Raw genomic sequence first — 71,766 nt, forward strand, 5'->3', positions numbered from 1 at the left:
AGTATGAAAATATCTCCATGTGTGAACTCAGCAAGAAACAAATATTAACTTCTGCTTAAAAAGAAAAAAATAAACCAAACCCACCAAAAACAAAAACCAACAAAAAACCAAGAGAACTCAACACCCTTACTGAGGAAATCTTTGATCTTCTAAAATGAATGTAAGGGAAAAAATCATCATGAGCAAATTTTACCCTGAGTCTGAGAACTCTTGCCTAGTCTATTTTCTTAGCAGATTTGGTCTAATAATGGTTATTCTTCACACCTCTTTGTAAAATATTATGAGATCTAATGCTAATAAAAATGCTAATAAATAAAATGCTAATAAATAAAAAATATTTATCTATTCTACAATTATACATCATAATTTATACATTTTATATACTTTCCTATGATAATAATTTGCTCATATCTTACTTATGATTACAACTAAGAAAACTCATGCTTTTGAACTTATGAATAAAATGCATCACTTGTCTAACTACTTGCTCTGATCCCCCCATATCCAGGTAATTTACCACCACCCTGTCATGGCTGCCAGAGAGCATGTACAACTGTTATGAAAATAGTTGTATTTTCTGAAAACATACCTTCAATGTAATTTACAAAAACAATTTACCAATACAGACATTTCACCGTCAGTCAGTACAAGATGGTTTGATAACATTATTTGAAAATATATTTCCTGTTGTCTCTTCAGTTCCCCAGAGGGATCCAATTTCAATTTTTATAATGTGTTAAGATTCCAGTGCTGTATAATTTATGCAGCACCAGGTTTTCTTGGAATTATGAGATATGAGTTGGGGAAAATTTCCTTTGTGTCTTACTCTCTTCTGCCTCATAGCACAAATCCTGGAACACCCATTGTCTACAAAGCAAGATGCATTTCTGTAGCAAGGCTGGTTAATCTATCATGAGAATGGTGGATGACCTTCGCTGGGATATGTGTCAATAAAAATACAGATGGTGAATTCAGATGGCTTTTTTGCAAGGACAAAACCACCTCCCCTCCACCCCCACTATTACGTCTGGATCCAAAGTTAAGAGTTTCCAGAACAAGTGGAGGTATACAAAATCATAGAGCCATTTAGGTTGGAAAAAGACCCTTAAAATCAAACCCAACATTGCCAAGTCCACACTAGCCCATGTCCCTAACTGCCATATAGACAAAGCAACAGTTCTGGCCTCAGATCTGACTGTGCTAGAGCAGAAGGTTGGACTGAAGACGTCCGGAGGCCCTGTCCAAGCTGAAATACCCTATGGCAGTATGCTCTTGCAGAGAGCACTCTGCACACTAGTCCAACAACAGGTGTGGTACGTCTGCATGCAGGTAGTGCATCAATAGTCGGGCCAGCTGGTGGTTTGACTGGCTAGCAGAGGGGTAAATAGACTTGTGGGAGCAATTCTGTTGTCAGGCAACACTAACGAAAGCCTGACAGGCCCCAGATTCAGCAGAACCATCTACAGTCACAGACGGATGACACAGGCACAAACACACCTGTACCATGCCTGCTCTTCAGTTTCTGAAGCCAAGCTTCCCACACACCCTAGAGTAAGCTGGGTGCTTGCCAAACCACAAGATTATGAAACAAGGAGAGGCACAGGTTAAGCAGCAGCAGTTTACCCTTGTTACACTTTTTCTTTGCTCCTCTATGTCTCTGTGCACTCACAGTGCAAGCTCTTCAGAAGATAGAATGGGTTTTTCTCTTAGTGTCTCACATATTGACTGAGAAGGCAAAGTGCTGTGGCCTGACTTTTATTCTTAGATGTTGTGGTAGTACAAATACTATGCAATAACCACAACTTCATGCTCTGGGAGATTTTCAGGGCAGGGAAATAATTCTATCTGTTCAACTGATGTACCTCTGTAAGCAAAGAATCCATTCTTTAGTGAAGCCCTTAGGAGATAGTGTAGGTGCCATTTCTCTTGGCAGCATATTCCAGCTATTAATGTCTCCCACTGTTAAAAAATGTGTGCCATTTATAATTAAAACTTGCTTCATTTCAGCTTATAGGTATTTTTCATGTTATGCCTCTCACTGTGCAAGATTAAAGATCACTGTAGACACCTTCCAGTCTTTTTGAGAAGTCAAGCAGATTGTGCTCTTTAAGTCTCTCCATACAAAGAATTTTCTCCTGCCTCAAATAATTTCTCAGCACTCTTTTGACAACAAGGACACCAGAGGCTAGTGCAGTATTACCACAAAAGTCTGTTCAATGCCATATCTGAAGGGAAAATAATGTCTGTTCCTGATTGCCACATCCCTGGTTCCCTTGTTATATAGGCAAGGATTCCCTTATCTGCTTATACCATAGCATTAGACTGGCCCACGGCCACTCTAAATTTCTTTTCAGTCACTGCTCTGCACAACAATGCCCCTCATCTCTGCAGATGTGACCTGCTCACTGTATTTTTAAGTGACTCTACTTGAGTATATATTGAAATATAATGTATCTGAATGGGATGAATTTACCAAACAATGCAGATCTTATGATAATCCCAGAAAAAAATTAATTTCTCATTTCTCTACTCCTCCTATCTTGACAGCATATCAATTTTGCTTTCTCAGTGCTGAAAATACGAATACCTCTATTTGTTTTTCCCGCTGTTAGGATCCCACCACTCTCCTGCCAGCTTTTCTGAGTAACTACCCTTCAGTGCTATGGTTCATGGCATCCCATCTACCAGTTTCCTGAATAAACTTGTCTGATCCTATAAATCCAGGGTCAAAAATCTCCTCCTCTCCTTCCTTGGCCTGCACTGGATCATGTACTCCACTCCTCAGTCACTACAGCCCAGGCTTTGATAACCAAGGGATTGATTACTACATCCCCAGTTCCTCCTTGGCAGTGAAGAGCAAATCCAGCTGCAAAACACTCCTGGGTGGCTCAGCCACAATTAAGAAGTTATCTTTGATGCTTTCCAGAAATCTCCTTGATTGCTTGCATCCTAATGTGTTATACTTGCAGCAGATATCAGACAGGCTGAAATTATCCCCAAACCCATGGTTTGTGATCAAGAAACTTCCTTCTTTCTTATTGCAGTTCCCCTCAGCAGATTGGCTGGCCAGTTGGCAAAGATGCTCTGGTTGCCTTTTGTCAGGCAGCGATACAAGATGCCTGATATCTTTTCTCAGACCAGGTCGGTTACCATGCTGATCTGTATGAATTACAGTAATTCTGTTTTCAAAACTCTGTAGCCTCAAGTATACACAAACACGTCCACAGTCCTGGTCTACCCGCCCTATTTTTCCTTAGTTCACCAAATGTACTTAATTTTTGAATCATTCCAGTTGCCCCAAAGGGTTTGATGATGACAATTACAGGATGATTTTCAATTCTATTCCTCATTTTCCTCATATTTTACTCTAGTTTAATGGTTGATTGTGCAGAAAGTGTTTCGTATTTCCCCTCATTCTTTGTGGTGTGAGTTCAGTTTGCTTATAAGACAGCAACTCAGTTTGCACAGAACAAAATTAGTCTCTCTGTATGTTACTAATTTAGCATCTTCCCAGCTGCTCTTAGTCTCCAACCACGATTATCCATACCTGCCAGATACAGGCCAGCACAGCCATACATTCTTTACACTTTTTGAAATGTAAGCCAATAATAACTGAAATAACTCCAGAATAACTGAATTTTTGCCTTGGAACTAGAGACAGAAAGAGCACTTCACAACAAGTATACTTTACCTTCTTTCTCTAATGTATGGGCAGGAAGAAACTTCTAGGCAATCTCTGATTTTTCCAGTTGAGTGCCTTTCAAAATTTCCTGCAGTATTCTCTGGCCTCAACGGTTCCACTTGATGCCACATAATTGGTTCCAAACTGAATTATCTCCCAGATAAGGGTATCAGCTTCTGCAACAGTGCAATTGCTTTTTGTGCTTTTCTGCTTCGGAGAGACAACACACTGCCTAATTTTTTTCATGTCATGTTTCGAAATTTGGTCTGTTCTGGATGATAGAGGAATATCTGTTGTGGTAGGTCTGACTAATACTGTAAGGAATTGTTTTGGAGATGTTTTTGGCAGGAAATGTATTTCAGTAGATGAACTGCTGGATATCTGAAGGTTTGACATGTCTATCCTGCTAAATACCCATTCTTGCTTTTTTGCTCAAAAATGGCCAATCCACTACTTTTCTTTCTATTCTTTCTCATTCCCCTGATGCTGTCCTCCCCCATGGTTTCTGTGGCAACAGTTTCAGAATGTATTCATCCAAGAGGTGTTCATTTTCTCAGCTACCATACTTTTGAAATATACAATTTGAGATGACAGGTATCTTATAAAATGGTTTTATGTGATATAAAACCATTTTCAGGATATTTCAGGTTGCAGTGGAGTTCATTTATAACACTTTCTGAAGTCATATCCTTTATGTTTCAGCTGAAGGAAAATTTACTATTCCATTAACTTAGTTGTTAAAGAACATTTACTTCTGAAGATCGTAGAAATTGCAGTGATTTAATGTTATAGATATTAAAACACTTGAGAGTGAATAGATGTATTTATGATCAAGACCTTGTGTGCATTGACATTGTTCTTAATAATAACGCATCTTGATCTACAAGATTTTTCCTATGTATGAAAAAAGACAGGGTGGCAGATATCTTAGCTAGCTTTTTGCTTCTTCAGTGCAGGTATCACCATCTTGAACAAGTCATCCAGATTTCTTCTTACAATCTGCAGACAAACAATATGGTTAAGCCCTTTCTCAAGTAGGTCCATCAATTACCGGGTATGACTACTCTGCACATCAGCTTTATTTTCCCACATGTCTGAGGCTGGCGCACTGTGGTCCCTTCCAGCCAGACCCATCCTGTGATTCTGTGGTCAGATATTGGAATAGGCTGCCCAGGGAGGTGGTGGAGTCGCTATCCCTGGACGTGTTTTAAGAGGCGTCTCGATCGGGCGTTGGGTGATGTGTTTTAGGGGTCACAGCGCTGGGTGGACGTTTGCACCGAAGATCTTAGGGATCTCTTCCAACCCTGACGATTCGATGGCTCTCTACAAACTCTGGTGCCGCGGACGAACCCGTCGGTTCGCTCCGTGCCTCTCGCGGCGCCGGGCGCGCCCGGCCGAGCCGGGCCGGCCCTGGCGGGGCGGGGCGGAGGGCGCGCCCGGCCCGGCTCCGCTCGGCTCGGCGCTGTGATTGGGCGGAAGATGGCGCTGGGCGGATGGAAATCCTAATGACAGTCTCCAAAATCGCCTCCATCTGTACCATGGTGAGCGAGGGCCGGGGCTGTGCCCGCTGCCCGGGCGGGGGGCGGGCTGCGCGGGAGGCCGGGCGGGGGCGCGGGGCGGCAGCGGAGCGGGGATAATCGGCTTTGGGAGACTCAGCCTGGATGCGGGCGCCGAGCGGGCTGAGCCGGGTCCCGGCTGCGGACGGGGCTGGAGCGCGGGGGCACCGAGCGCAGCCTTCCCCAGAGTGTGCCGAGGGCGTGGGCAGCGCTCCGGGGCATCGCCTCGGCCCGGGGTGCCCATTGCAGCGTGTGGTTTCTGGAAGCGCCCTCCTTCTCCCGGCACACTCCGTAGCGTCCCTGCTCTCCCTCGGAGCGCTGCGCTCCCGAGCTGGGGCTGGAATGGCCCATCCACGGGCGGTGCTCCCCGGGTTCCCCGGACACGTGCGGGCATCCCATGCTCCCCGTGTGGTCCCACTGGTCTGCATCCATCCAGGTCTCGACACGAGGCTTCTCCCTGTGATTGCTTTCTCATTGCTCGCTCTCGTGGTGAATTAGAGCCATAAGCAGAAGCACAGATGTGATAAAGCTCTCTCGGGTTGTTTGAAAGAAGGGTGGGGAATTCAGTAGATGTGCTGATGGAGGCGTGATGAATTTAAGAAAGGAGATATCCCTTAGTCAGTAGAAGTTACTGCTTGTTATGGAAGAGATGTGCTGATCGTACAGTTCTTATATTTGTGCTTTCTTCTATCTATTCCATTGCCATGTGAAAGTTCTTGTTACCAAATGTGTTTCCATGGGAGAAGGGAAGAGATGAAAAAGGGGAAAAACACGCTCTGTCATCTACTCTGTTAATTTGCTGAACTGCCAGTATTATGTCTCATCAGTGGGAAATGCTTACGTTTCATATTATTGGAAACTGATTTATGGTTTTCATAAATCATGCTGCAAAGAGGCTTGAATGTCTCAAACAGATATTTTAGAGGTGGCCTGTGAGAATTTTGAGTGAATATCTGTAAGCTGTAAGCTCATAGGATGGGATTGCTCAGGTGATGTTTAGTCACTGGAATAATGTTTTTTTTTTTTTTACATGTGAGATGACATATTTTAGTTTGGAATTGGAAGAGTCTAACTTCTTGAATTTATCAGGCGTCATACTGACATCTTGATGTGGCCAGATTGGTAGGACATGTACCATGTGCTTCAGGAGTTTCCATTCTCTCAAGGCAGGTTTTAGGTTGCTGAGGAATCAGTGTGATTGCTCCCTGAGCTGGGGCGATCCTTTATTGCAATTCTAGCTGACATCTTTTCACCCACAGCTGGCCGCTGGCCTTTGTGTCAGCATAAATTCAGTGCTGGCCTCTTCATTTGGGTCAAGTGTGAGACCTCACTGCTCTGCTTCTGGACTGCGTACGCAGCATAGGTCTGGACTGGACAAGCAGATAGTTTAAGATTATTCTGTGTGTGTATGTTTATTAGAAATGATGTTGTGTCACTGAGATTTAGGTCAATCCTGAAATAAAATTTTCAACTAAAAATCTTATTACTGACTAAAGTGTCTGTATCCATAAAGCTGAAATTCTGATGGCAATTAACTACCATTTGTCCAATCACTGTCATGTGCATTGAGGTGGATGAACTCCAGGCCTAAGATTTTTGCTGGGCCTTTGTAATCCATAAGTTTTAATAGTACTGTGATATGGGACACCTAGTATAGGATACCAGCTGTAAAAGCTTTTCAGCAGTTAATATAAGACTGTGCTTAAAAATACATCTGTAAAGATGGTGTGAAGGAGTACATGGTATTTACTGTGGTGTTGTTCAGAACTGTGTGGTTGAGGCGTGCCAAATCTTTTTAATTCTAACAAGAGTCAAATACTTATGTTTAAGCATATGTTTTACAAAATTGAAGAGGATTATAATTGCTGAGTAATACTGTTTTTTTTTTTTCTGGCAATGCTTCTTTGTGTCAACACACTTTGATAAAGTGCCAGACAACTACCTAAGAATTCTTACAAGTTTTTCTTGCCTTTTCCCATGCCTCTTATAAAAACTCTCAGACTGTTCTATGTCTTCTTGTGAAGAAAAAAGTTCTTGTTAGTACAAAACCAGTAACAAGCAATTTTTGTCAAGAGACAGTTTGTGCCTACACAAACCTAGCATGTGTGTACACTTACAATCTGTAATAGAGCAGTCTAGAACTATATTGAAGAAACTCTTCCATCTGCATTTTATGACTTCTTTTTTTTTTTTTTTCAAGTTTTGGTTCTGCTGATTTGTATTTTATGTGTCTTACCCCTGCTGTTCAAGCCCTGAATATTACAAAGCAGTATTTTATGTTTTATAACGTAATATACTGCTTTGGGCAGGTTGTGTGGGAACAGTGAAGAGTGATAACCAGAATGTTTCGTTTATCTGTGGTACCTTTTGGGGATGAGCATCCTGTCTGTGTTGGTTGGTACCTTTGTATATGCTGCATTAGTTCATTGGTCAAACACCTCAGTGTTCATGCCAATGTTAACAGGGCTCTTTCTGCAGTAATTGTCCTAGTGTTGTATCGCCTTTCAGCTTCCTTGAATTCTTTGCTATATATCACCATTCACATGCTTCCTTGTGCTGTAGTAAGTCTTAATTGCAAGGCTGGAGATTGTGGAAAAGCGCTGAAAATACCTTTACCCTTGAGTGCTTTAGCCACTGTTCTTGTTGCAAAATGGATGAGGTTAAAATTGTGTGGTCTACTTTTTAATATTATTTTTAAAGTCTTTGCAGTAAAAGTAGAACTTGGTCTTTACCCTCATTCATGACTAAAACTGCGGTCAAAGCCTTACTTGAGTGAACTGTATGGGATTTTTATGCATGGCTGAGGAGGGATAAAGTAACCTAGGCTAACTGCAATGAAGATGTGCCCCATGTTATACTCACAGATTGCATCTAGGACTTCTGCTTCTGGTGTCTAGAATCCAGGAAACACTTGCTAGCGGTTAAAAGGCATCAAGTCTTTGAGTAGCTGAAGCAAAGAGAAGATAGAAATTAGATTTTTAGCTTAAAAGCTCTGAAAAGCCTCCAAGATGTCAGTCTCAGACATACCCAAGGAAGTTGTAATGGCAGTAGTACTTGTTTTCAGTGTTTCTTCTAGAAAGTGGCTGATGATGTTGGCACAACCTGAAAAAGTGTGATAATATTGTAAAACTATGCTAGTCAAGAAGCTGTAGCATTAGATATCAAAATCTTCATGTTTTGGGTGTTTGTATTGCCTTCTCTGTCTGCCATCTCAGCATCTTGCATACATGGTCTGTCACTGAAGGTCTTCAGTGATTGTTTCAGCCCCCCAGCACTGACATCAAATACACAGCTGGTGGTTAGATGTTGATTGTGTGATGTAAAGTGTGTTCTGCGTGAGAACCTCTGCTTATCTTACAATCCAAATTTTTGTTCTGTTTTTGAGAGGATTGAGATGTGTGGAGTCACTCTGAATGGCTGGCTATTGTCCTTTTCCTGCCTGCCTCCTCTCGAGGGGCACTGTCAGGAGCACCCTTTTGTCCCTTTCAGTCACCTTTCACAAGGGTGAAGATGTTTCACAGGTGCTAGAGTTGAAACGAGCATGTGTGGGAAAAGACATCTTAGAGGAAACAGGCCCTGGAAGTGCCCAGCTGAGGGAAGGTTGAAGTGCACTTACCTTGAGTGTCCTAGCAGAGAGGCTTTTTAAACACTCCCAGCTGCAGGAAGATTTTCTAGCTAACTGTGAGAGAGGTGTGCATTTATGGGCTTTCTTACTGCTTCAGGAATTGTTTGTTTACAGTAGGGTTTCAAACCTGATTGTGAAATCTGCACTTAATGTAAATTGATGTTTGCCAGAGTCTGCAGCCAGCCAGCAGTGGCTATGATGTACTCAGTCGTGTTCCTTCTAATTGCACTGTCTCCTCTGAAGCACGGATTATAAGACTTAAACATTAATTGATGATCAGGTTAACAGATTCCACAGGAAAGTATACAGAGGACCCATGCTGGGAGAAATGAGAATTGAATTACAGCAAGGAGAGAAAAGTTACGGGAAAACAGCTTCAAAATGAGGAGTTGACAGAAAAAAACCGGCGGAGAAGGAGAGGGCTGAAGCAGCACAGAGGAAACCAGAGTATGGCGGGGCTCCTTTATCCAGCTGGCTGGCTGGCTCGTGTGGCACGGCTGGCAAGAAGGAACATGTGCTGTGTCTGGGGCACTGCCTTTCACTCCGGCACGGTGACCTGGATGTGCCGTGCTCCGGGCACCGCGCTGCTGCCGCGGCTCTGCTGCCAGCCCAGGAGTTTTTGGAGAAGGATTTGCTAGTATTTGTGGGGTGGGAGCCTGCACCACAGTGGGGAAGTCCGCTCGTCTGTTGGAGCTCTTATCAGCAGACGCCTCGATGATAAACATGACATTAAGATTGAAGCATAATTTTTCTAGCTGTAACATGCTACAATAAAAGATGAGTATTTATATTTGGTCTTTAGAATGCTGGGTTTGTGGCACTGTGTAGTATACTAATTAATTTAGACAAATTTGCTTTCAATTTTCATCAAAATAGCAATTTGACTCTTAACATAAAACAATTCTCAAATATGAAACACAAAGAAGAAAATTCTCCCAAGTTACCTAGCTGTAAAGCAGTATCTATACCAGCACAGGGAATTATTTAGTTGACATGTTACTTATTTGGATGATTTGATTTATGTAAGTGTTCCATTTTCTTTTTACCTGCACATGTGTGTATATTCATATTGCATGTTCTAAGCCAAGGAAAAATGAAATGCCAATTTGGACTCCAGTCTGGGCAGCAGAATTTTTAGCTGTGTCAGTGGGAGCAACTGATTCCGGTACTAGACAATGCTTGAGTATTTAGATCGGTCGGTTTTGTGGTCTTTGTATTCACTTTTTACATTCCTGAAGCAACTAATTTGCATTGAAACTTCTAGGAACGATTCTGTAAAAATGTGGCAAAAGGGGCTTTTCTATTCAAATTTCTTGAGGAGAAGAAGTGTATAAAAGCCCTGTGTAAGGACTAACTTTTGTTTTCGTGGCTTAGGAGGATTGCTGAAGTAAAATGCTTTTAACAAATGGTTCATTTCAGTAAGTTCTATCTGATCTTTCAGTTGAGGAAAAAAAGAATCTAGGTATTTTCTGCAGTAAAACCAGAAGGTTGTATTAATGTAAGTTGACCAAAATAGGAAAACATTTTTACCATCTTTTATAAACTGAAATTCTTTGTATGATTCCATGAAAATGGGAAGTTATAAAAGCAATATCTTTGTTTTTTGAAACTGGAATTATGTAAGTAATAAAAGCATGTAAAACACACCACGGGGTGCAGCTTATAAAAAACAGCTATTGAGCAAATGTGTTTTCCCCACTTGCCCTGCATTTTGGGTAGTTAGGTGAGTCTAATTTTTCTGAAATATTAACTTGTCTTCGACTTCAGTACTCAAAAGGATGCGCCATCATACACTTCTCACGTACAAGGAAGTGCTGCTGCATGTAGTTGCTGTGAAGGAAATGACATTGTGAATGTTCGGTGGGGCTTGAAAAGATGGGTTTGGTAGACATACCGAATGTGAAGAGAAATTAATTTTGTGCTTTGGTATAATTTTCCTTACTCAGACAGAGGTGTTTTTGCTTCATACTCAGAAATTCTTCTGTCTTAGCTGCACATGATAACAGTATATAGGACTATGTCTTAGACTGATTAATAAAATAACACTATTTGGAAGTATTTAAAAAGCATTAACTGAAACTATCCAAATATTTAGTGTATTAATAATGCATGTTCTTTTGCAAAGAAATGAACAACAGGGATTATTGAATCCCACTCATATTTCACTGCTACTTCCTGGCTAGAAACAGTATCAAAAGAATTGTGTTTCAGTTTTGGTTGCAATTGAAGCAACAAATATAAGCTGATAGATAGCTGTTCTCTTTGCTCTTAGTCCTGATTCATGTGAGTACACAGAAATGTAGGCATTCACATACTCTAACAAAATGCAGCTGCAAGAGTAGAATTCTGCATCTCTTCTTTAGCAGAGAATTCCTGTCACAGTGCATTAATTAGTGCATTGGGCTGTGAAATTCTGTATATCTTCTCTAGTTGCATAGACAAGGAAGAATCTTTCTAATCAGAAAAAAAAAAATGGAAAGCACTAGTGAGTGTTTCTGTACTGAGATTTATTTTTGCAAATTATAAGTAATTCCATTAATTTTACTTTTGTTCAGGAACATTGTTATTCCTGAGTTTCCCTTTTACTTGTAATGCCTTTCTGTCACTAGAAAGAGTAATAGTTCTGTGTTGTGTGGTGGTATGGTTCATTTACCTGTAGCTAAGGTCATGTTTAAAAAATTTGGCTTACATATGCCTGTGCAACATGGTTTAGTTATTTGAGTCGCCTTTAATCAGTGTTCTACCTGGCTTCTTGAGTGAGGTGGAGAGCATTGTAGGGGAGGATCTAGCATAGTGCACGTGTGAAGGGAGAAATGGATCTTCAGGATGCTGGTGACACATGTAAGTTTTCAGAGAAGAAAATTGTATTAAAGGTGAAATTCTGATTTTGCTTAGGAAATGTACAGCTTAGTTAAACTAGAGGGTAAAGCTTTTAAACAACTAAAAAGATGATCTACCAAGCTATCAAGTGATCTTTATTCCAGAAAGGGATACATCAAACCCCCCTATCCGAGGCCAATAGGATGTGTAAGTGTCCAAGCACGTTAGGCTGGTTATGAATCAAGGCTTTGTAAGCGAAATTCTGCCTGCTAGGTTGGATGCTAATGACCAGGTAGGACGCTTTAAAGCTGCAGTTGTTTGCCTGCTTGCTGACATGTTTTTAGACAGTATTTTTATTGTAGGGTGGCATCCCAATTTACCCTGCTTTGGTTTGCATCTTGGGAGCGGTCTTAGAGTGCCCAAATTAGATGACTTTTGGAGGAAGCTGCATCAGACAACGTAGATCAGCTGCAGCTGGTGTTCAGTCACAAACCAGCCCGTAACTAATCTGGCAAGAATGATCTGAAGCCCAAGGTGTGTATGTCAGCACCAACTGATTTGTTTTACAGATTGGCTCCAGTTATCTTATCCCTGTGTCAGCTGCTGGTGTCTCAGGACTAGTTCAACACGAAACACCACAACAGTGTAGCCTCTGAGGCTTTGAGAAAAGGCAGTAATACATGGCATCTAATGATATTGTTTCAGCAAGTGAAAAACAATACAAAAACAACAAAAAAAAATGCATCTGCATTTGTCTGTGCTTTGTTTTTTTCTGCTCTTTTCCACTGAAATGTATGGCATCAGTGGGCTTTTTAGTTTATTTTAGAAATTTGAGATTATGTATATTTGTAAAACATGAAAATCAGGAAAATACAGCTGTACACATTTCAAAGATAACACACCTTCCTATTCCACTGTATATCCTGGGCTTTGATTCCACTAAACTGAAATAAAACCCTCATCTAGTTAGTGCAGAATATGTTGATTTGTACAAAACTCAAGCTCTTAAAAAAAAAAAAAAAAGTTGAGAAACTTAATTAAGGGACTTCTGTGACAAACACAGATTCTTGTCCCTTCAATAAGAAATTAGCATTTAAGGCAAAATTTATAAATCCAATAGTATGACTTTTTCCTTTAACTTGATGGAGGAGATAGAGCAATTAATGTTCAACTGATTTGAACATGATTAAATAAAGGTTACATTACTTTTCATTTTGAAGGATGAAATCTGTAGTAGTTCAGTTTTACACCTGACTTTCATTAGGTTTGTAAAGGTTTTTGTGTAATCATTGATAATTTTCAGTTACAAATAAAAAGCAAATCTTGATTTTGTACTGTGTTCTTGTAAACACACATTAGTTGCAGAACTTTCCACTTCTAAAGCTGTTTCACATGTACCACAAGAAATGAGTGTTCTCTCTGCCTGTACTATTGTGTTTGTGCTGGAAGGGGGTTAATGTAAGGCAGTGCTTGGTTGTGCAGCTTTTACACTGATGCAATGCTAAAAGTGGTAAATCCCAGTGCTACTGCAATATTATCATCTTCTTGGACTTCTGCTGTGCCCCTGTTGCTTCTCATTTCTGGGTAATGACCAGGTGTGTTTCCCCTCAGAAGAACAAGGGAAATTTGGGGTGGATGTGCTGACCAGACTTAATGATGTTCCTTTCTGTCCCCTGTGTAATATCCAAGCCAGGCTGCAGTGTGGAGACTGAACACCTGTTGTATGTGTTATTGAGTCCCCCCAAAAAGAGAGTTTTATTTGGGGATTTTTCCTGGGGATTCCAGTTAAGTGGCAGAGGAATAAATTCTCTACTCCACAGCATACAGCACAGCCTGAAATTTCCCAAGCGTAGTTCCCAAGTCCAGTAACTCCAACTTGGCTGATGAAAAGAATGGCACTCCCACTTCTGCCTTAAACCTCCTGTGTCCTCATGTCCAGGAGATGATTCAGTACCATAATGGTTGGTGCTGCTGCAGTGCTCCCCCCTGCATCTGTATTTGCATAATGGAAGAGTCAGCTGGGACTGATAATGTGGGCTGTAATCATGCCTGGGAAACACTTTGAAGCAAGGGATAATTAGGTTTTAAAATAGCTTTTATGGGTCAGTTGTGAACGTGCATTTTAGTGTACTCTTGCTGTGTTTCTGCTCTTTGCAACCAATACACTGTGCACAGTATAAATGATTACTTTGGAGGGAGAGATAGCATCTTTTATGACAGACAAAAAGAGAGCTGTAAAGGGAAGTCTGAGCAGCTTGAGGGGTTTTACATTGGCGTAAAACATCCGAGCTGGTTTGTACTAACATTCATAAACAGCTGCATTTAAACACAGATGATGCCATGCTTTGAAGTCATGTGAAAGTCTGAGCCTTGAATGAAGCTTCTTTGAATACTCAGAAAACCGTGACGATCTGGTAGTATCTCAGCATGTCTTTCTTACTGCCAAGTCAGATCTTTATTGTGCTAGAAAACTAAATACAGTGTTCAGGTCTGTACAAACAGAAACATCAATGTTTATATCATAATATTTACCTTTCAAAGATGGAGTAAAGTAGCTACTCCACCCTAGCTTTGAAAAGAGAAAGAATTTCCTTAAACCTGCTCTTGAATTTATTTTTAAAGAGGTAGAGATTTTAACAATAGTGTAAAAGTCCCCCACAGTTCCTTCTTTTTCCTTGTTTATTTGTAATACTCACCTTGCTGGAGCTTGTGGGTGCATTTAAATAAGTCTGCAAAACTAAATATTCAGTCTCAGAGTGCTTAAATCTTAAATGAGGGTTTATACCCCTTTTCCTCACCACTATAATCTCCATTTGAAAACACCTTCTAGAGTAATAAGCCCTGCATCTAAATCCTCAGGAAAGGAGAGGCTTTATCAAACTGGGTAATTGGAGGGGATGTGACTGATGACAGCAGCTGGGGCTGTGCTGTAAATGGAGCAGAGCTGTGGTGTGTCAAGTGTGGAGTTTTCCTGGCTTTTGCCCTATTGTGGTTAAGGTTATTACCTCCTCATGGACCTTTGAGCATGTGCTTCCCATTTCAGAGCTGCTAAGGTAGTTTGTGTAAAGTTCTGAAGTATCATGGTCACACCATGGCAGATGCCACATCATCATTTCATTCTAATTGTATACATTTTAACACAGTTCTAATATTCATTCTGTTCCACTACGCCCTGTCTGTAATTAATCTGTGCAATCCTGTGTGGTGGTTTTGGTGCAGTCCATGATTTTGGTGTAATTTAATTGTTGTAATATGCCATGTAATGGCTATTTGCTATGTTTTTGGTGTAAAAAATGAACTTGTTGGGATGGAGTTGTGGTTTTAAGGTTCTTTGATGCATATCGTGTTCTATTTTAGCTGCACTTGTATTCCTGCTGGAATATTCATGCTCATGTATTAGTCTCATTGAGGATATATATAAATAGATCTAGATATATAGATATCAGTTTTGTTGGGTGCAAAAAGTTGTATACATTTCCATTTCTCTAAAAGCAGTCAGTGTAAGAGCTCATCCAAAGTCTGACTTTTCCAGCATACATGTTTTTCTGTCTCTAAGTAGAAAAGAAAACAATGCTTTTCTTTGAAGCACAGCGTTTAGTGCACCAGTTCAGTCAACAGCCACAGAGTAACCAAAGTAACATTCTCGGACTTCTTTTTGAGGATCAGAACAAACAGATTTTTTGGGCAAAGGCTGCAGCATTTGTAATGCACATCATCACTAGCTGTACTGCATTTTCTTTCAGTTTTACAAAGTTTAAGGCATTTAGCAAAGCACTTAGAATAACTTATATTTTCAGTGTAAGTGAAGCAGACCAGTGTCTTTGCTTCCTGTGAGCAATCTGCATCTCTTAACTTTTTCTGGAATGTGCTTTACAGTACGAAAATTACTCTTCTTAGAAGGAGCTCACCAGTTGGCCTTGTATGACCTGCTTTTCATCCTGTGTTAGTGCAAGTGTTACTAAAGTAATTCGACTCTGGAAAGAATAAGTAAAGAACATTGAAACAGTGTAATTGCATGAAAATGCATAAAAATTATATAACTTTGAGATGCTTTTGAACAGCACATATTTGGAAACATCTCTAAGGTATTTTTTAGTTGTAACCAGGTGTTTTGCAGGTTTTTTTAATGGATGGTTAGTTGGTTTTGATTGTTTATCCTTGCTGAAAAACTTTTTTCCTCAGCTACTTTCACTGTTGCCACACTAATATTTTGCTGCTTTTGATTTTTTCCTAGGGCGCCAATGCCTCAGCTTTGGAGAAAGAGATTGGTCCGGAACAATTTCCAGTCAATGAGCACTATTTTGGTTTGGTTAATGTGAGTCTCAGAACATAACTTACTGCTTTGAAAGGACAGGAATAGGTTGGTTAAACAAGACTGGGATGAGTGAATGCTTAAAATTCTGAAAGATATAATCACTGAATATTCATTCTGTTGAAATGTGTTTCAGTATTTAGTGTATTTGTTGAAATATGCTACTGGATTGTTGAAATGGGTTCTCTGTTGAATACTTTTGTTTTATCAGTTGTAGGGTAATTTTTACATCACTTTCATGTTATTCAAATATGTAAGTCTTAAAGAAGGCTATTTAAAATATGTCGCTTGTTGTTCATAATATGCCAATAAAGTAAAATAAATATCTTAAAAGGAAAAAAAAATCTTGTGAAAGACTGTGATGCTAGGTAGTATTTATATCTGCTGTTTATATTAAGATTTTTTTAAAAATTACAGCCCAAAGAGGAAAGCAGAAAAAAATAGATTGAATTGTTTGAATCAATAATTTGTTTTAAGGAATGATTTAAACTTTAGTTTCTGATATTAGTGATGAAAAGTGTAACTTGTTAGAAATTGAATTATACTGATGTGAAATATTAAATTAACTGGGCTTCAGAAATGGCGTAGTTAAAACAGGTTGATTTAACAAGAGCTATTGTCTTGCTTTTCTTAATTAAACTGATTATTTAAATGTTGTTCTGGTACTGTAAGCTGTCTCTACCTCCGGGTGCTTAGCACTGACCTGGTTTGAGAGTCTGCAATCTGAGCCTGCACTGTGGAATCAGTAAACACTGACAGGTTGACTTCCATGCATCTCAAAACCCCATCACTGAAATTCAAGTGATTTCTTTTCCTTCCTCACGCAAGCTGCAATACCCGCCAAACGCAGCTTCACTTCTCTGGGAAGAGGAAATGCAGCAGTTTCACTGTTAGTGCCTCTCAGTTCCGCAGCTGTGCTGAGGCTTTCCATTTTTCCAATGACAGGATTTCTCAAGTCTGTTACTCTGTTGGCAGATAAACTGTTTTCCTAATTTCTTGTCCAAGTCCAGAGAGGATTTAAGACTTAATGGTGAAATTGTGTTGTACACCTAACCTTAAAGTTTTACATAGTTTGTATCCTTAGGAGAAGGTTCAATAAAGGACAATCTTTCTAATATGTCATGAAGATCAACAAATTCTGGCTTTTTGTACTCAAGAGGGAGTAGAAATTTGAATGGATATCTGTCATTGCACTCATTTAAGAGGTAGGCAGCTACAATATATCAGAGTGCTTTTAATTTTGTGCCTACTACAGGAATTTTGCTTTTTTATCTTCAAACAATAACATTTTATGGGCTAAAATTCTTTGAATTGTAACAAATAATAAGATGGGATCTCATTATGTTTATGGCACACTGGTGCTGGTTTTCAGGTACAGTGGTTGGCAAAGGAAATTCACTTATGTTGGTGCCTGAATGGTTTTCAGGTCTGTTCTGTAGGTTGTGTTTACTAACACAGCACATATACACCATAAATGTGTAATAAACTTGCAGCATGTAAATCTGCCAGGAAAAGTGAAAGTAACAAACTGTGGCCAATGACTAGAAAGAATGACAGTGATAATGAAAATAAGTACTAGATAATTAGATAATAAATTAGTACTATTAGACTGAGAAGTGATAGAAATCATAGTTTTGTCTTCATTGATTTCTCTAATTTATTTGTAGCAATTACAGGAAGTGAATCTCCTAAAGGTTTATTAACATTTACTGCTAAGTTTTTCTAATTTGTTTATTGATTCTGTTTGTCCTGACTTTCTCCAGGGTAATGGGGAAAAGGGAAATAATGTGGAAGTCAGTAGCTTTCTGTGTGATAAGTGGCCATTTGAGGTGTCTGGAATACAGAAAAGCATTTTAGATAAAGACGGCAATCCTGAGATAGAGATCTGTCAATTTATCCAGTGGTAGCATAAAAGAAGAGGAGGCAAAAGCACTGTCTTACCTCTTTTCCAGCTTTGTGGTAGAGTCTAGGGGTTGTTCAGCGGATGTGCTGAAAGAGCAATTTGAGAGGTAAAAGAAGACCTAAGAAAGGGCAATTATGGGAAACATATGGAAGACCAGATGGTTGATGGGAATGGAAAATTCGACTTAGACTTGAAGGGACAATATCATTCACTAAATCAGCAGGAAATATCTAAGATATGTGGTAAGATGAAAGCATTAGGAGTGTGATGTCCCATGTATCTGGATAACCAGGAGTATCACGTCTGCTTATCACTCTTCTTTCCCTCTTCAGTGCAGCAATGCAAACTGTTCCAATCTGTGTGCTTCACAAATTACATCAATCCTTTTATCCACTGAGGGTGAAATAAGATTTTTAATCTCAGAGAGCTGCTCTGAAAACTCTGGAGTAGTCTACCAGATTTCTAGAGCAGAAGGTTTGGTTATTCAGTCTCTTGCAGTGGATCCGTGTGTTTTGCAGAAATCCTGTTCACTGGAATGGACCATTGCAAGAATGAGAAGTTACTAGAGCTGCCAGTGCATCAGAGCTGGGAGGAACCCCAGAGCTGCTCAAAGACAGTGTTCCAAACAGATCTAAGTTGTTGTAAATCTCTTTGTTGAATGGGGTTCAACCACATTTCTCCCCAGCTGTGTGTGCATCAGAAGAGTAAGCTATAAGACTACAAGTGTTCATGGGTGTGCAGTGTTTTTGTTGCACAGTGTTCTTGTTTTGCCTACTGTCTCATTTTTCCATGTAGGTTTAGGTGTTGTAACTTTGCTTTCAGAATTTAAATGAGAAAAAGAAAAGGGGTGTGTGTGTGTGTAAAATATAGAGAATGCAGTATTTTTGTGAAACAGTCTCATTTCTCAGAATTTAGAGCAGAAGAGCAGTATGAACCGATAAAAAGGAGAAATGTGGATTTTTTTACATCTCTTAGTCATGTACAGCATAAGATGGCCCCAACAAGGTCTTTTTTACATTTTCTACTGCTGTTCTGAGGCAGGCTGGCCAAGTGTGAGGTCCCAGAGTGCAGGGCTGGCCCTGCCCGCTGTTGTGGCTCTGCGGCAGTGCTGGCTGGGCTGGGGAGCAGGAAGGTCTCCTTTGGCAGCCCAGCCCAGGGCTGGAGGTCCAGGATTAGAAAGCAGAGTGTAGGTGTTGAGTGGGTGGTGGGAGCATGGGGAGACTGGAGCTGGGTGTTTCTCTAAAGATGGGAACTGAAGAAATAATGGTGGTCAAGCCAGCATTTGTTCATTTAGCAAATTGAGTAGTTGCGTAGTCTAGAAACCTCCCAACCATTTCCCACGTGTTGCTTAGTACAGGTGCCTTTTAAATTTTTTTCATGATTGGAAGCATTTATTTTTAAAATATTTTGAGTTTCGAAGTGATAAAGACTGATGCTTTAGAGATAAAGCAAATGTGAACTAATTAAATTTTCTTCAGGAGTTTACTTTCAAACATTCTTCTGTTGCCTGCTGTGTTTCTCAATCTGGTTGGAGAAAGCCTTTTATGAACTCAATCTGGTTGCTTTTATTTCATACTCACAGGCATGCAGGTTAACATACATTCATATTAAATTAATCTGAATTTTGTTCTGTGTTTTGAGGTCTTCATATTTTGTCTGTCTCTGACTGCATGGTTGCCATTCTAATTAATTTATCATCAGACTGCTCCTTTTTGAAATTGGAATCTTACGAAAATTCTAATTTGCTTGCTTTTCATCTTTTGGCACTTGATGTAGAAATTTTAGCAGTTTTCCATTTTGATTAAATTTTAAGAACTTTCTTAACACTTTAATGTAGTTCTCTTTTTATGGCTGTTTCTAATTATAAACTCATAAACAGCTTACAATATTAAATGTTTTGACTGAAGCTACTGTGTGATTTCATCAGCTTCCTATAAGTTAAAAAGCCCCAGTTTTCCTCTTAAGTTCATTGACTTATTTGCAGATTTGAACCACAAAGAAGCTAATATAAGCATTTTCCTAGCTTAAATAAAGAAAAATAATGGATGTTAAATTAATTACTTTTTAATATGGATACATCTTAATATTTTTAAAATATGCTTCCTACTTATTCTTTGAGTCTTGGTTATTTAGAAAGTAGTTCTTCATATTTCATTTTCACTTTAAAATAGAGGAAAGTAATTAATTTTTAAGTTTTGTAATTAAATTGCATAGTGCTCTTGTTTGTCTTAATTGGGAGAGCGCAAAAGGTAGTTATTCCCTGTTATTCCTAAGATGTGAAAGCTTTTAGTTTTTTTTCGCTATTGAAAGGACCTGCTCTTAAAATACCTCTGAAGGCAATCTTTGCTGTGTAATTCTCCCCATCACAAGGATAAAGTCTCAGAATTTGCTACCTATATGTGCTGCTGTCTTTGTGTAACATAAATCTGAATGCTGTTTCCACATTTTGCAGAATGTGTGCAATGGGTGCGTGCTTCAGTTTGCAGGTTGTGGGACTGCAGCTGAAAGGTTGGATTTCTTGCTGAGGGCCTCGTAAAGGTTTTTCCCACTCTTTTCAGTGTTGGATGATGGGTTCCACTGGAGGAGGGCAGCTTAAAATTGGAATGGCGGCATAGAATTAGAATGGCTTTATCCACTGATGGCTCACCACGCCTTGACAGGAGTGGTGGGGACGTTAGCAGTGCTGGGGTGAGCTGCAGACAGTGACACTGACCTCAGGTGCCTGAGGGAGTCTGAGGAGGGGGACGTCTGGAGTGTCCCACCTGGGTGTCCTAGTACTAAGTGGGTTATGGACGCTTCTCTTGCTGATTCTCCTTTCCTCCTTCAGTCCAGTGGCTTGTCCCCTTCGAAGTGTGCATGTCCCAGTTGTGTTCTCTTTTCCCTGCAATCTTGATTTCAAGCTACCAGCTGCCATGGCTTTGAATCCTCAGCAGGCCATGTCACCTTGGCATTCAGGAGTTTCCTTAAACAAATCTTGTCACCCTGGAACAAGAACTGAAAATGTAGGGGCAGGTTAAAGTAGTTATTTTGGACTTTGATGACAGCTATTAAGATTTGGAGAATCTAATTCCTGAAGTGTGTGAGGCACTCTCCATTTTCAGCTGGATTTCTTTTCGGTACAAGGTCATACTGTGCTTGTTCGTTGCTGTTGTGACTGATGTGTGGTAGACAGATATTTTTACCTGAACATATTTTGGGAGTTGTCACATTGGGGGTATTTTTTGAACATTTTGACCCAAATAGATCTAAAATATTACCAGTAAGTTAAATTGAGACAAAATTAAACAGTATTGTTCAATTTAGCCTAGGGTTTTCATGCACTTACGTACAGTGTACTTGGTAATCCTTTGTGCAACATCAATGCATTTTTCTACCTTAAAGTCAGGAAGAAATCACTTGCAGAAAGTTGGCCCCTGCTTATGCCTCTCTTACAGCTTGGAATTAATTTTATCTCTCTGCAGCAATGCAATGCAAACTCACAGATCTCTCTCTTATTTTGTAGTTCGGGAATACGTGCTACTGCAATTCCGTTCTCCAGGCACTTTATTTTTGTCGACCATTTCGAGACAAAGTCTTAGCGTACAAGAGTCAGCCAAGAAAAAAAGAGAATCTCCTTACCTGCTTAGCTGATCTCTTCCACAGTATAGCCACCCAGAAGAAAAAAGTCGGAGTAATACCTCCCAAGAAATTTATAACAAGATTACGAAAAGAAAATGGTAACTTTTTTTTCTTTTTCTTTTGTAATAATGACAGCAATTATGATTTAATTCTGAAGCTGACGTAGTGTATGCCAGCTAAATGCCTGTGTATTTGTGCTCTGTAGAGTACCCATATAGAAAGTGCTCTTGGTGCTGTAGTATAAACAAGAGGTGGCCCAGGATAAGGGTGTAACCCTGGAGCAGTTTTGGGAGGGAATCCTTGTCTTTCTCTCTCTTCAAATAGAGCTAAAGTGTATTGTCATATTGTCACTATCTGCTTATGAAATTGCTTGCTAGTTTTGTTTCTCTGGGAGTTTAATATTTGTAATCAGAATTCACTGTAAAACCTTTGTTCTTTGTTTTGAAAAACTATTTTTTGAATGGAGGAATCAATCTCCCAAACTGAGTCTGTGGAAAGACTTGCCCATAAGAATCTAGATTAAAGCCCTCCCATCTTTTTAAATTGACTTAGAATTTATGCAATATGTAACTTGACCTGCTTTTAAAATCACTAAGTAGTTTTGGCAAATTGTTTTTTAAATGTCATTGTTGTCCTAAATTTCAAGAGATTTGTAGGGATTTTTCACATTTTTTGTTTCTTGTCTGCAGGACTAATTCTCCAGACTGTTCTAGAAAATTATTTTATGTTAAAATATAAATGAAGCCTTTTAATCTGCTACTCAATTTGGATACATTTTTATAAAAACACACCTTTTTTCCTTAAGAATTAATTACTATATTTAAATAAACTGTATGAGGTACCATGCTTAACACTGCTGCAATAGATGTGTTGCAGTCTTTTCCAAGACCATGAATACAGACTGAAAAAGCATTTGAATGATGACTATCTCCGTAGTAAAAACAAGAAATAAAATATTATGATGACATTCTTAGTTTGACATGGCTCTTCCAGCAAATGCACTCCATGAGCTGTAATGATATTGCTAAAAAAAAAGCTCTTGGGTGCTGTACAATCACTTGCCTGTGCAGAGTAGAAAACTCATTCCCTTCTTTGGCACGTATACTCGGGTAAGTGTGCTTGTGTTTGATACATTTACAGAAACAGTTCATTATAACAAATGCAGAGAGTCATTCAGATGGAAAGCAGAAAGCAAACCACAGGAGCCATTAAGTTCATTATAGAAAGTGTTCTTTGTAATGTGTAATTATGTCATGCCACTAAAATTCTACCCCGAGCAAGGCCATTGGAAAACCTTCAGTAGAGAAGTCAGATGTGCAAGTTCAGCCCTTGTACTTTTAGGCCTCTTTTAATGATGATACTCTCACCTTTTGTACAAATAAATAGCTACATTCAGGCTGCAATTACATGGGTATCATATATGCTATTAAGTGCTTATTGGAAGGGTGTATAATTTTGAGCCTTAAATAAGAGTCAATTTAAGAACCAGGTAAGTGTGCAATACCAATCTAGAGTCTCTTCAGTCAGTATCCAGCTATACCATGGTGATAACTGAGGATACAGTCTTATGTATTCCAGACTCCAAAGCTGCTGCTCCATCTTTATTTGCAGTGTCTGAATACAGCATGCATGTATTACACATCTCTGAACTGGAGAGGAGCTTTTCACAAGCTGTGTAGTGACAGGACGAGGGGGAATGGCTTTAAACTGAAAGAGGCCGGGTTTAGATTAGATATTAGGAAGAAATTATCAACTGTGGTGGTGGTGAGGCACTGGAATAGGTTGCCCAGAGAAGCTGTGGATGTCCCATCCCTGGAAGTGTTCACGGCCAGATTGGATGATGCTTTGAGCAACCTGGTCTTGTTGGAAGGTGTCCTTGTCCAGAACAGGGGAAAGGTGTCCTTGTCCAGAACAGGGGAGTTGGAACTCAATGATTTTTAAGATCCCTTCTAATCCAAGCAATTCTGTGTTTCTCTATCAGTGACCTTAAAGTTTAATTGCCTGGGAAGCAGCTGCTGGCTTGAAGTCAGCTGGAGGTGTGCTGTTACATTTGCATAAAGTTCTTCTAATTGTAAAATGAACAATCTGTAGCTTTCACTTTGGTGTGGTTAATGCTTATTACTGACTGGGCACACAGCCCTGACAGGCCTGTGGTACTACACTGTGAAGAACCTCTGAAGTCTTTTACCTCAAGAGACTTGTAGCTCTTGCTCTGCCTTGATTTACTTGATTAAATAAAGACCTTGCAATTGGCTAGATTGAACTCATTTGTCTCAAAAATAGTGTAGTAGTTCATTAAATAAACTACATGGTTCCTACTCTTGCTTGACCTATTGCACTACTTAAGCTCTCCAAATGACCTAGATTAGCATCAGGGTTTCCCTACTTACCTAATAACCCTGGACCTTTTTTTTTCTGTTTGAAGTTTATTCCTGGATGCTGTTAGGTGAATGGCTGTAAAGCTTCCCTGGAGTGCCTGTATGCATTTCAAAACTTGAACTTCACTGAGTAACTTTTTCATTCATCTATCCACTCCTGTACACTGCAGACCTGTCTATTAGAACATTCTTGGACTGCCAGCAAAATGAAGTAGTTGCACATTAAAAGATTTGTATTATATTACCTGGGGATATAGAATGATGTTTAAATAGGCAGGTAAATTTCCTCTCAGCAGTTCCTGGTCAGAGAGAAAAGAAGTAACTGACTGAATCTGTGTTATCCAAGACATTGACCTAAGCTTGGCAGAGATAGCGTAGCCCCTGTAGGAGATCCAGTGGCATCTGGAGGCTGGGCAGAATGACCTGTACCAGTTTGGGTGGCACTCCACATACACCTGTGCTTAGGCCATTGAATTGTGCCCTGGTTTACTTGCAGTGTGGTTCAGTTTGCAGGTAATTCCCATCAGCTGAGTGATTTCTGTCAGTGCAAGCTGACTTGCTGTCCCCTCTTCCCACCCCGTTTTTTTGGCTTAGTTTATCAAGTAGGCATTTTGGGTTGGTGTCATATTGCCGTGAATGGTTCAAGATGTGAAATCAAGGACTGGTTTTGAAATCTGACTCTCTTAAAAACCTTTTTGTAGTGCAGCACTAACTGATCAGTTAGTCAGCCTTCTGTTTTATCTCGCAGAGCTTTTTGATAACTACATGCAGCAGGACGCACACGAGTTCCTGAACTACCTTTTAAACACCATCGCGGACATCTTGCAAGAGGAGAGGAAGCAGGAGAAGCAGAACGGGCGCCTGCCCAATGGCAGCGTGGACAGTGAGAGCAACAGCCCCCCAGAGCCCACCTGGGTGCACGAGATCTTCCAGGGAACATTGACCAACGAAACCAGGTGTCTCACCTGTGAAACTGTAAGTTCTCCTGCGCTTTGTAAACGCAAACGCTGCCACGTTTCAGAGCTGCGTGCTTCACGGTTCCTTTATCCCAGCAGACCAAGATACTAGTTTCTTTCTTAGTGATCTTGATATGTGTGTGTGAATATTTGTGGTTTTTTCTTTGTTAGTAAGAACATTTCAGCAGATGATGCATGAATTGTAGGAAGAGACATTTGGTCAATATTAGGAAAATGCCCAATTGGGTGTTTTATCAGTGTGATCATAATCACCTTCAAAATTTAGAAAATCTTAAAGTGGTGTATTCTTAAACAGAATAAACTCTGTGATTTAAGGGTGTAAGGTTCTTCTCAAATTTCATGTCTAAATAACTTCATGTCATGCTTACTGATACATCTCATAATTAAGTATTATCAATCAGTTTCCATGGATTCCTAGTTTTTAAATTTAAAGCCATTGAAATTAAAACACTAATGGTTGGCTTTTGGCACTTTGATAGTAAATCGGGATTCTCAAATAACATACCTTCATGTTCATGAAAATTAATCCTTCCCTAAATGTCTGTCCACAGGAATTCTTCCAATACTACACCCTGAGAAATAAGCTTTCTCTGAGTATGCTATACTAAAATATTTTTGAGAAATTCTACAATAAGAGAAAGAATGTATTTCATAAAAACTTAAAATTGGATTTTACCAGCTTGAGAAAGAGTAAAAGCTGTAATTTGAAAATTACAGTAATTCTGTCATGGTCTATTCCTTAGAGATTGTAAAAAAGCTAAATGACTGTGGTTTTTGTATAACTTCATGCCAATTTTCTTTAACTTAATTAGGTAATGCAGATATGTCAGCATGACGTTGGAAGGGAGGAATTAATCAAATCTGTATATTTGTCATGTAATTTTCTCAGTCTTCTAGAAGTACCCATCTCTTATTTCAAAGAAAAGAGCTTCATAATGTCATGTATAATGTAACTGCAGACTATGAGTAATTTAGGTGCTCATTCCACGCTACCGTCTTTTTTTCTGGAAGATTTCCCCTCCCTAATAAGTATTTCTTGGCAACTGTCAATTGTTTCTCTTCTAGTTCTTGAGCTGTTCCTTTTTTTTCCCCTTGAAACATGAGTTTAGCCTAAGTCTTTTGACACAACTGGTATCATTACCTTTCCTTACTGTGGCATTATGAATTACTGCTGTCAGGATTTTGATCTGGATACCATCCTTAATGCAATTTTAAAACACTGATATGCTCTTTGCCAGCATATTTTATTAGCTATCAGGTCTGTCAGAATTTTGAGAATTCTACTAACAGTAATCTGAAAACTCTTTTATCAGTTTGTCTTTTTAGTATATCAGCTTGTGTCTAAAACACAGTGACCTGGAAATGAGCACTTAGAAACACATTTGGACATTAAATTGGTAATACTACTGTGAATAGTGTCTTATTTCTAAATACTGAGTCTATATGGTTGTCTTGATGCTTATTAGAAGCTGTTAGCATTTAGATTCTTTCTGTGTTTAGAAATATAAGTTCAAATGTTAGGAGTACTTGGAAATAGCTCATGTACAAGATTATAGTAGTGGATGAATTACTGCTTCTTAATGACAAGACAATAGCCCTAGTATATTTTTAATTTGTACTGGAAAATTATTGCATATTTAAATGTAAAGCATAACATACATCTTTGCTGAAAGTGACAGTCATTATCTTCTATTTGGAAAAAACTCCTCAATGTTCCTAAAATGAGCAAAATTTTATTCTGATTTTGGTTGTCCTGGTTGTGGAAAAGAGCATTCTTCCAGATGCACTGTTTCATTAGCCCATCTTAAAGATAAAAATGGAACTATCTAAAGATGCAGCCTCAGTTTAAGTGTGGACAGTGGAGTATAAGGAACATAGATATGAATCTTTAACAAACGTGTCTTGTGAATCAAGCCACTTTAATAAATGAATATGTTACAAAAGGATTGTAAGTTGTCTTTGCATGTTTTTAATGTGGTTTCTCTTTATAATGCTTTCACCCTTCCTTGATAGAGGCAGAATGATGAGGTGAATGTAAATGTTATGGCTAATTTATAGAAATTAACTAGAAGTTAATTGGTTTTACAGATTTGTCTCATAGTTTAGGGAAGGATAACAGTAAACCAGAAAGTATTATAATTGGCTTCATTAAGATAAAATTTTGAACAGCTAAATGTGCCCAGGTCTTCTACAGAGAAATACAGGAAATTGTCAAAACCACCATATCAGTCTCCAGGTGATGGTCTTGCTCTCGGCTTCAAATGACTGTACGAGGCATAAAATTCTTTGGCTCAGTTCTCCTTTGGACTGAGAGAAGGCAATAAGGAAAATCCCAGTGTTCTCTCTCACATGAGTACTACAGAGCCTTTAGCTCTGCTCAGTTTTCTCTTTTTTTTTTTTTTAACCAAGATAAATCACACACTTTGTTTCAGCTTCTGTGAAAACTGCTTTCTGTTTTAGCACACGTGGCAGTCTGTAGCTGCAAGAGCTCTTTTGCCAGTGAACAGATTCACATTGCCAGAGAAATTCCCAAGTGTAAGAAATAGTGGATTCTGTGAGTGTCAGCCTTGTGAGCTTTGTGTTCTGTGCAGCTTTGGTCACCAGAGCACAGCTGAGCTGTGTGGGTGCAGATGATGTCCTTGACGTGGGAACAGCTCACCATCCTCTTCAGCCAGAGCACTGGAACATCCCAAGTCCTCACTATTACTCGGATGTTCCTGTTAGGAGCACTCAGACAGCTTTTTGAACACATCAGGGCTCGATTCTGCAAGTGCTGAGGTTTTCTGATCATGCCCATCTTTTTTTCATTCTGTAGATGATTGAAATATATAGCATTGCTGAGTGTAGTCTGAGAAGCTTAGTGATGCTTATTTGAAACAGAACCTTTACAAAAGGGGGTGAGGCTTGTTAGACTCCAGAGTGGCTCTTAATTTATTTTTCTTTTTTAATTAAAATGGTATGAGTTCATGTTAGAAAAATTTGTTCAAATACTAAGGCTCACAGAATCTTAAAAATTAAGAATAGCAATTTATAAATCGCCAACATAAATGGAAAAAATCCATTGGCTATTCTTGCAATAAATGCAATTAATGCAATTAATTTAATGGTTCCTCACGATCCTAAGCACACAGTGGGCTGTGTAACCTGAGTGAGGTGTTTTAAGGCCATATTATCACAGAGAATGGAAATTGTTTTACAAACTTCTGGTTTTGGTACCAGTCTCTTTTTAACCAAGTAGAACACATCCCTTCCCTCCTCTCCATTGCCCTTACAGCTTTTGTGTGGGATAAAGCTGCCTGTGAAATCTGTATTGTTTCACGTAATTTTCTTTGATTAGACCAAAAGAGGAAGAATTATCTAATTGCATGTCTGAATAACACTGATCACATGACTCCCTAATTCCAGCTGTCCTAGCTGAAGACTGCAGCAGCAGAGTATTTTCTAGAACTGATTTTTTTTTTCCCTGAGTCATTCTTAATCCCCACTTAAAATGATTTCTGCCAGAGTTCTTAGTGTTATAAATGCAGGTCTGATAACTCCAAGAGTGATTTGCAAGGGGATATTTTGAAAAATTGACCACACAACTAAATCATGATACATCCCTGAATACAGGAAATGTGCAGCATGCTGAAGATGCAGGTGGCTTTTTTTTCCCCACTCTGAACATTTTGGAAGTTTTCCTTTTGTGTTCTGTGATCTCTCTAAAAGTATAAACACTATACTTGAGCATCTGAATATTGCAGTTGAAGTGATGTGTACTGACGTAGTGGCTTTTTTGACATGCACACTTAACTCTTGGAAAGACGAGGGGCAGAACAGTGGGAGCCCAGTCTTCTCACAGGTATTAGCAGAAGCTTTCAGCTTAATTTCCTGGGTGTTTGGATTTGCCCTGTGTTTTTAATGCTCAAATATGGTTGTCTCGACCATCTGCTTTTTTCTTTTTTTCTCCATGTACACTCTCTTTAGGAGCTGTGTGTTTCTCATCTCTTGATTATCAGAGAGCAACTTTCCACTTTTTTTTTTTCATTCTGAGTTGAAAAGGGACCATAAATCTCATATGTTCAAAAGATCAACTTACATTATTTTTCTGTAGCCATTTCACTTTTCCTGCATTCAGTCAAGAAACTGCAGGCAGGTATCTTTCCTAAAAGCATTTAGTTCTGTATCTAGGCAGAGACCATTGTCATGAGTGTCTTGAGTATCTTTAAGTACAGAGAGGACACACTAGCAGGCAGAAGTTAAGGTTGCACATAAGTGGTTTTTAAAACTTCATTAGCATAGTTGGTTTTCAGGGCAGCTGTGGATTTTCTCATCATTTGTCAGGATTTGTGGTGGAATTTATTTTCTGCTTCTATAATGTTCTATTTTACTTTCTTGTTACTCTTGCATTTTTGTGAGAATTGGCTACTATTCTGCCTCTGTCAGACCAAGCTCCAAGCTCTCATTTGCCAAATTTGCTGTCTGCTGCTCCTTTAAGAGTATGAGTCTAGCCTGGAAGAGGCTTCAAAATATTCTTGCTGTTTATTTGGTACACTGTGACATGCAAATACATAACTTTCAGTTCAAGGGAGTCAGAGAAGAACAGAAGTGAGAGCACTAAGCAAAAGAATCACAGTGATTCTGTTCTTTTGAAAAATCTGAGGTGTAGTAGAACCTTGGAATTAATATAATTGATGTAAAATCACAGCATCATGACAACTGCCATTATATACACCCAGAGACTCATATGCACTTCACCCTTCCTGAAAAAAAAATCAGAAAATACAGCAAATCTCTGAAATAAAAAAATCCACTTGCACAAATTCTTAAAAGGATATTGTGGGGTAAAAGATACATTCTGTCAATAGAAAGTGGTACTGAAAAGTAGAGGCAAATTAGTATTATTTGTCTTAACTATGTTCTGTTTGGTCTTTTTTTATATGCAGGTAAGCAGCAAGGATGAAGACTTCCTAGACCTTTCAGTTGACGTGGAGCAGAATACTTCAATCACTCACTGTTTAAGGTAGGCACAAAAATGCAAATTTTTGTGATTTGCCTTTACCTGTTACCCAGAAAGCAGGAAATAAGCTGCCAGTTCTATCTTATGTAGATTGGAGTGTATTAAGTGATGATGATATTGTACATTTATATGGATATTTAATATGAAAAAATTAGTGTTTACAGCTTTTTTTTTTTTTTTTTTTTTTTGCTCAGGGGTTTCAGCAACACAGAAACTCTGTGCAGTGAATACAAGTATTACTGTGAAGAGTGTCGCAGTAAGCAAGAAGCACATAAAAGGTACAGCACAGCTGGGGAGGGAGACAAATAACTCATGCATTCAGTGAAAATACTCTAGTACTTCTGTGTGTGTGTGTAAAGGAGAGAACACCCTTTTCCCCTTCATTTTTCTACTCTTCTTCCACTTAAAAGTAACTTGCCTTCATTCCTCTTGCTATAGTTCAATGTGTCTCTTTCCATGAGTAGTGAGAATCCATATAAAGCATTTTGGGACTCCTTTGATCATTATTTATTTTACAAGTGAGAAAATGAATAGTCTGAAGACCAAACACAAGTTAAAAAGACAAGTTAAACTGTTGGGGACTAATCAAAAGTATTTGGCAATGATGAAGTCATTGATTGCTTGTGACTTCTTAAACTTAGTTTTGTTTTGAAAATTAAATAATTTTTACAGTTGCTGAAAGATTCAGTTTGATAGCACTTTTTGTAACTATTGTTGTTAACGGAGTTTCTGATTTCTTAAACGTGTTTAAGATTAGTTTTAATTAATTAATTAGTTTTAATTAATTAGTTTTGATTTGTCGTGCTAAACTGCTTGACAGTGCTCCTGAAAATCATCAGAAGCTCTGTGGAAGCCTGAAAACCATTATGTTTGTTTAAAACCAATTCTTGTCTGCCTAATAATTCTAGTCTTGTTTACACCTTTGAAAAACCTGTCAGTTTGTGTACTGTGTGGTTATTTATTATCTGAGAAGGTATTTGGCTGAAGGAATGGGAGCTCTGACGTGCTCTACTGGTTAGACCACTGCTGGTGGTTGTTTGGTTTGCCATAGATTGCACACACAGCTTTTGCATATCTCATCTGCCAAGTCTGCCTTCACACATTGCCTAAGCTTACTAATTGGTGTCTGCTAGAGGTTGTGAATCCAGGCCTGCTTTCTGTTGCCTGAGCTCTTTTTCTGTGTGGAAGGTAATGTGAGCCATGACCAATATAAATTGGGTTGATGTAAATCTGTACTGTAGGCACTTCCATGGCAAAACACAGCTTTGATTGCTTATATTTTGGATTTCACGTGGGGCATAAGTTCAGTTTCACTGCAGTCATATTTTTCTTCCATCTCTATAAAACAGTTTATTTGTGATGGGGACTACTCAGCTAGCAAAGATGGTGTACCAAATTTCTTCACCACTCAAAGAGCTCCAATTACCAAACATGGTTACATCATAAGAAGAGGACTTAGTTTTGAAAAGAGAGCAGAAATTGTAGCCATAATGTAATAAAAATGTAACTTACCCTAAAAAATAGTTGCTTCTGTCAGCTTTCTGCCCTGCTCCAGCTGTTTTCATGTTCTTGTTCCCTTGTGGGCCGGTGAGTTATCAAGGAATTTGTCCACAGCCCCCTATCTTTTGAAAACGGGTTGTCCTTTACAAATTTCCTGGCATTCTGAAAGCGTAGTCTTAATAGACATGTCTGAAGCCTGGGCTGTATTGCACAGACTTTTGAGCTGCCTTTTGGGGCTGAAAGTTTGAAAAGTCAGCACTGTGCTGATCTAAGGCACGTGGCTGTGCCAAGAAGCAGAGCGCTCTGGTTTGGTTGTTCTCTTAGGATGGGCAGATTCATTGCCCAAAGATTTGGAAGTCTGTGTTTGCTGCCAGGCCAGCTATGGTTGGCTGAGGAGGATTTGTAGGCACTGGTGTGAGATCTCAATACCTCATGCTAGGGAAAGGGGCTATTGAGCCCTCAGTAGAACTAGGTCACTTTCTGGCTTTGACTGCTGTAAAACATTGCTGCAACATTTGTATGAAATTTTTGTGCCAGAGCTCAGCCTTATCTTGTTTGGATAGCAGGAGGTAGGTGCATAACAGTGGGCTGTGTCCCTTGGAAATTTTAAATGAATGCCTTGGAAATTAATGGCTAGGAAAACTTGGAGTAACACTTATGTGACAAAGTGGTGCAACAAAGCTTATTTTAAAGAGCTTGTTTGACTTGGCTGGTTTACTGGGAAATTCAGCTGGAACAGGACCTCTGAAATAGCTCTGTTGCAAAACCTGCACTGTACATCAAGTGGGATCTAGGTTTTGCTTTTGGAACTCTGGAAAGCTATGGGTAGATAAACTTAAAAATTGAATTCTGTGATATGTGATATTTATGTCTAAATTATTATGTGAGCTCATCACAGCTGCTTTTATATTCTATATCTTACTGTTTTAAATACATTTTCAGTTCTCTCACTCTTTTAGTTAAAAATCTTCCTTTAGTTTAGCAACACAAGATACTTTTAAACAGCTGATTACTTTGGTTTCTTTTAATGCTTGCAAAGGTTTTTAAAGACTTCAGTAAAACAACTTTCTTGTTTGTTGATACCGACTGAATGTTTAGGATGAATATTGGAAACACTGTTGGCTTTATGGGTTTGTTCTTTTTTTCAGGATGAAAGTAAAAAAGCTGCCTATGATTCTAGCTCTCCATTTGAAGAGATTTAAGTACATGGATCAGCTGCATCGATACACAAAACTCTCTTATAGAGTAGTTTTTCCTTTAGAGCTTCGTTTATTTAACACCTCAGGAGATGCCACCAATCCTGACAGAATGTATGACCTTGTTGCTGTGGTAGTTCATTGTGGAAGGTAATAACTCTGCTTTAAGCAAGGGATTTTTTAATGAGCATAACTGTGCTTAAAGGAACAACACAAAGCACTCAAAACACAATAAATATCATTTATTGATATAAGTCAATAGTAAATAAATACCTCTTAAAAAGGAACTTATTTAAGAAAAAAGTGTTGTGGGGAAAAGCTACCAGTCTTGACAGAAATTATGGCCTTGTTGCTTTGAGAGATCGTTGTGAAACATGGTAACTGTATTTCACATTACAGGTCTTTATATGAACTTAACTGTGTTGAAAAAAACCAAAACAAAACACACATTATCGCATAATAGTAATTCAAAACAGTTTCTAAAGAAAAAAGCTTTCTTAGGAAGGAAAGCATTATAGAAGGATTAATTTATAAAGCATTTCCTTTAGGGTGTGGTTTTTTTCTTAAGGCTTGAGCAACATTTTCTGAAATATATCCATATATTATGAGTTTTGTTGGTTACTTTGTTTCATTGCTTTCAAAATAGGACTGTTAGATTTGTATTTGATTTTGCTATATTAAACACATGTTCTTGTGGCTTCAAGGCTTAAAACCAGCTTGTTCTACAAACTGCTTATTGAGTGGATAAAAAGCCCCAAGTTGAAAACTTGAAAATTACAATTTGACATCTAGAATCATAGAATAATTTATGTTGTAAGGTCAAATACTAAAACTCAAAGCAGAGTGACTTTGACATTAGATTAGGTTGTACTGGTCACAGTTTCATAACTAGGAATGCTAATTTCACTTTCTCTTTGGGCAATTTGCTCCACTTATTCAGTCTTTTCACAATGACTAAAGAGTTGAGATAGTTAAGATAAATAGATCTCAAATTGGACAATTTTGGAAAATAAGCATTTGTGCTGTAATTGTCTGGGACACTCTTGTTCTGGATTATGAGGGAAATTCTTCCTGGCCGTTTTGACCATTTCTGCCTTCTTGGGGACTGCTCTGTTCTCGGAGCCATGGGCAGGAAGGAGATGCCCGTGCTGTTTTCATGGTGATCACGTGCACAGACATCTCCCTCAGGATGGCACCTCCCCTCCCTGACCTGGGCACAAAAGCCATGGGAGTGCTGCTGGCCAGTTACGGCAGCTCCAGAGCTGCTTTAACTCGGTTGTGCACTTGCAGTTGTAAGGTTCAGCTGTTTCAGAAATTGCGCTTTTTCCTTACTGGAAACCTGATGAGAAATAAGACAACCCTAAAGTCCTGGTGGGTGGTTTTTTTTGGCATAGTCATGGAGAAATTTCTTGTCTGCCACAGCTGAAGAGGCTAAGCATTGTAACAGTTTTAATTGGGAGCCCTTCTCATTGCTGAGCTTCTTGAGGCTCCCAAACTGCCCATTTAATTCAGTTTCTGTTTACAGTGGACCAGATAAAGAGACTGGAGATGAGCAGCCGCTCTACAGGCTTTTTTCTTTCTGAAGATCAGAAATAGTTTGGAATCTGTTCTGTCTCTATGAAATATCAGAATGCTTTATTGATTTAACTTCTCTGTCTCTGTTTAAGATTTCATTTATATTTTCAGTGCCTGTGCTGCTCATTCCTTATTTGAACTTGTAATCCTTTATTTAGCATAATAAGTAAGACTGTATTGTGAGGATGATGTAAGTGGAAAGTAAAAAAAAAGACAAGACACATCCAAACAGAAATTGAAGTGGCAGCCATTTTAATTACTTTTAAGTATTGCTTTTCTACAAGAAAAATAATGGGAATTAATCTCCACATGTATATGTGTGTTATGGTTTATGTTCTTTCCTAATTTTATTTTACAGTGGCCCTAACAGAGGACATTATATTGCAATAGTGAAGAGTCATGATTTTTGGTTGCTTTTTGATGATGATATTGTTGAGGTAAGCCCAACCAGAGCACATGCACCCCTCTTGTGGATCTGATTATTTAAAGTGGAATGACTGGTGTGCTGATGAAAAGAGGCTTCAACCCCAGTCTAAATGAGCAATAATTGTGTTCACAGAGCTGTGCCTTACAGTTTGACTGTACAACACTTTGAATTGCATTTAGGCTTTTGTACTTAAAAGAAACTCTTTTGTTTATGACCACTGTCTTTCACCATTGTTTAATAAACTGTTCTGTGGCAAGAAGGCAAATAATGATATAGGTGAATTGGGTTTTAACTTAAAATACATAGGAACTTAATGCAATACTTACAACAACACTTAAAAATTTATGTATAAAACATACATAGCTGCTACCCTCTGTGCAGTTGATGGCTGAGGGGAAGCTGAGACATAACAAGTTTAAGAATTATTTGGATTTTATTGTTTTATGTAATTATGTGAAAGTTAATTTGGTTTGACAGTAACTTTTAGAGTGGAGCCTAATGTTATGTGGATGTTATGCAAGACATTCCTACTTCAATTTTTTGTGTTTTTACACCCAGAAAATTGATGCACAAGCTATTGAAGAATTCTACGGGTTGACATCAGACATCTCAAAGAACTCTGAGTCTGGCTACATCCTCTTCTATCAGTCTCGGGACTGAGGGGGAGCTGTAGTGAAAGAGATTTTTGTGTGTCACGTCTTCTCTTTCCTGGAATGGAGCAAGCACTGAAGAGAAGGAAAGCAGGGAGCTCTAGGGGCAATAGCACAGTTTGCACACAACTAAGAAAAGAGTTTGGGGTTCTTAAAATGTTTGTATCATTTTCATTTTATTTGCTCAGGTATCATGCAGACTACACATCTCCACTGCATCCCATAAAAGCAAAAAGAGAGATAGCAGCCACTCTTGCAGGAGCTTTCCTTTGGGGAATGCCATCTCTGTGGTCCTAGTTCAAAGCCCATTGTAGCCTTCCATGGACTTCAGTGGCCTTTGAATGAGTTCTCACTGCGCTGCCAGACTGGTGCAGTTAGGAGTGTTAGAAATCTGTATTTCATACAGACTTTGTGTATCAAAGGTAAAGGATTCCCTGTGAAGTTAGTTTCCTGTGCTTAAGTTTGAAGGAATGAGGTTTGGAAGGTTAACATGTTAGCAAGAAGTTATGTCTGGGCCCAACTCAATTGCCTTCTTGATGGGAGTGGTTTAACTGAAGGTGTGAACTGGTGTCAGGGAGGCAAGGATGCTTTGCTTCTCTGGAGAAGCTTACATTATTTATAACGTGTGATCGGGAACAATCAGTCAAGGTTATGGCTTTTCATCTCCGTATGGGGAAAGATTGGGTTTGTAATAGTTTATTTTTTATTTATAAATTATTGTAACTTAGGATCTTGTGTATTGTCCTTTATTCTAACAAGTATTGGGAATTTTGTATATTCATTTGAATTTAAACTAATTATGTTTAAATATTAAAGGAGAGACAATAAAAATTACAAAAGCGACACCTACGATATCTGAAAAAAATTTATAACACAGAAGAGAGATTTCCTTCTGGAACTAGTATCTAACTCAGGTACTTTATTAAATAAAATCAGACTCTTCCCATTAACGGGTAAAAAAAGTAATCAAACTGTTACGTAGAAGACTTAAATAATAAGAAATGTTGGTGCAGTGGTGGTATACCAGTCTTTGTAGTTCCTTGATGATTTGTTAATGGTTCACACTCTAGGCAAATTAGAATGATTTGGATCGAAGTAAACAATTTTAAGAACATTATTTCCTCTCCTAAAAGTGGATCAACTTCCGTTAAGCATTAAATTAAGTCTGAGTAATAAGAAGAAATAGGTTTGGAATTTCATGAGACTGAAGATACCACATACCTGTAAAAGTAATAACATTTAAGTCCTGTATAGTAGAAATTTTTTAAATTAAGCAGTTTACCTTGCTTTAGGCTTATGAAACAGCGTTAAGAATTAAAACTTGACAAAACACCTGATCTGTAAGAAATGTGAACTATTTGACATTCTTCACTTAGGAGTACATTGTCTGACAGTAGCTGAATGTAATTTCTGGAAGGTCATTGGATATGCGTTCCAGATTATGGCAATCAGGTCTTGGATGTCCTTGTCACTCCCTTGTCAGCTAGTGATTTTTACATTACTGTAATTTTCTAAAGTTACTTTATTGATACTCTTACAACTTTTAAAAAGAATGTCTCCTGTCTGCTGCTATTACTGACTATTTACTTACCTGTATCTTTTAGCTCAGGAAATGACTTCACCTATTCACTCAGCTGAACAAATCTTTAACAGGGTCACTAAATAAATTGGGCTATTTAGCAACTGTCATACTATAACAAATCGCTTTTGTAAGATGCAGAGTTTCTAATGCCTTGGTTTGGCTAGAATTCTTTTATAGAAGATTATGTATCGTGATTAAACTACCAGCATTGTAAAGTAAAGCCTAAATATTGTGGGAGGTACAGAAAAATATGATTGGATTTTTCTGAAAGGATTCAAATAATGTTAACATCTTTTTGGCTTTCAATAGGAAAAGGATTTAGGGGTAAATCAGTTGAATAATGGTGCATGTTAGAAGGATGAAGTCCTTTGCATACTAAAGGTACAGTATTGCAAAAGAACTGTCATATTACCTTTCGCTAATTTGTTTGGTCTTTTTTTTCCTTTTTTTCTTATTTTTTCTTCTTTTTTTTTTATTTTTTTTTCCTTTTGTTTTAATGTAGTTGAAAGCTGAGGCTAGTTGGTAAATGTTTTATACTTTAACAAAATTCAAAACATTTTTGTTGTTTCACTGGTTTTTCTCCTGCTTTGTATTTTTATAAGACACTGACTTTTATTTTGTATAGGGGTTTTGAGATAGTGTTCCAAATTATATATTTCGGTTTTCTTTTAGCGCAGCTGAAATAATTGTAAGTTCTTAATTAAACTGATGTCAGAAACTGCAACTTAAAACAGAACTAAACGAGACAGAAATACGAAATATAACTGATTGGTATGTAAAACATTATAGGATTTTTTCTTGACTGTAATACAGTGAGGAGTGTGGGAAAGTTGTCAGTTGTTGTAAATGGTGGAATTTATTTGCTGTGTAACTATGTAAATGTCAATTGGGATTGCAGTCCCTTATTTTGTATATTGGAGCAAAAAACTTCTATTAAATAAAGTTATGTTCTCTAAAGATACATTCTGTATCCTTTGTGGAGCCCAGATGGTAGGTCAGCTGCCTTTTATACTTTTACAATGTTTTCAAAAAAAAAAACAAAAAAAGAACTATGTGGAACTTGCTGTATTAGGCCAGCTGCCCTGAGCCCTGAGCAGAGAGGTGTGTTTGAGTACACTGCATTAAGTATCTTACTCACTGTGTTGTTAGGGAAATCATAGGGTGGCAGCCGTGTTTGGGGTGGTGTGCTCCTCTAGGAATAGTTTTTGGTAAGTCCCTGCTCTCTGAGGTAGAAGAGAAAGGAGTGTTCTTCCTGGACTGCTTCTCCCTTAAAAACAAATTTGTACCTTGCCACAAAATACACATCCGAGTTGCCCAAGGGATTTCTTGGATCGCCACCTTGTGGGAGGGAAAACAGAAGGAAAGAAAAGTGGGATTAGTTTCAGCATTGACATGTGAGAGACTGACAAAGGGCAGGAGTCCAGCATCACAAATACAAACTGTAGCTGGTTGCAGTATCCATGGATGATCTGGGATCATTCTTCACTTGGAGTGCACTCGTCTTTTGTAATGCAAATAAATGAACTTGAGGTTTCACAAACAGCTCAGACCCTGCCATATTCATAATTGTGGTGACTGTATCTGTAGCCTTTCATTTACTATTTCACCCAGAAATGGTGACTTTTAGGTGTTGGGGTACATGTCTGAATGGTTAAACCAAGTTGTGTTTTCAGAATTTAGTCATAAATCAGATTGGGTCTCCTTAGGTGGCATTCAGGTGGTGGTAGCACGTAGGGATTTGGGGCCACTTCAGATCGCCCACCACAGTCTGTGCCATCTGCATGGGGCTAGCAGGTTAATGTAAGATCCACAGATCTGTATCCCTCTGGAGCAGCAGCTTGAAGCTTGGTAGGACATCCTGGTTTGTTCCCTGTGGAAGAGGGTGGTGGTTTGGTGGTATCTGTAGGTTTGGTTTTTTGTTTTCATTTTGTCGTTGGTTTGGGGTTTTTAAAAGTTGTCTGAGAGCAGTTTCTTGAAATTGTATTCATCGATGAAACCACCTGTTTGCTTACCTTTATCTCTAAAGGAAGAAAACGTTTCAGGGCATGTTAATTACCTGTGGGCTGCAGTATTACACTGATGATACTTTTTTGGCTTTTCTAAAAGTTTAAACAGTGCAGGTATTGATTGTTTGCTTCCAAAGAGTGGCTTTACTTTGTAAGGTTTCCACTTTCCCCCCACATTTGTCCGAGTTGATCTTAAGTTTTTGTGTCTTAGAAATTCAGGGGTTTTTTTCCCTCTTGACAATGCAATATGCACTATTAATGGTTTTGGTCTTACAAGGCTTCAAAGACCTCTAACCTCTCACAGCATGATGTGGGATGTATAATACATTAGTCTCTTTACCTGTGAGCCTCCCAGAACTCAATTATTACTGAATTAATATTCTGCATAATCTGTATTCAAGGGTGGTTCACTTTGCAGCAGCTTTGCCACTTGATTGATTGCTATAAATGAACTGTGCAAGTCAACTACCATGCAAACAAACACAAGCTTCATAAATACAGAGGTCCCTGAAATCCATTGTTTCCAGCTTTAATGATAGAGTGTGGTGAGGCAGTAATGAACTTTCTTTGGTCTTTGCTAAAATATATTCTTTGGGGAACTTCTCTACTTCTATAAGAATGTGTTGGATATATAAGGAAGATTGTAGATATCATCAGTTTTGAAATGAACAGAGTAATATCTTTGAGTTTCTTAATAAAAGTTCAAATAAATTATATTCTTTCTTTCTCTCTAGTGGCTTGTGATTGCTGCCTGCATAAGAGATTGTAAGGGCTCAGAAGAGGGCAAGGTACTTTGCACCCAGGTCATTTTTATAGAACCCATGTTGGCATAATTAGGGAACTCTAATTACAGAAGGAGCATCAGTTGTGTCCTTGATCTGCATTCTGCAGGTTATGTAATCCAGGAGAGAGAACACACAGCAGGAGTGTATCTGGAAGTAGAGAGATGTAGCTTTACAATTATTTATTGACACAACAGATACGAAAGCAGCATTCCCCCGAAAGACAAAAATATTGTGTTTAGTGCAGATTTCTGGTATTTGGAGAATTTAGGGGATGCTAAAACATCCTGCTGTTCTAGGCTTTTTCATGCCTTTCTGTGTGTGTGTGTTTAATTTGCTATTTCAGTCTGTTTGAAATTTTTGTCCGTACACAGATATTTAAGGTTGATATGATTGTATTAATGAGTGCTCCTCCAGAAAAAATTTGTGCATATATGAAGTGTAATATTTTAGTGGTCTGGTCTACAAAGATTTTCTGTCTCTTCACTAGCATCCATTTGTGTATTTTCTGTAACTGTTTTCAGAAAAAAAATAGTGAAGGTCTCAGAATATTTTATTAGTTGTATTATTAAGTGATTCCATATCTAGGGATGCCTCTGCTCTCACGTTCATCAGCTGAATTTGAGTGTCATCGCATCATAGCTCAACTTGATGTGCTGCAGCTGCTTTGAGGTGTGATTGTTATGTTGTTTTAACTCTGTTTCACTGAGTGTTGTTTTGTTGCAGTGACTGCCGTGATCAGCTCTTACAAGACGTGCTAACAGCATTGAGCTCCAGTTGTCTATTTCCATGCTCGCACATTTATTTGGCCTTCTGGAGGCTCATTATCCCAATGTTGTGTCACATCCATCTTCTCTGCATCTTCCATGTCAGGGAAGATTGCCTATACACAGCCTCAGACAACATTTGGTACATCACTGAGTTGTATGTCAGAGATCAGATACGAGGTATTTGCATTGAAAGTATCTGGTGCTTTCTGCTTTCTAAATTGTCATGTCTCTGTGGTGAATGTACTCTTCAATACCAAAAAAATTGGAATAGTGGGATTGAACAAATGCAACCTTGGTGTACCCTTTTCCTCCTCTTTGTAAGGAGACTATGAAAGGCATGCAGTGTTTCTCCCTGAGACTGCTACATAATCAAAAACATACTTGAAAAATGAAATCTTTGTTTTACAGAAGATGCCTTTTAGATTGCTTTTGAGCTTATTTAGTGTTTCATGGCATGGCATGGCAATGTTACACAGGGGTCATCAGAAGCAGGTTATGAGAAGACCTTTTGGGAGTTAGATGCCAAAGAGGTGTCACTGTAATTGCTAATCCCAATCTAACACGACCCAAATTTTGCAGAGCAGCCACCAAGAACCTTCAGTGAATATGGTGAGAAAAACTGCATTAATCAGGACTGTACTTGCTGCATATACAATACTGTGAGACTCTCTTCCATTCATTTTTTTTCATAAAAGAGAGACAAACCATTTTAAAGGTACAATTTCAATATTTATAGGGTGTGTATTCTCTCTTTTTTTCGTTGTTTGTTTTGGGTTTGGTTTTTTTTTTGGCAGGGGTGTTGTTTGCTTGCTTTTAATTATGGTAACTTTTCCTGTATTGGAGAGTATTAAAGGGAGATACTACAAGTCGAGATCAACAAGTGTGTTCCACAAATATATCACAACACCAATTAGCCTTTTTTCCCCCCATATTTTGCATGTAGAATTATTCATAATTCACCAGAGGAGAAAAGAGGAAAGTTACTATAGCTCCTAAATTGTCTTTTGTCTTTATTAATTACTGGATTGTGTGCAAGGTAATATATATTTGTGGGAGTAAAAATAAATTGAAAAATAACTTGGCCATTTAAAAAATGTAGAATGCATGATAATTTTGTGTTTCAGTGAGTAAAGAAAATTTTTGAAAAATACAAAGCAGTGAAATGCTGCTTTTGGACAAATTTGGTTAATTTAACAATAATAGCATACCAAAAGCTTGTTAACAAGGATTATAGTGAGATGAAAAAAGCCCCAGAGCCTTGAAATCTCTAAAAACAGTGACAGGCTGGCTGATGGGGCAGTCTGTATTTCACCAGTTGTCAGCCTGCACTGTGAATCCATGTGTCCAAAAACTGGCGTCTCCTGGTGGTTTTGCTGTACTTCAGGTACATCTGCACACCTCGGGAGACACAGCTGTGTGTTCAGCTGGAAACTGCCACAAGGAGCACAGCTGGGATAATAGTGACAGCACTCTAAGTGCACAAATGCCAACTTCCATTTTGGAAACTGAGAAGGAGGGATGTGAGAAGGCAGCTGCCAAGTGTCCCCCTCCCAAAAAGATAAATCTCGGATTTATATGGGGATGCTGAGTCCTGAGTAATCCAGTCCCACTTCAGTGTTTTCCATCAAGAAAATGTGCTTCAAACAGCTGCCACACGTCTCGGGAGGTCTGGCCTGCCTGGCACTTGTCCTGCTGTGTTCTAGTGTTGCAGCCACCTACGTGAAGCGCGATAAAAACTCCATCTTGCAAAACACTCCTTGCAAAATCAGTGGTAAGCCTGGATAGAAAGCTGCCTGAACTGGTTGCCTGCTCTTCCTCTTGTGTGCAACAGGCATAGCAGCTTCAAGGGCTTAGCATATGCTCAGTGGTTTTCACAGCTGAGACATCTTGTTCTAACTTGCTCAGTTTGGTGGTTTTAACTGAGGGGCATTTTAGCATCTGCTCGTGGCAATTATCTCCTTGAACCATGATCTGACTCCATTTCCCATTCCCGGCTGGGCGTGCATACAAAACATTTCCTGGTGTTCTGTGCCTGTTTACCTAAGTACTAAAAGCAGAACTGTGGTTTTTTGTTTGGTTCCCTCAAGGTTTGGGTAAGATTGTAGGGGTCAACATGCAGGAAGGTTACAAAAATCCAGTTAATCATAAAATTTAATAGGAGTTGTGTATTTTAAATATTTTTGATGATGAGAACAGATCATGTAAAAAAAAGGGCATGATTCATGTGGAAGCAAGGAGTGATGAAAGTGTGGCCTTGAATATCTTAGAGAGCAAACCTTTCAAGTGCTCCCTGAGAGTATATGGACCCTCAAAAAGCAACATTTCTCTCTGAGCATTATCTCATATGCTGATTCAGTGCAGATCTTACCTTGTCTGGTGAAATGAAAAGCAATGAAGTATTTTTCCTATTCTGCAGGCAAGGTCTACAGTAATTTTGGAGGCTTGAGGTGTTTTTCATTAAAAATTTTGTTGTTTTGTGATTAATGATTTACTGGAGTCCTTCTTACAGATGATTAAATTTGGTGAATTAAGGTTCTAAGTCATCTTGTGTCAAGGCTGGTTTCCCATTGTTGCTGTTATTTTTTAAATTATGTTAAGGAAGATGTGGAGATGAGAATTCAGCTGTCACATTAGTGTTCCATTTATTTGGCTGATTGCTGTGTTGTGGACGTCTAGATAATTATATGTAAATCACTGACTTCTTGCTAATGGCCAACTTGAGGGTTTTTTTCCACAAATCTGTCAGTTCTTGAATGTTTCTCCTAAAGTGTGAAGAGGAATTAAAAAAACGTTTTGACATATTCATGCAAATGTAGGCTGAATGTAGATGTGCAAGCGCTTAAAGTGTGGTGTCTAAACGTGGATGTTTTCAAAGTGCTACTTTGGAGTGGGGAATCAGGCTATGGATTTAAAAACAAAAACTGCTGAAATGTAAGTGCCTGAAACTAATCGTTTCAGTATGATTTGAAATCCTGCTTGTCTTCTGAATATTTTTTCAATGTCAACAGTAGAAGTCCCCTGAAATGAAAAGGAGCTACATAATCCCAGTGTCTTTGGAAAGGTCATTACAATGTGGATGCCTAATACGGAGTTGGAAGCTTAACTTTTTATACAGAGTTGGAAATTTTGGCCTGATTTATTAATAGAAATTTTCCATAGTTTTACATAAGGTAAAGAATCCATTTTGTGCCTGGTGATGAAAAAATTTTTTTGCATTAAAAAGTCCTTGTTTTCTTAAAATCACTGGAGCTAGAAATAGCAATGGTCAAAGCATTAGGGCTGTCCTAAGTGTGGCATATTTAAACCTGTGGGCAAAGGCTTGTGTTTATGGATGATTAATACTATTCATACAAAAAGACTTACATCAGCAGTGAAACTTTCACATGGTATGTGTGAAAAAGCAGTTCAATTTTAAAGAGGCTTTTGAAAGCAGTCTTTGCTCATAACTTTTCTGTGCTCAGTTAATTGAACTATTCTTTCTCATTCAGATACCATTTGGGGCTTGGAGAAAACATTTGCAGTAAATTTGGGTGACTTTATAAATTCAAGTGAATAAGTTTCAGCCTAAAACTCAGTGCAAACATAGTTAAAATTATTTCATTCACATGTCAGTAATAGCTGACTTATCCCGTATAGAATTTTAAATCTTCAAAACTCAATTAATAAGCCTTGGAAAATTGTGCTTAGTCTGTTTTCTTATACTGTTGACCTGAAGTTTTTTGGTTTTGATCATACAGCTATTTGAGAAGAACAGCCCCCTGCTGGAATATGTTATAAACTAAATGATGAAGTTATTTAATATACATACATATATATATATATATATATATGCCATTCTGTGAAACCATTTGTATAGCTTTCATAAAATACTGATTATGTTGACTAATAAAGTGCAATTCCAAGCTACGGAATGGCCAGCTGACTAGAGGGTTTGGATTTTTTATTTTGTAAGTCATTCTTTGGTTGCTGGATGTATACATGTGCCTACCCCTATGCCTCTGCTTTGCCCTGAGATTAAAGCCTAAATCTGGATTAGGGGTGGTAAACCACGAGGACTAGTGGCCAGTGTGGATAATAGAAACAGCCATTAGTATTGTCCCACATTGCTGAAGAGCAAGGCCGACCAAAACGTTGTGGTTGTGACAGAGGAGCAGTGGTCCCACCAGGATACCCTGGAACCTGGGCTCCAGGACTGGCTCTGGCTGTTTTGTGGAAGGACAAACATTGCACTCTGCTGCAGAATTCCTACACATTAAGCCAGTCCTGCCAAGGCAGTGCCTTGTATATGTACTAAATACTCGACGTCATCGGGAATTTTGCTGATGACTAACGGTGTATTAGGGATTTTTTGCTTTAGGGTGCTGTTGTGAGGAAAAGCAATTGCGTTCATGTCAGTAATATATGCTTTTAAAATCAGGGCTGCAAGAGCAGCTTTCCGAGAAAAGGGAATCTGGTTCTGTTGAAACATGTTTCTCTTTCCACACCAAAATAAAATCCAGCAATTTGCTTGGGCAAACAGTGGGACTGGAGAGGGAGCGCAGAAGGAGTTCCAGCTTGTTGAGCATGCAGTGGCCACCTACCAAGCAGCGCTTGTCGCAGCGCACACAGCACCCCAGCACGCCGAGCCCTGGGCTAGCTTCCAGCTGGCTCGGATCCACTGTGCTGTTCCTGGTCTTCAGAGCACCAGTGGAATGTGTCTCAACTTCGTCAGAGCCCATCCATCTCTCCCTGAGTCTTGGTGGATTGGAGATCACCAAACCACCGAGGGCCAGGGTAAAATCTGCTAGTGGGGAATGGGCTTTTCCCAATACAACAGCTCCTGTTGTCTTTGTGCACTTGTGTCTTCAGAGCTATAACTGGGTAGGAATTTTCCAGCAAAGAAACTTTTGTTAGAATTGATGATTTGTGAAAACTGAAATGTTTTGTGGGAGTATAGTTCACCAGGTTTTGGTGAAACAGCTGCAGAGTGGAGCCAGTGATCTGTTCACTTGCCTGCCAGCTCATCAGGTGGGTTTATGGGGAGTCCAGATTTCAGGAGCACTACAGGGTAGTCATGAGGGTTTCAGACAAGTATCTTGAGTCTGCTGTGCTTGTTTTAGTTCTCCACAAGATACAGTGGCTTCACTGTATGAAACATTTGATAAGCCATGCACACACTAAGAGGCTGGGTTGAGACTGCCTTCCTCCCTTTGCTACCTTTGCAAGCTTGGCTGTGCAACCTTCTGGATTTCACTGAAAGACAAAAGGGAGAAGCAGAGGTGGTCTATTGTGCTGATAATTTGTCAGTATCTAGAAGACCTGAAAACTTTGGAAATGTACAGAAAACTCATTTGAGCTCATAGAGTGAGAAATAAGATGATTAGCTTCTGAAGACTTTGATACTAAAAAACCCATATGAGACAGCAAGGGAGTTTCACAGAGACTTTTGAAAAAAATAGGTGATCTTGGTTGATCTTCTGACTCCCCAGGCTGGAGGACATTGTTTCCCACTTAACCCTCTTTTTTCATATCTGTCCATGGCATGTTTTTGGAATTATCTCTCAATGCCATTCTCTTGTTTTCTTTTCACTGTGAAGAATTAAAAACGGTTAGTGAAAGAGCAAGAGCTATTCCCTTCACAAATCTGTGTTCAAATAGCATCTCTGGTCATGCGTTGTCCATTTTGGTCTTGAAAATGCCCAAGGCAGAGATGGTACAGCCTCTCTGGGCATCCTGTGTCAGTGCTTGACTGTGCTTGCTGTGAAGGCTTCTCCTTGCAAGTCTGAACTTTTCCCTCTTCAATGTATGACGATGATCAGTCATCCTCCTACCGCGTACCACAGAGAATAGCCTGGCTTTCATCTTCTGTGTTTTAAAATCAAAGACCTATTATTATTTCATGTGACCCCTTCTGTATCACAGAGCTGTAAATTTCATCCTGCTGCTCCTGGGGGACACCTCTAAGTGGTAAATGTCTCCTCATTTAAGGTGCCTCTTTCAGGCTTTCTTATGACGCTACTTGTTGGAGCTCAGTACCCTTCTGTTCATCTGCCATCAGAATTTTCATGTGACCTTGTCAATGGTTGGTTTGAACCAGCAATTTCCTCCCCTTGACATAGCTAATCTCTTCTTCCCTATGTTTGCCCTCACCTCGCTGTCCCTGACCCTCCAAGTTTCTTTGTTTGTAAGTCTCATGTTCCATAGGACTTGCTCCCCACCTGTGAACTCTGCCTCTCAGGGCAGCTGTCTGCACCCACATGATTCTGCTTTCTGTTCCTCCCTCTGTCTTTCTTAGCCTCAACTCCCAGCCCAGCTCATCCCACTGGCTCCAGTCGTGCTCTCCTCTTACTCTCTTCCCTCTCCTCTTGGGTAGATCTGAGACTTGGCTCCTCTGCATTCAGACTGGAAGTTCTTGGCCTCTCCCTACCAGGGCTCAGCAGCAGGATGTCTCTGCTGCACATTCAAACCTAACCCCCCGCCAGAATTTAATTTGTGACTCGTGAGCTCTGCCTTTTGAGAGCTGCAGATTCCCAGGCTCCAGGCAGTCCATGTCACGTTGGGGTAACCTTCACCAGACTGAGCAATGCTGCTTGCCAGAGGGGACATCACCACTTACTCTCTTTTCAGCCTGGAAACTCCTGTGCAGTGCTTTTGTTGTACCATACAAAGCTACACACTTGAGTTTCGAGGTCTCCTACCTGTCAGAGGTCTGCTCCTCATCTCTATCTGCACTTTGGCTTGGGCAGCCATGTCAGCTTCATTTTCCTAGCAAAGTCACAGTACCTTTTTCTTCATCTCCATTTATGAGTAACATGAGGGCTCTGCTTAAGATTTAGTAATTTGTAAACTAAAAGCATTGGAAAGATGACTTCATGATCTTCTTCTCAAGAAAAATTATCCTTGGAACACCTATAAATTACGTGAGGTACTGTGTCTGCTGCTAATAATATCCTATTTATTCTCATTTTCTAATTTTAAATTTGCACTGCTCGTATCCATTTATATCTCCCAGTGAGTTGCTGTCTTATCCTGAAATTGCAGGGGGGTCAGGCTATTTCCACCAGTTTATACAGCCTAAGTCCAGTGGGGCTGGGTCCCTCCATGCTGGAGAAGGTAAACCACAGCAATAATTATCTGTAGCAGGAGGCATTAATTACTGTTTGCCATAGGATTCCTCATTCTCAGCTGCATGTAATGCATTGCCATTTTAATTTCCTGTCCTGCACAGCAGACACACTGGGCTTTCCTGATGCTGTGGTTCAGCCACGGTGGTGGAGCTGGGGCCATGAGGGGCGTCCCAGGGAGGCAGCAGTGGGGTGCAGTGCTCCAGCTGCCCTGCAGTGACCCCCAGCCTCAGGACAGGGCAGCTTGCCCAAACTGTCACCTTGAAACCCAGCAGCTGCCAGGTAAGGCAAGGAGGAAACGCTGAGATAAAACTGTGTTACAGCAGCTTTCCTGCCCTCAGCTGTCTTCAGCTCCTGGATTTAACAGCAAACCCAGAACTCCTCAGTTCTGCAACGACAAACCAAGCTTGCAGGGATGCTTTCTGCCTAGCCAAGAACATGTGGCAGCCCTGAGAATTTCTGGTTTTCTGTCCACAGGTAATGAGTGGCTGCAGGACGGACCCCTGAGAAGTGACGGGGAGTAAGTTGTTACCCATCCATCCAAACAGCAGTCTGGTTTGACACACTGGTTTTCAATGAAGAGAAATGGAGTTTTCCCAGCCACTTGCTGAGCAGGGAGTGCTGCTGCTCCTGACTTTGGTGGCAGCTTCTTCTCCAGCTGCTGCTCCAGTGGTTCCCCTGGCACGAATACACCACCCCATGGGGGGGTATGGCTCCCCAGCACCCCCTTCCCTTTTCCTTGTCAATATACAAGCTCTTGTGCCCCCAGGGGAGGTGAACAGCTTGGCAGCAACACAAAAGCCCTCAGACACAAACTCTGGGGGAAGTGTTTTATAAACATCACACTATTTTTTTACAAAATGTAGTGAGGCTGCAATCAGGAGTAATGAGAGGAGGTGCAGTTCCAGCATGCTGCTAATTAGGCACTAAAAACCTGAGCACAGTTGTCAGCACCTCTATCTCCAGTGATAATTCAAAATGTGGTATTCCTCCCCTTCCAGTTCCCCCCTGATGAATAAGTAAAGTGACATTCAGCTGTAATCACAAAAAGTTATGGCAAAACCTATTCACTTTAAGCTGTTACACATCCAACAGTCGTGGCAATGTCAGGAGGGCTCATTCCAATTATTGAAACACAAAAATATATTGCTATCTTTTTTATAAAGAGTTACAGAAAATTCAGTTGTTATTCCCCACAGCCGATGGCAGTAGTGCCACTTCCTCGCTTGGCTCAAATCCAGCCCCAGCCTGAGCCGTGTGCCTGCCATGGCTTGCTTGGGAAATCAGCTCCCGAGCTGTAATTTATCCCTCCAGCTGGTGCCTGTGCAGTGTTACTGAAGGGATGTGCTAATTACCTTGTATTAATTCAAGCAGAGACAAGCAAACTGCACTTTCTAATTTGTAGACGGAATGAAGATGTTGGACATTGGTCCTCTCTTTAACAGCCTTTTGTGCACACATCCAAGCCATGATCGTTCCATGATCAGCTTCTCCAGGAGAATGCTGTGGGAAACAGCATTTGATGCTGTTACTGAAGACCAGACAGACAACATCCACAGCCTCTCCCCCATGTCCTAAGCTTGTCACCCTGTCACAGAAGATCAGGCTGATTGAGCACAACCTGCCTTTTACACACCCGTGCTGGCTGGGCGTTGTCCCATCATCGTCCTGCAGGTGCTGCATGATGCCACTCAACCTGCTCCGTCACCTTTTCTGCCACCAAGGTCAGGCTGACAGGCCTGTAGTTCCCTGAATCCTTCTTCCAGCCCTTCTCATAGATGGGCATCACATTTGCTGACCTCCAGCCAACTGGAACACCCCCCACTATGGTAAACCATAAAACTGTAGAACTAGTCAACTAGTTTTAATCTCCCTGCCATGGGTAGGGACACTTTCTACTACATCAGATTTTTCCCAGCTTCATCCAGCCTGGTCTTGAACACTTTCGGGATGGAGCATCCACAGTTTCTCTGGGACAATGTGTTCCAGAGCCTCACCACTCTCACAGTAAAGAATTTCTTCCTAATATTTAATTTAAACCTGTCCTCTGATGGAAACTGGCCTGATGACACTTGAGCCAGGTCACTCAGTACCCTTGGATGAATCCTGTCCAGACTCATAGACTTGTGCAGCAGGTCAGTATAATTAATGATTTCCCTTTGGAATCTGAGGGCTTCATTCTGCTCTCCATCCCTGTCTTCCATCTCAGGAGGGAGCCCTGTAAACTCCTTAAGGCAGGCCATTTTGCAAAGGCTGCAGGCTGTATTTATTGCTGAGATCTTGCAGGAAGAGAAAGTGACTGCTTTTCTTTAGAAAATCCTCACTTTTCTAGATCACTTACTCGTCTTTCGAAAATCCCTAAATGGAATTTAGGATGAAAACCCTGATAGTTGGCATTCCTGTTCCTAGTAACAGGTTGGATTAGCTGGGACATCAAGGGAGTGTGGCTGCTCATCATCCTTGCCTGTGGTTTCCTTGTGCACTGCCAGGGGATCAGGACCCTCTCCCCTTGTTGCCTCTGCTGCCAGCAATGCCCTGGGGCAGAAGGACATTTCCCAGAGCTTTGAAGCTGGGAAACCAGAGGTGAAGTTGTTTACTTCTTCACCTGACATTTACCATAGAAACAATAATGAAATCCAGCAGTGGCACGCATCTGGCAGGAGGTGCTGAACCCTGAGTCTGATGAGACAAGCAGATGGGTGGCTTTAGCTTCAGGGAGGAGTGGGTTTGTGCTCTCAGCCCCAGAGATGTGCTGGGTTCCAGCTGCTGCCCCAGTGGGCTCCACAGGATCCTCTCCTCACCCTCCGCACCCAGTGACTCCTCCTTGCTGCAAGGCAGATTTCCTCACCTGAGAGACCATCCTGTGAAAAAGCCTTTCCCCAGTTTTGTGCCTTACCCACAGCCTTCCCCCTGTGTTCTTTCTCCAGCAATGTCCAAACCAAACCCATGCCAGACTCAGGAGTCTCAAAGGTCATCAAGTTTCTCCAAGCTTCATCTGTGGTGTTGGGTGGGTGAAGGAGAATACCCAAATAATTATTTCCACCAGTTGTCTCTTCTAAACTTTTCATAACAGGTTTTCTTGAGGTATTTTCCTCTTGAGGAGTGAAAACCACCTCTGAGAGCTGAAGAGGAAAAAAAAAGCTCCCTACTAAGTGTCAGCGACTTTGCCCAAATCCCAGGGATGTCTCCTTCACACCACTACCCTTCCAAGCTTCTCAGAGAGTTCAGGTTTGTATAACAGCTTTATAATTGCTCCTGTATCAAGGGAACTATGTATTTTTGTAGGCTGAACCTCATTTTTTTCCATCTTAGCTTGTATTTTCTGTTTTAAAAATTATTCTTCTTCCAATATCTCCATCAAAACACACATCAGGGCACATTTTTCATAACTATTTATAGTCCTTCACTACATTTGGAGTTTCCTTTAGGGGCTCTCAAAGCTCAGCACAAGGAGGCTGCCCAGGGGTGGGGCAGGGTTAAGTAATGGCAGGATGTTTTAATTCCACGGATGATAGGAAAGTATTAATCCCAGCATCAGTGCCTTAGTTCTGGTCAATGTGCTTTGCAGTGCTTACCTAGTGTGTAACTCTGTTAAGAAATATCCTAAACTAGGGGGCATTCTTGGTATAAGCAAGTACCCCAGGAGTTTGCCACTGGCTTGGTGCCCAAGCCCTCTGCTGTGGCCAGTGTCCTTGAAATTTAAAGGAGATACCTGGGCAGGGAGCAGCCCACCCGCCCTGGGCAGCCCTAAGGCTGTGCTGCCCTGCTCCAGCGCTGCACAAAGCCAGAGCCGGCTCAGCCAAATCCTCCGAGCTCGGCAGAGTTTGCATTTCTGTATTTCTGTAGGTGCTCGTCGGAGCCCTTAAATAGCCCTTGCTGCTTTGAGGCTAGACACAGGTATTGAAGTCCCACAAATATTTCAGCTGTCATCAAAGGCAAGAAAGAACTTGAGTAGGCAGCGGCTTATTTTTAGAGCTGATGATACACCCTTGGAAAAGGTTTTGTGGTTGTGTTGTGAATATCCTTCCACTTAATAAGAATTATTCACCCACTCTGCCACAGTTTGCTTGTCTGGAGTAGGCAGCGTCTTGGAGTTTCAGGCACAAATCCTCACTCCGTTGCTGAGGATCTCTCCTGGCACGGTCTGCTCCAGCCATCTGGGGGACAGCGCTGGTGTCAGCCCCTCCAGTGTGCCTGACAAGGCAAGGGAAAGCCAAGTGGTCTGTCAGCCTGCTGTCATCAGGGCAAGGAGGGGCACCTGCTGAGCAGAGAGTGGGGACTAGGGCTCTTCCCCTCTCCCCAAGCAGCTGAGGATTGCATGCTGCTTGCTGTTAGCAAAACAGCCCATCCCACTCTTCTTTAACCCTGGAAATTATAACCTGGTCTTCTGGTAAATGCTTCTAGAAAATCTCCGGGCAGGAAGGCAAGAGTGTCCCTAGCAGAGAGGCACGCTGGCATCATGATGGCTCAGGTCCATGTGGTTAACCAGTCTCTTGGATAATTAATGGATGTTTTTCAGATTGGCAGATCCTAAAGATGATTCTATTATTCAAGGTAGTAATACTAGAAAGAAAGTGGGAAGAGGCCTCTGGGCTGTGATGAGCAGTGGGTGTGCATGTAGCTGCAATGAGCAGTGGGTGTATGGGTAGCACAGCAGCTGCCAGCCGTGTTTTCCCACGTCAGTTAGAGCCTCTCTGAGAATCAGGTTGCTCTGAAAATGCTAAAACCTGCTTGCAAGCAGTCCTAACAGTGATACTGAAACTTGAACAGAGATCAGCTTGATCTGGAATGAGATGAAAAGTCCCTGGCTTTGCATATGAAGAGGGCCTCCATCTCCAAGTCCCTTGCTCTCTGCAGCATTTTCTGCTGACTTGCTCATGGCAGCTCTCTTTCAGATGGCAAGACTGGTTTTTAGAGTTGTTTCCCTGCTCTGTCTATGCTATCATGTAGTGTATTTTATTCCAGTGGGGGATGAGAGATAGAAAGGGAGAGATGCTGGAAGTCTGCATTGCAAGTGCCTCAGTCACTTAGCAGACCTTTCAGTGAATTCCTCTCTCCTCACATGCAACATTCTTATTTCGGGTATGTAACGTGAGAGATGTGATTAAAGAATGAGAGGCCTGGCAGTGCAGCAATGAGCCCCTGTGGGAGGGCAGGAGGTGCTGCCTGCAGCCACAGAAGCCCTGAGGAGCTAAGTGCTGGGCAGCTGGGGACAGCCATGGGTGGATCTGTTTGGCATCTCCCCTGTGGCTCTGCAGAGCCCCAGCTGCCCAGGACTCAGTAGCCAAGCTCCCATCTGGACAAGGATGTTTGTTTCCCCAGCAGACAGGGCAGTGCTAACGTGCCCTTCTGGGGGGTCAACCAGAATTTCCCCAAAGACACAGCCAGACCCAGCCTGGGTCCTAGAACAGCACATTTATTTTAAGACAAATAAAAGATTCAGTAAGACCTACAGGAGGGTTTCCAAAATGCTTTTTTTTTTTTTTTAAGTCCAAGTCTATAGGAAGCAAAGACGTTACATTGCAACGCTCACACTGGGCTGTTTGATTTAGTAGGTCAGGTTGGGAACAAATGTAATTTCGTTTGATTTAGTAGGTCAGGTTGAGCACAAATGTAATTTTGTCTGTCCCTCCTCTGCCTGCTGTCCTCGGATATAGGCCAGCTTCCTTTTAGATACAGTCTAATGGTAAAAGATCTGATTTCCAAAGGCCCAACCTGGCTGTGCCACCTGCTGCCTCCAGCAAAGTTCAGGAGCTCCTGGGGTGTGTGGAGAACCAGAGTGCCAGCACATGGCACACACAGCCTTTTCCCTGCAGGTCTGCAAGAGCCTGGAACCAGCCTGGATGTGAGATCCCTACAGAGCAAAGTTCATCCAGTTCAGTGACTGGTTCAGGGCTGTCCTTGGCGCTCCTTCTCTGCTTGTGGTGCCACAGTAAAGAGTATGAAAGGTGTAGGAGTGCTCATCCATGTGGCTGCTTGGAATGGGAGTGGGAAGGGAAGGAGCAGCTGGGTCTGCTGGTGTGGGTGCTGTGAGAGGCAGTCGTGGGCCTTTGGTGTTATTTCTGGTGCAGACGCAGAAAAACTTGGAGAAACAGCATGTGAGCACTGGGGCCTGTCTGCTCAGTGCACGTGCTTGCTGGGTTCTCTTAATCACCTCTCTTGTGTCTTCTCCAAGAGAGGCTGTTGGGAGCTTGGAGAGGCTCTTCTTGGGAAAAAACTGCAAGTGGCAGGAGGAAAGAGAGAAGAGGTGCAATAAAACAAGACCTCACAGGTGGAATATCCTTCTACATCCAGAGGAGCAGTGGGAGGACAGGGAGTCCTTATGCTACCTCTCCACAGCACCCTTCAGCACCCCCTGCCTCTCTAGGGGAGTGACTTCAGCAGGACTGACTCAGAGAGGTGAGTATTTTCTTCTTTAAAGTCAAGAGATAAACATGAAGGGTTTTGTGAGAACCACTGAGGTTGCCTACAAGGGGAATACAGACAGTACAGCAAGAATGGGAGAATAATTCTTGCTACACAAATTTGCTGTTGGATCAGGGCTGGAGATTTTACAGGGTGCCAGAGGGGTGCAAAATCATCCATGCCCTGATCTAGGAGGGTGGGGGCTCTGGCAAGCCAGACACAGCTCATGGACAGACAAAGCCTTTTGCTGCAAGCCCCTTGCCAAGCAACTGCGCTACTCCTGTCCACCTGACTAGCAACATGCTCCTGTCTGCCTTCCTTTCAAAGAATCACAGAATATTCAGAGTTGGAAGGCACCCATGAGGATCATTGAGTTCAAATGTAAAGTGCATGGCCCATACAGGGATCAAACTTGCAACTTGGGCATTATTAGCACCATGCTCCAAACAACTGAGCTCATCTCAGGGCCTTTCCTCCCACCAGCTCCTGTTGGGTCCTGACCTGCCTGTTGGGATTGCATTAGTTCAGCCAAAAATACAATGGCACTACTATTTATTTTAATTAACCTGTTTTCTGATTAGAGCAATCAAACAATCAGCAGTCGCACACAGAAAGTGGATTCAACATATTTTTTCAGTGGCTAATGCTGCCAGTTGAAATCTCACAGGAACCTGGGATCCAAGTGCTCAGGTGCCTGGGCTTGCTCCTTTCCTGGTCCTGTGTCCACTGCAGATGCTTTCTGCCACTGTGCTGAGTCAGCATGTCAGTGCCATCAGCACTGGGACAGCTATGAAAAAAAGAAAAAAGCTCTTTGCAGTAGTATCACTATCTTCTTTTGCAATATGTAGTGTTCAGGATAGCACCCACTCAGCTCCTGGGCTGAAAATGTGAGTGAAATTAGATAGGAACATAGAGTGGGTTGGTTGAAAGCTCACTTAGTCCTGGACAGGCTACACCTCCCACTAGACCAAGCTGATCAAAACCATATCCAGTCTGGCCATGAACTCTTCCAGGAATGGGGCATCCACAGCTTCTCTGGGCAACCTGAACCAGTGCTTTACCACCCTCACAGTACAGAATTTCTTCTTAATATCTAATCTAAACCTCTCCTCTTTCAGTTTAAAAGCACTTCCCCTTGTCCTGTCACTACAGGCTGTTGTAAAGCATTACATCGCCCTTGCCATCTGCTGTATGCGGCATGTGGGTATGGGGCTGTGGTCCCTCTTGTGCACACCCCAAAGCCTGTCGGCAGTTCAGGTGGGGAAGGAGCAGGAGGTGGTGGCTGGGAGTTGTGGCAGCTCCTGCCTGTACTCCCCTGTGGGCGCAGGATGGCTGCTGGGGTGTCAGGAATATGTCTTGTGCCTACAGACGTGGTGAGAACCTGCAATCTTGTTGCTTTTATCCTCAACAAATTCTATGTAGGTGGAACCAATTATATATAATGTACTTCAGTTTCCTAAATACAAAGCATAGGAGGCTAAAATGTGCCCCAGACTGACGTCAGGAGTATTTCAAGTGTATAGCTGAAGGCAGTATCCCTTTGATATCTGTCTATTAGTATCTCTTTCACTGATGTCATGGGTAGCTTTTTCTTCCATTCATCTGTTTAGAGGGTTTTTTAAACTGTGTTTTAAGTAATCATTTTCACCAGCAGAATGAAGGGGAATTAGCTGAGACCAGGATGGGCGTGCATGTGTCTGTTTCAAGAACATGATGGCATGGAAAATACTCCCTTGAGCTTCCTGGGCTCAGAAATAAGCTCAGTCACATTCTGTGGAGGTGTGGAGCACATCATGCACAAGCCAGTGGACTTCAAACTGTGCACGTGTCTCTCAGCTCTTGGGGATTCAGGTGATGGTTTTATTTTCATAAGCACATCTATTCAGTAAGAAGTGGTTTCTCTGTAGCTCTGGAAGTCCGAGAGCTGGCTCAAAGCTGTGCATGCAAATCCATTCCTGTTTCAGGCAGCAGGGAGGGGGCAGTGTGGAGGACATACTGAGGCACACATTGGAGGAGGCTGAGGATGGAGAATAGCCTTCAGGGGCAAGGGCTGGGCTTTTCAGAGGCTGTTTGTAGAGCTTTTCATCCCAAACCACCTTCTACCTCATCTCCTGGGGGAAAGGAACACCTCCCATTAGGCTCTCCCCAGTCCGGGGAGCCAGGGCCGTGCTGCTGCCTCCCACTGGATCAGCCCATGTGGAGAAGGTAGGGGATGCACAAGGAGTCAGGAAATGCAGCCCCCACAGGTACACAGGCAAACAGATACAAAGACTCTCCACAGGTAGACAGACCTGAGAAGGGTGAGAGATGCAGACTTTCCATAACTCCCAGACCTTAGACAGACAGAGGAGTCCCTGGGATTGCATGACAGGCTATTGGAAGATGTACACTTCTCGCTCATGTGTAAAATGCTACTAATTCATACAAGGACAGAGGTTTATTTGTGAGATGCTGTGTTTATTTAGCATGCTCAGTAACTAGCCGTCTCCTTTTCACAAGTCAAGGTTTTCCACCAGTTCAGGCAGGCCCCAGTGCCTGTATCTTTAACTGCTACTGCGGTTTCCACTGCGTAGGGAAAAAGATGGTGAAAAATAATAAGAAGGTTTATGTGTCTTCAGAAAAGGCCACATTTTCAGTAGCCACTGACAACCTTTACATTTAATCTGATATCATTGTATCTGTTGTAATGCTTCACGCTGTGGATTTTGTATAAACAGTAGCTTGATATAAGATGCTGCTTCAGAAAACTCATATCAAGCAACTAATAAAGTGTAATTAGTAATCTGGGCCTTTCGTGATGTTACTTCAAACAGCTTGTTCTCTATGGATGGTAACTGTCAGTCTGTTCTCTGTATCATTTCCTTGAAAGCTCTAACAAGTGCCTCTGCCCTCCTGATAAGGGCACTGCTCGGGGAGTTGGGAAATGAAGGGAGAACTTGAGCACAGAGGCAATTAGTTGAAAGTACATCTTGTCCCTTAAAAAGCTGGTCGTGTTAAAGAGCACTCAGCCCACCACACTCAGGCCTGAAGGAAAACACCCTGAGAGGTCATTTGGGAAAAACTGTTACGCAAAAACAACATGTACCAAATCCACTCAAAGGTAAAGGACATTCAGGTTCCTGACAAAGTCAGCAGCCATCATCCTGAGGGCTGTCTACACTAAGAGCTCTTGGAAACTCCTGTTCCTCCTGTGCCTCTCAATCCTTTTCAGTATTCCACAGCTACCATGCACTGCCATGCTCACTGCCCATCTCAGATATTGAGGGAGCTGGAAGTGCTCACTGAGCCACTTTCATGGAATCATGAAGTCACAGAATAGTTTGGGTTAGAAGGAGGAGGTGGGGGCAAGAGCAAACTGAGGCTTAGAAGATGGGTAAAGTTTTGTGGGGTTCCAAAGCATATGAGAACTCCAAATATCAGCCAGCAGCCTTGGGGAATGCAAACATTTCTCCAGAGGCAAGTCCTCTGAAGCCACTAATGCTCAAAAGTGTTGTAGTTCCCCTTATTTCAGGCTTGCAAGTGGAGCAGAGAGATTTTGGCTCAGTCTGTTCCAAGTCAACCTGAATCTCATACCTACCCTTGAAAAGCCATCACAGAGGTAAGCTGATAAATTTAGACAAAAAAATAAACTCCTCAGTTGCAACAAATGTCTACACAGTGGGGAAAGTCCCTAAGCCTTGCCTAAATGGATTGTCCTGAGCTGGGGAGCATCTCTCCATAAAGGAACAGGAGGGAGATATGTAAAGTGCACTGATGCAGATGGAGCAATGCCACTCTGCCCTGTCTCCGTGGCTGTGCTGCATTTGCAGAAGAATCCAGACACAGGCTTGCACTAGGTTTATTTTCTTTCCATTGTTTCTTTCTCAGTCACACGCAGAAAATGCAGCTCATCCGACTGATAAGAGCCTGCACAAAGCACACCATGTTTGGTGTTAAATGCAGGCACATCCCTCCCTCGGCCTCGCTTCAGTCGTCACTGTGCATGAAAGCTGGCAGAGGACAAAGCAGTGATGAGCAAGGCAGCAGAAAGATCAGTGGAGCAGGGATGCTGTGGCCTGAGAACCTTGTTAGTCAGAGGGAGAGTCATGCTGGGGTGACTCAACTTGGGAAAATGTGCTTTTTTGATTACTTAATAAAACATTGTTTAATTGTTAGGTTTTTTGATTTAAATAATTGCTATTACTGATTCATTGCTGGTGGATATCAAGGAAAGGGAACATGATGGTACAAGCTTATCTAGCAGACTTGTGGCTACCACTTCAAAACATGCTCCATATGGTGCCACCTGTATCTTAGGCTTTCATTTATGCCATCCCTGTGATTTTGGTGGCTTTACAATTTTGCCAAGTGGGCATGATTTGAACGGAGTGCTGCCATGCAGGTAGCCTGCCTTGAGCTCCTGTTAATAACAGGATTGTGGTGTCTCTGCTGTTTCTGAGAACTAAATTAGGTGGAAATGTTTTGCAGATCACTGTTTTATGTGTCGCAGGACATAACAGTGGAGGTTCTGGTCTCAGAACACCACCACATGATATGAAATCTTTTGAAATGTACCAGCCTTTGCTTTCTCAGATCTCATGTGCTCCCTCAGAGACTTCTCTAGATCCAGCTTCTCTGCAGATGCTTTACACCAACATGGCCTGCTGTGCCCTGTGCACTGCCTGCCCTCCACATTGGCCATCTCTAGGGCACAATGACCCATTGCTTCCTCCGCAGGGCAATGTCAGAGCAGGACTTTCTCAGCAATAACTTATTTCAGCTCCTGAGTGCCATGGCCCAGAGGCCAGAAAGCCTCTCAACACTCTGCTTTTGATACCTCTCCCACTGGCACAGAGAGGCAAGAAGGGAAAGGAAGTATCTTTGCTCGAATGCCAAACAGGAATAAGTTCATTCAAGGATAAAAGGTATGGGGGAGGAGGAGCAGGGCCTGAGGAGACAGACAGGCTGGAGACAGCAGGGGGAGAAGGGGTCACGCTACCTCGGAGGGGATAAGCCAATGGAGAACAGCCTGTAACAGGCACAGCACACTCCTTTCTTGAAACCTGGAACAGGACCCAGCACTGGCAGATTTCCACATTCTGTGCAACCAGCAACACCTCTGCTCTCAGCCAGCGGAGGTGGCGTGGGGTCAGCAGTCGGACACACGGGCACTGGCACGGGCGTGTCCCTGTGGGTCCTGCAGCAGCTCGTTGGCCACAGATCCTCACAGTCATCCACACACACACAAAGAAAGCTCCTGGGCTTCAGCAGAGGGGAATTACTGCCCATAAATGCTCTGGAAAGAGAAGGAAGGGAGAGAGGAAGGGGTGGGCTGTACACACCATTGTGCTACAAGACCTCTGCTGTGACAAAGCACACATTGCTGAGAACACTGAGAGCACTTGGGAAATGTCCCCGCACATGCAACCTCCTCTCCATTCCTCAGAGAGAAGGAACAGCCCTTTCTTGTTTCATTTCTCATTTGAGTAACCCCATGCTTTAACTGGCAGATCCCAGTGTGTCCAGGAGCAGAGTCCTACAGCACATCCCCTCCTGCTGCAGCCGCCAAGCTCCTCACCCTTTCTGTAAGTCATTCAAATCATCACATTGGGTCTGCTTGTCCAGGAAGGCTCTGTCCCAGGCTCTCACTTCTCACACCACTCTTGAGATTCTGATTCCTCAGTGTATCAATTTTAAGTCTACTTACTCTCAGGCTTTTCAAAGTTTTCAAAACACATCATGTATGACAGCAAGGGCAATCTCTATGCTAATAGGCAACTCCCCAAAGAAGTACGAACATGACAGTCAGATTATTTCTTTGATTGCTCATTCTCTGTTGGCTGCATTTGTAACACTGAATGTTTTTAGAGATATTGCTGTATGGCAGCTAGAATTATTGCACCAGACTGAACTTAAACAGCAGCAGTCCATTGCCAATATTGAAAGTCCACACTGACTGAGACCTATGAACCTACTCTTTTTTGTTCTTGTTTTGCCTAAACTTTAGCCCAAATCTTCTTAAAGAAGACAAGAAATGCATTTGAGAGCTTAAGCTCTATATCCACTGAGCTTTCTGGAAGATGGATTAGTGAACTTATTTGCCATATCAAATATAACTAAATAAAGCTATCAGAAAGTTCACTAAGAATAATTCAGCACTGGCAGAAAGACAGATTATGACATCTATGTGCCTTCTCTTCAACAAGGTTTTACAGTTTTAAAGGAAAAGACTCACAGTCCCTGAGAATGAAAACCAGGTGTTCTCAATCACTCCCACTTGCAGTTGTGTTGGTCTAATCTGCTCTAGATGGGTGCTCGGGGTGTCCTGGGGAGCAGAAGAGTAGCTCAATCCTTACAGACTATACCCATGCCCTGGCACTTTGTTTTGCCTAAGAAGTATCACAGAGCATAAAGTTTTTGAGTGGAAGAGGAGGGATAAGCTACTAACAACAGCCTCTTGCTTCACCCCCATGCCTTAGGAAAGCCCTCTTCAACAATTCCAGGTCTTGCCCTTCCTGCATCTTTCCCACGCCCCATGATTTTAGGAAATATTTTCCGCCCTCCCCTTATGGTCCTGTTTTCCTAATTCCTTTTTCCCCCTGTCTTCCTCACTCTTCTCCCTTTGGACAAATTGTAACCGTGATGTCCCGGACATCCCGGCCCTTCCACAGCACCTCGGCTGCTCTGGGTATCCTTCAAGCATGCGATGGCCACAGCCAACTCCCATCCCCACCATCCAGCTGGGTGAACAACTGGGGGTCCCAAGAAGTCCTGTGTGACCTCCGAACAAGTTTATCCATAGATAAAGGCGATGAGGGAGCTGCCGCCCCTTTGGTGGCAGCGCGGTGTCCGCCCGGCTCCGGGCAGGTTTCGCTCGGTGTCGCAGCGCCACCTGATGGGGCAGGATGGCTCCTGCTGCTGCCCGGTGTCACCTCCCGGTCCCCTCGGCTCCTCCCGGGCAGCAGAGCAGGGCTGAACCCCGCCCGGACACGTTTGTGGGTGCCGTGGTTTAATCCCGGCTGGGCAAACCAAGCCCTGCATAGCTGCTGGCTCAATCCTCCCTGGATGTGCAAAATCCGGTCCTCACTGCCGCCCAAGCAGTGATTAACCTCTCCTACTCCCCCAAGCCTGAAAAGGGTTGGAAATCTTGAAAAACATTGGAAAATAATGTCTGTGCTTGCAGAATATGCACAATTATTCCAATTATTTCCTCGGTGGAGGCTTAGCACGGAATTAGCAATAAAATTAATAATTAACACCCAAAAGGTGTTAACGAAGTTCCCACCACAGAAAAATTGTCCGAAGTCACATCCTGCACAATCCTGGAGAAGATTTCTTGGAGAGTAGTAAGATTTCCATCCCCTCTGCTTCCCATCTTGCTGTCTGTATGCAGCACAGGTGCACTCAGAAGCAAATTAAAGTCACCACCAGCAGAGCTGCTGCAGATCTGCTCCATTGTTCACATCAGGGACACATCCTACTGCACCTCATCACCTCCCATGCCATTAGAAACAGACATGCCTCATTTCCCCTGGGGTTTTATAAAACTTCTGCTGTACATCCCACTGGAAGTCAGGCTTGATCCTGACAAGCTCAGGACATGGGGAAGGGCTCACAAATTGTGGATTCTAACCTTGTCCTGCCGCACCTGTACATCACCTCCATTTTTTCTGCCTGCAAAAGGATAAGAGCAAGGGAGCCCTTTTTGTCTGCAGTCTAATGAGGTCCCAGGAAAAACAACTTTAGGCTGTGTAGAAGCATGGTCTGCTCTACAGGGGAGACCTAAACTTATTTTGTGGAGGCCTGTGCTTGTGGGCTCTTCTTTAAGCAGCAGATGTATGACCCATGGGTGAGCAGCGCGTGCCGCACCTCTGGCTTCAGCAGCCCCTGCCTCTCTGCCTCCCCTGCCTGCTGCACACACAAATGTGCCACTGGAAAAGTTATGAGCTTTTTATTGTCACTTGTGGAGCGAGATACTGAACCATCGAAGTGCTTATTCATTCCTGGTTATCTGATTGTCGTAATGTTTCCAAACTGCCCGTTGGAGGTAAGAGATAAACTGCAGCCAGCCTCAGACTGAGAGGCGCCTTTGACGTAGCCAGGTTTTTTTCACCTGGGGATGATATATTATTTATTGACTCACACAGGGTCACCTGGAAATACTTCATGCAGGGAATCGAAAGGGAAGAGTAAATACTAAAATCAAAGGCTGTCAGGACCTCCTTTTGCCAGTGGGGTGGTTTTTTTCTGCTTGGTGGCTCTGCTTCTTTGAGGGAAGGGAGACTCCTGTGCCCTCTGTCACTCCAAGAAGAACAAATGCAGCACAGAGAAAAACAAGCAGCTGTTTATTTATTTCCCAAATAATTCTGTTTCCTTGTTTTCATAACCTTCCTCTTTTTACACCAGCTTAGAGGTGCCAAACTACTTGAAGGAGTGAAATGCAGGGATCGGCTCAGGGATGGTGGGGAGATCCAACTTTATTGCCAAAGGAGATCCAGCAGGAGAGAACGTTGCTGTTCTGTAGATTTCCCAGGTTTGCTCTCTAAAAACGATTCCAAATCCATCCCATGAAACAGCCTTCACACTGCAAAATGAAAAAAAACCCCAGGTTTTCCAGAGGCTCAGGGGAGTGATGTATGCACAGAGCATTCGGAGATAACAATTTTCTGAACAAATCTTTGATATTAGCCTTTCAGCATATAATTTCAATGGGAGACAGGAGAGACATCCATCTGCTAAAGGGAATATTTGACTCTTCCATTCTACAAGCAGCTTTGCTGTTGCTATGGTCACATATTGTTATAATTGTCTTTTATTAAGGAGAGTCTCCCTTAAAGACTTTTCTACCCAATGCATCCTGCCAGCTCTCTGGTTCATGAATACATGTTTACCTATTTAGCCTGCCCAATGATGGCATTTTTAAGGCCTCAGGGTATTTGGTTTCCAAGCACTGATAGAATTAATAGAGAAGTTCCAGCATGATCATGATTTCCTGAAGTCAAAGTCAATAGAAAGAGGTGGCATCAGATATTTTTATGTCCCTTTATGAAAAAAAAAAAAGTGAAGAGTTTTGCTTTTTATCAATCAGAGATCAAGAATAATAACCTGAAGTAGATTAATTAGTGTAATTTGTCTGCTTGGATAGAATGTCTTGTCTGTCTTCTGAGACAGAACTTTGTCTCACCTGTTTTTCAGTGGCCTGCAGTTGGCATACATATGGATTCTGCAATTTTTCTGGAGTCATCACTATGCTGGGGAAAGTGTCTTATTTTCAAAAGTAAATTACTCTGCAACAAAAGCTCGCTGTGCACCAGGCTGGGTGTGAGCAGTGAAGCCAGGGCCCTCCGTACAGGAACCACAGGAGTTTGTGACATCTCCATCCCTGTCACTTGTTCCAGCGCCTCACCACTCTCACAGTTGAGAATTTCTTCCTTGTATTTGGCCTGAATCTCCCTCTGTTAGTTTAAAACTGTTACCCATAAATGACCCCATGGATGATATCTAATTGGAGCAGACCCATATTGGGCTTTTCTTCACGTGTTCTCCAAGATGGGAAGCTAATTGTTGGTAACTACTTACTTCCTTGTTTGGTCTAAGCACACGGAGAGGTTGAGCTGGCAATGTCCCCTCCATGGTGAGTGTAAAATGTTGACTGAGTTCAGTCTGACCTGGCAGAGGGACAGAGCTTTCAAAGAAAATTGTGTCTCTATAAATGCCATGGAAGTGCATATAGCCAGACAGAGACAAGGACCCTTTTCAGCAACTTTTCTGAGCAAGCAGCTGTAGCTGAGCTCGTGGCTTGTCAGACACTGAGGAACCAGCACGAGTTAGAGTTCTTGTGAACCCTCCAGACAAAAGCAGAGCTGGAGCCAGGCTTATTGCTATTGATGCTGGAGTCAGTCACAAGACAGGTCTGTAGGCAAGCAGGCTGTGGGAGGCACAGGGCTGAGCACAGCTCCTGAAGCAGCTCCAAATCTGTCCCACAACTACTTTGCCTCCTTTGCCGGGTTAGCCCCTGCTCAGTCAGGGCAAAATGCAGCACACTGGTCCAGAGGAACAGAAAGCAGCATCGCCCTGTAGCAAGGCAATGCTGCTGATGGCTCTGCTGGACAGGGCATGAGTGCTGCTGGGTGGTCAGCATTGCAAACAATAGCAAATCCTAAGGGAGCAAACCCAGCTCCACAGCCGTGTCTCGCTGCTCCGGAGATGTGATGCCCAGGTGAAGGAATGAGACCTGTTTTACTGTCCCCTGTACTACCACTGAAGGGCTCTCATATCCCTTCAAACAGAAGGTCTGGTCTCTGTCTAGCTCAGCATGGTCCAGTCAAAGCACTCAGCAGTGGTGCTGAGGCACCTTGCCATGCTGGGGGACTGACTGCAGCCAGGGCCCCTCTGAGCTGCATTACCACGGCAATCTCTGCTCTGGCCTCATCCTTCTGGGTCACCCAGCACACAGCTCTTTTTATGTCTCTCATTCTCCTGCCCAGTTCTCAGTGGTATAGTCAGCCCCCATGGTCCCCCTGAGCTGTAGCTGTTGTCACAAGCTCCATTTTTAGCAGGAGCATCCATTCTTGCTTTTGCTACACTGGTTTGCCATGGTTTGCTGTGCAGCTGCAGGAGCTGTGCTGGTGCTGCTTGGGCACCACAGTGATTACATCTGATCACTTGTATTAAACAGTGGGACTGTGGAGCCAGGACCAGGGGCCAGGCTCCAGTGGCTTTAATGATTGGGAGTTTTGTCCTCGGAGGCTGCTGTGAGGGTAAAATGCTAAAGTGTTGCTGACATTTTGGTGGTGTTGTAAGGATTTGCTTACTTTCAGGGGAAATGGGAAAGAAGGAAAGGGAAAACCGGGTGATCAAGTGGCAAAGATGAAATGGCCACTTTTCAAAAAGAAACTCACCCTTTGTTTTCCTGAGGTGAAGAAGTGGAAGGGCAGGTTGATGGGGTTGCATTCCTCCTCCTAATCCTCAGCATCCCTGAGTTCAAGGAGCACTGCCAGACCCTTGGCAGCAGAGCAGCTCCAAGAGTGCATCTCAGTCCCCTGTTCAACTGTGTGATTATTTGCAATTAACTGTGTGTAAATCCAGCAGCTGGAGTATGATGGGAGTTACCTGATCCAGCTCTCGAACAGTTCTCAAAGTATTTGGAAGAGCACTGCTAGTCACTAAACTAGGATGGCACAAGGATGATGGTGAGGTCATAGGAGCAGCCTTACCAAGCCAGCCCAGCACCCTGTCCCCAGCAGATGGCTGAAGAGAGAAGGAGGCTATTTTAGTCTTGTTGAAGTTGTGTTGATGCCCATCTCTGGCAGAAAAAAAACAACAGAAGTGGTTCAAGGGAAAGGAGAAGCACCAAGCAAGTGTATTGAGAAATTTTGAAAATATCTGTTCTATTGCACAGTGATTTATGCCTTAGGGACCTAAGATACCTCAGTGGATTTCACCTCCTTGAGGATGTCCAAAACATATGTGAATCCATGCACATTTACCTTGCATCCATGAAGTCCTCTCACAGGGAACACCACAGTTCTAAATACTGTGCAACTCCATAAATTCTGCACTGTATAAAAATAAATCTCGTTTTGTTTTCCTTGAAATTGCAGCCTGCTGGTTTTGTGTGAGTTGCTCCCATGTTAGAAAAGACTGATGGGTGGTTTCTTCACCTTCTTCCTGTTGTTTTTAATTTATAACCTGCCAGAATAACTTCCTGTCTTTTGAGGAGTTAAGAGTTCTCTCTACCTGGTTTGTTTTTTTTTGTTTTTTTTTTTTTTTTTCAAACACAGAAACCTTTTTGGACTTTTTTTCACCTTCTGTCTTTTGAGGAGCTAAAGAGTTCTCTCTACCTGTTTGTTTTTTTTTTTTGTTGTTTTTTTTTCACACACAGAAACCTTTCTGTACCTTTGTTCACCTTTGTCAGCTTTCTCCATATCTTTCCAGCCATAAAGTAATATGCCTTGTCACCTCTCAATAGCACTGTGTAAATGCTAAGTAAGGCCAACATGTGCCAATCATTAAGCTCAGGGGAAATCTTTGGAGGCATTTGTATCCCACTGAGGTGGATTCAGAGCAAACAGACACAAGTGGGGACCAGAGTGTGGAAGGTGGAAAATCTGCAGCACCAGAGACCGAGCAAATTCTCATACCTACAGAAACACAACGTTCTCAAACAGCTGATAACAAATGCAAAATTCTGTGTACTGTACACAGGACACGACCTGCTGAATCCCTGGAGGGAGATGTCTGAAATGGTGGAAGGGCTGGACATATCCTTAGACTAACAAACCACACTTCTGGGTCTCCCTTGAACCAAGTGATGGACACAGCCTGAGTCAAAGACTTTAGCCACTCTGCAGTATCCAGCTGTGTGCAGTGAAATGCAGAGTCTGTGCTGGCAGGTACGGGACAATGCAACATTTAAGTGTTTGCCTTAAATTCACATAGGGCCTGGGTTATACATGGGAAAGTCTCCAGATATGTGGGGTCTGGTGTTCATTTAATGTGGCAGCCTGGATCCTAACATCAGGTCCCCCTAGATTCTTAGCACAGTCCTTGGAACAGCGACCTTCTTCTTTAGTGTTCATCACTGAAACTTATAGCTATAAAAACTGACACAAATCATAGTCCCTTTTCCCCTCCTAGAGTTAGAGGTGACATCTGCTGCCCAGGGTGGTTTTGCAGATCCCATGTGCTGGTGACACCAGAATTAATGAACAACAGACAAGGCCCTCACAGCCCCTTCCTCTAATACTTTCCCTGGCTTTTCTTGCCCAGCTCTGTGGCTAGCACACACCCTAAGGATGGAGAAGTGAGTCCAGTCCCTACCTCAACAAGTTTCAATCCACATCTGCATCTTGCCAAGAGAAGTCTCTATTGCCTGCTGTGCAGGTAGTCAGGGCACACAAGAAGGGAGAAGAATGCAAAATACAGTTCTAGGTCACCTGAGCATTTTAGATGGGAAAGAGCCTTCTTTAGGTGATGCCTTTTCTGCCTTAAAATCACAAGCCAAACAAGATTAAAATTATAAAAAACAGTTACCATTTACTGCAGGTCCTTCAGGTGCACTTGTGGCAGAATGCCCCCATGACAAAGGGCTTTGGAACTTTCATAAGTGTAGCAAATTATCATAACTGACAAGAATCCCCAGTTAGAGGTACAGTTAATGAAGTAATTCCCCACTTGGTTTGGCCCCCTGCTGAAGGCTCCCACCTTGCTTCTAGCCCCACACAGTTTATGTCTAAACACATGGAAAAGTGACATGGCCTTGGCTCACAGAAGAAGCAAGATTTGAATAGGATTCCAGGAATGTGTTTGTCTAACAAAATACTGGAGTTAGCTTAAGAAACTATGTAACTATAAAATAATAGTCTACAGAGATACAAATATATGAAAAATATATAAAAAGAAAAAATCTTCTGGCATCATAGGAGTGACTTTTTTGACCTGTTGCAAACATCTGCTCTAGGCAGAGCCCAGCAGGTGAGACTGGTTCTCTTCACGCATTTGCAGGAGGAGCACCACGACACTGAGATCAGCTAAACCCAAAACTGTGTGGTTGTGTCTCTTTGTGACGAATATTGCTGCTTAGTGACAAAAGTGTAGGCACTGTTGCCTTGAAAATGTGTTGCTAAGAAGAGGCTGAAAAATGTGAAATACTGGCAGCAAAGGAAAACACAAGCAGTGCTGTGAGGAAGGAAGAGGCTGTTACTCATAGCTCCCTAGCATTAGATACTGCAAGGTTTAAAACCTGGCTTTCAGGAAGATCCCAGAGCCATTTTTATTTGAAGGGTATGAACATTTATAGAGCTCTACATATTTTAGTGAGCCATGTAAACACTAGCTAATTAATCTAAGTGGCAGCATAAAGCAAGTTAAACCATTTATCTCCTCAGAGATAAACCAGTCAGCAGAGTTTAAAAAAATCAGGTCCCTAGTAGAATGGTTATTTAAAAGGGGAAATGTTTACAGTGTTTAATTTATTTCTTCAGATTAAAGAAATTTCCTGATATTCCTGCAACAGATGAGCACAGAATAAAAGGAAATTCATTTGGAAAGCATGTTTTTCCCTCCAGTGTTTCACCAACATCAGCCCTTGCTTTCAGAAGCACTGTTTTTCATCAGCTGGTGTAAGAACCTGGAAAGCTGGAGTCCTAATTTCAGTGATTGCTCCTTCAGCTCTGATCTTCCACTTTCATATGCACACAAAATAAGACTTTAACTATGTGCATAAGATATTCTGATGCTGAAATTGGGTTCAGCTGCTTTCCTGCTCCCCCCACTCACCATGCTTAAGCTAAATGAAGTGGTCTTTCCCAGAGCTGAATTCACCCAAGTCCCCAGTCATTGTCTGAGAACTGGGAATTTATTTTCCTTGCAGCCTTCCAGTCTCTCTCCTGAGCTCATGAGCAAGAGCACAAACCAGAGCTGGCTGTGTTAACTGGGGGCCACATCTCCCACTGCCTTTGCAAACCCACACCTGGCCTCTGGCAGGACCTTACATAGCTGAATAAAGGTTTTGAGGATGTAGCCATATAAACTAATGTAAATACTACATAAAAAATAATCTTCACAGTGGAGGAGGAAGCAATGCAACTTTACGAGTGGGAAGGTCAAGGAGTGTTATCTGCTATTACCCATGAGTTTCATGGTCTCCGTTCACATTTGATCCATTTGCTTTTCTATTGACACTGGCTTGGCATAGAGGAAACTCAAGTTAAATCAGATTACCTGTCAAGATCCTGACAAAAGAAGGAAAGGGCCCTTGATTACAAGGGACCTGATCTGGCATTCCTTGCCAGATCTGGCATTCCTTCCCTGTCCCTCGGCAGGGCTTGCTGCCCTTTTGCTGGCTGCTTCAGGCTGGCAGCAGGTGTCTGCTGTAACTGGCAGACTGGCTCCCATCACCATGCTTGGAAAATTTCTACTGCCAGAAGTTTCAGAAGAGAGCTCATCATGAATGACAGCATTGTCCTTGCTGGGTCCTCTTGATGCCCTCAACAAAAGTATTATAAAACCAGTGTTATTCTTCGTAAAAAGAATTGTTGTCCATCTAATAGTAGAACACCTTTACATACCATTATAGACCCATTACATGAGGATACAAATACATGCAGACACACACCAGATTATACACCAGGAACAACCTGCTTACATAGCAAAGTTGGATTTTTTTTTTTTAAACAGCTGTTTTTCAAAAAATTATGATAAGGTACTTTGTAAACCATGGGGCACAAATCTTACAATCTATAAATCTAAAAAATAACAAGTAGAAATTAAGAAGAAGGGCAAAATTTGCACAGGATACACAGATGATTTTAAAGATATTTTGCTTTGGAAAGTAGTAATTTAACAGCACTGCTGAGTTGAAGGACATTCACTGGCACAGAACAAAACACTCGTGATTATACTCTTTCTCTTCAGGTCAGTTTTGCAGTTTTTTTCTCTCAGGGGCTCTGAAAGAAAACTACATTTGTCTCCATTATACCCATGAATCAGAGTCTGGAACATGGTCTTCCATATTTTCATTACAGAACTTATAGGAAGACTAATTGTGATTATTTCCCCTCTTCATTTAAAATGCAGCAGTAAGGAATTCTCTGCCAGCGCAGAGACAATCAGGAATACTGGGCCATAGTAAGGACTGAGTGAACAGCCCACCAGGAGAGAGGCTTTGCCCCTGCAATGAGTTTTCTGGGCTTAGGGCAGATAAACTTTCCCATTGACGTAAGCTGGTGTGTGCCTGCACACACACAGAGCCAGCCAAAGCCTCAGGGACTTTTGCCACAGCGCTGTTAATCATTATCCAAGCCCAGCCGTACTCTTTGAGATCTCTGACCTGTTTTGGAGCCCTGAAGGGGTTTATTGCAGCCTGCACAGCCTTGGCCGGTGTTTGGATTGCATGCTGACAGGCAGCCAGCTGGCCCCGGTTCAGAGCCCCGCCACACGGAGCCTTGCACGGCCGCGCGTTTGTGCTTCTTGGGAAAAGGGAACAACTCCTGCTTCCATCGGCCAAGGGGGAGCGGGCAGCCCCAGGGACACAGGGTGAGGAGGAAGCAGCCAGGTGAATTTCCCTTGGGTGATAATGAGGTCATGTGGATGTGGTATCTGCAAGGACGTGGATTCAGGACTGAGAAGCAGTCAGGTTACCGGGGATGGTGCAAGGAGACGCCCTGCCTTGAGTGAACTGTGCCAAACACAAGAAATCTCCAAAGCCTCAAATCTTACAAGATTCATGCTCATAGAAAAGATTTGTCCCACAGGTCTTTAAGTAATTTATATATTTTTTCAGGTCTCTGGAAGCTCTTCCTGAGTCTTTTATGACTTGCTGAAGCCTTGAACTTCAGCAAGAACTTCATTCAAGCTTGAATTAATTCAAGAATTTAAGTGTTGTTCTATTCATGCTCTCCTAAATTGTAGATAATTTAAAACAAAGAGGAATCAGGACCATTTTGTCAAACATTTTGATTAGCCAGTATCCTGCTGAATCCTGTGTGTCATTTCTGGCTGGTGGCTCTTAGGCTAGTCATCTGCTTCCAATCTCATGAAAGTGTCACATTTAAAAAATCCATAAACAAGTGGAATTAGGAATTTAAACCCAATGACCTTGCGACCGAAAATACAATAGGTACTCTTCAAAGATACCTTCTAAACCAAATCATCCCATGTGTCTGTGAGTTTACAATAAGTGTATGATCATGCAGTCACCCAGGGAAGTAAGAGGGCATAAATTAAGAAAATGGTTCCTTCTTTTCAGTAGCAGAAACTCATTAAAATCCCCTGCACCAATTCTAAGGAATGGCACCAGCCATGTTATGTGGGAAACAGATAATGGAGTTTCTCTCGTTCAGGAGGCTAAGCCCTTGCAGAAAAGTGTGCTGCAATCAGGATGGAATCCTTCTTTCTTCAAAACATGGAAAGGTGTGACTTTCATGGGACCAGAAAAGGGCTGTATTGATTTTTCTTTTTGGCACGTGTGGAAGACCAGTACAATTTTGAGCCTCCTCTGTTGGCTCACCAGTTCAAATCCCTGCACTTTGCAGAAATGACAGTTCTGTGCAGGAGCTTGAAACTAATGGGACAAGGAAGGCTGCATACTATTGAAAAAAATCTTTTCATCACAGCCAGCTCTCTGGGTGCATACTCCCAAAATCCTTTGAAATTTTGGGGACTGAATTACTTTGTTTGCATCTGTTGTCTTCTTCAGTCTTACTCAGGAGTTTGCAGTGAGCAAATTTTACTCATTAGGGATAAAGATCATAATTCACTTGTAGTTCTATTCCATTTTACCAACTACATCACAGGTAGTAATCTTTAAGGTATAAAATAAATATTTATTTATATATATATATATTGTTTTGTTTTGTTTTGTTTTGTTTTGTTTGGGGTTTTTTTGTTGTTTTTTTTGTTTTTGTTCAGCAAAGTGCTATTTTTGTGCAGTCAATAAGGTATAAAGGCACTGTGTGTCCAGGAAAGAACAGTTTAGGACAATTAGGAGTTGTTTTATGAATGCAAGAACAAAGCTCATTTCCAGCAGCTCTCTGCACAGTGGTTTCTCTGGTGCTTAAGAAAAGGCAGCATGTGTCCAGTGGGGACACAAAGGGTACAAAACCTTACCCCAGCTGTCCCTGGAGCTTTAGATCTTGAAGAAAGAGCTTCTTGATGAGTGGGATGAGGGTATTAGTGTGCACCGAAGGTGTTGACTGCCATGCCCTCTCTGTGTAGTGTTTTTGGGGTCTTCCTGAAGGCTAGAAGATGACAGACACTGCTGGACACCTGAGGGTATAGGTAAGCAGGTTTGCTCTTTCCTTGATACAGATCTGTGAGGAGGTAATGATGCAACAGATGACATTTGTGAGCAGAGGGCATAGTGCAGAAGAACACAAATGAGAAGTATAGAAGTGGAAAAGTTAGAAAGAGAGTAAAAG

General features: G+C 41.5%; 1 protein-coding gene across 3 annotated transcripts; it reads left to right on the plus strand.

Moving 5' to 3' along the window:
- Window positions 1-5,119: 5,119 nt before the first annotated feature.
- Window positions 5,120-37,761, plus strand: USP12 (ubiquitin specific peptidase 12). Of its 3 annotated transcripts, XM_041416089.1 has the most exons (9): window positions 5,120-5,223; window positions 15,918-15,998; window positions 21,401-21,614; window positions 24,643-24,869; window positions 29,797-29,873; window positions 30,065-30,148; window positions 32,519-32,716; window positions 34,500-34,578; window positions 35,127-37,761. In XM_041416089.1, exons 1-9 carry the CDS (start codon window positions 5,176-5,178, stop codon window positions 35,226-35,228), a joined length of 1,110 nt encoding a protein of 369 aa, XP_041272023.1. In that variant the 5' UTR covers window positions 5,120-5,175; the 3' UTR covers window positions 35,229-37,761. The 3 variants fall into 3 exon arrangements, with proteins under 3 accessions (XP_041272023.1, XP_041272025.1, XP_041272026.1); XM_041416091.1 differs by lacking the exon at window positions 15,918-15,998 and having other exon boundaries at window positions 5,171-5,223; XM_041416092.1 differs by lacking the exons at window positions 5,120-5,223; window positions 15,918-15,998 and adding an exon at window positions 17,136-17,200.
- Window positions 37,762-71,766: the final 34,005 nt, after the last annotated feature.

The sequence above is a fragment of the Onychostruthus taczanowskii genome, unplaced genomic scaffold (genome assembly GCF_017590055.1).
Source record: "Onychostruthus taczanowskii isolate IOZ18803 unplaced genomic scaffold, ASM1759005v1 scaffold50, whole genome shotgun sequence".
NCBI classification, from domain to species: domain Eukaryota; kingdom Metazoa; phylum Chordata; class Aves; order Passeriformes; family Passeridae; genus Onychostruthus; species Onychostruthus taczanowskii.

What these genes read in the sequence shown, in the direction of transcription:
- USP12 (XM_041416089.1), top strand. Translation starts at nt 5,176, where the DNA reads ATGGAAATCCTAATGACAGTCTCCAAAATCGCCTCCATCTGTACCATG. An exon ending in TCAATCACTCACTGTTTAAG is followed by an intron (nt 29,874 to 30,064) that starts GTAGGCACAAAA and finishes TTTTTTGCTCAG; the next exon opens with GGGTTTCAGCAACACAGAAA. An exon ending in TTGATGATGATATTGTTGAG is followed by an intron (nt 34,579 to 35,126) that starts GTAAGCCCAACC and finishes TTTTACACCCAG; the next exon opens with AAAATTGATGCACAAGCTAT.